General features: G+C 38.1%; 3 protein-coding genes and 1 long non-coding RNA gene across 4 annotated transcripts; 2 read left to right on the forward strand and 2 right to left on the reverse strand.

Annotated features, from left to right (window-relative positions):
* Nucleotides 1–2,717: 2,717 nt before the first annotated feature.
* LOC135472375 (phosphatidylinositol 3-kinase catalytic subunit type 3-like) lies at nt 2,718–23,370 on the reverse strand. The gene is made up of 22 exons (XM_064751849.1): nt 23,227–23,370; nt 22,090–22,278; nt 21,339–21,482; nt 20,804–20,927; nt 18,339–18,521; nt 17,627–17,698; nt 16,629–16,733; nt 15,856–15,948; nt 14,705–14,890; nt 14,064–14,212; nt 13,512–13,602; nt 12,072–12,139; nt 11,272–11,374; nt 9,239–9,493; nt 8,792–8,920; nt 8,363–8,432; nt 7,683–7,832; nt 7,238–7,312; nt 6,426–6,594; nt 5,460–5,550; nt 5,054–5,179; nt 2,718–3,703 (listed from the first exon to the last, which is right to left on the reverse strand). Exons 1-22 carry the CDS (start codon nt 23,295–23,297, stop codon nt 3,689–3,691), a joined length of 2,658 nt encoding a protein of 885 aa, XP_064607919.1. The 5' UTR covers nt 23,298–23,370; the 3' UTR covers nt 2,718–3,688.
* Nucleotides 23,371–23,447: 77 nt separating this feature from the next.
* On the forward strand, nt 23,448–24,659 carry LOC135473864 (uncharacterized). The gene is made up of 3 exons (XR_010444602.1): nt 23,448–23,600; nt 24,154–24,204; nt 24,580–24,659. It is a non-coding gene; the product is annotated as an uncharacterized LOC135473864 (long non-coding RNA).
* A 2,505-nt stretch (nt 24,660–27,164) lies between these two features.
* LOC135474095 (probable dolichyl pyrophosphate Glc1Man9GlcNAc2 alpha-1,3-glucosyltransferase) lies at nt 27,165–38,923 on the reverse strand. Its single transcript, XM_064754097.1, is given in 14 exon segments — nt 27,165–27,678; nt 28,249–28,321; nt 28,889–28,986; nt 31,391–31,530; nt 32,122–32,261; nt 32,672–32,792; nt 33,585–33,643; nt 33,646–33,687; nt 34,300–34,423; nt 34,823–34,890; nt 35,299–35,417; nt 36,223–36,416; nt 36,872–36,950; nt 38,856–38,923. Coding segments are annotated over 14 exon segments (1,572 nt in total). The 3' UTR covers nt 27,165–27,431.
* Nucleotides 38,924–43,682: 4,759 nt separating this feature from the next.
* LOC135474096 (uncharacterized) lies at nt 43,683–52,312 on the forward strand. The gene is made up of 2 exons (XM_064754098.1): nt 43,683–43,988; nt 49,614–52,312. Exon 2 carries the CDS (start codon nt 49,648–49,650, stop codon nt 50,944–50,946), a length of 1,299 nt encoding a protein of 432 aa, XP_064610168.1. The 5' UTR covers nt 43,683–43,988; nt 49,614–49,647; the 3' UTR covers nt 50,947–52,312.
* Nucleotides 52,313–52,548: the final 236 nt, after the last annotated feature.

Raw genomic sequence — 52,548 nt, forward strand, 5'->3', positions numbered from 1 at the left:
TTCGATCACCCGACACCCGCCGAGAGGCCAGATATGTATTGGTGTTCTGGCGATTTCTTTCAGCGTAAACTAACCTAAGCTTGATTATCATGATACTTGTAGATGGAGATTGCTCAGACTTTAGGTTTGGCAAATATTTTGTTCCAGGTTGGGGACCATCCTTGGCCGAACAAAAGCAATCCAAATTGTCAGAGCAATCCAGGACAAGATACTTGAAATGTGGGCGGTTTGTTAAACGCTGGGCAAAGACAAAACTTTCCTTTCGACATACCTGGCTGTTGGCAGTTTAGTGTATGTAGCCGTAATTCGGAACAAAGCTATCGACAATATTAGTGCTTAGTTCAAGGAGCGAATATGAACGCCACACTGAGTCTTTCTGTGCAAGTTTTAAGGGGTATCATAATATTGGAACAAAACTTTACGTTTGCTGAATGGCATCAACTTCCTGTTCAGAGTAACTTAACAAAACCCTTTAAAATTATTTTGTAAACACTTGGCTACGTTACAAGCCTAGCTGCACAGGATAAGGACATTTGAACAAATTTATACTTTTTCCAACTTCCTTGTATGAAATAGGAATAGCCTTTTTGCCATTTTTTTACACCTCTGAAAACATTACACGCCTAGCCCTGAAGAATAAGGATAATTGTAAGGGATAAGACCACTGGCAATCTGTTCTGAATATGATACGTGTACTTATTTAAAATCCTCTTTTCGAGAAGATCCTGATGTTAATCCTCCTCAAAGGAGTACACCATGTAGAAAACCATGTAGAAAACTTTAGTCACGTATTTAAAAAATCTGTATGAACACTGATCAATTCACAAATTCGACGTCATATAACCGAAAACATTATGAATTTCGACGCAAACCCCCAAGCATACATGTATACATTTTATAGTTACTCATATAAGAGATATGTAGTGCACATCTGCCGGAGCAAATCTTTACCAAATGACCACAAAAATCTGTCTATCAGGATCCACTTGAAGACCGGATTTGGTCTAGATCCTCTAAGCTTTGTCACTTAAATGAGCGTTTCTGTGCTGGATTTTTCATTTCCCATTATTTAAGACTATGACAATTATACAAATGCCTATTAAAACATAAAAACGCACCTGACTCACATTCCCATATTGTCTGACAAGTTTAATGGCAATCTGTTGGGAACTTTAGCAGGAGTGGCGTTGACAAGCCCGTTTTTCATTAAAGGATATAAGTTCTATCTTATATAACTTAAAAAGGCTATAACTTGGAAAATAATTACTGAAATGGAAGTTTAAAAAAGGTATGCATCTACGGACATACTTGTAATGTCCCCAGACCGTCTGTTGTGAAAATCCACTGAGAACTTAAGCAGTTACAGGGAATGCATAAAAAATCCCCATGAATGCACTTCTCCATATAGTCACTGACATATCTGCCAAGCTGCATAAAAATCTGTTGAAAATTGAAAGAGGCGTTCCATTTCAGAGATAAAGTAGACAGATGAACAGACAGACAGTGCTGATTGCTATATCCCCCCCCCCCCCCCATATTATATGTCTTGGAGACAAGAAACATATTTATCAGATTTATAAGATAGTATAAGATTTATACTTGATTTAATCCTATCCTGAATTCTCCACTTTGTGTTAAAATTTATAAAAACTCACTTAAACAAAGTAAAATGACAACAGACATAAATTGTGTTAATTGGTTCTCAGTGTACATAATGCTTATTACTATTTTTTTTCATTCATGACATGGAAAATGTGACGAATAAAAACATTGCGCATACATCATACACCACTTTAACACATGATGACATTTGCCATAATCGTGAAAGATACATATGGTAAAACAGTACTAATACTGAACCATTTATATGCGCATAGTACAGAAGATAACACAAAACGCATCTATCACTTTATCAGCAAATTATGCATATTGCTCTAGTACATGTTATTTGTAGATCTTTTAAGAGGGCACTTTAGACTCACTGTATTTCACCTGCAAGTTTCAGAAGCACATAAAGAGCTTAAAATGATACTTTTAATGTCAACACTTTAGGTTTTTCTGATAAGAAATTAAACAAACTTCACAAAAACCTGAAGATTGATCAGAAACTAGCAAAATGTGCCATTTGAAAAACACAAACTTACGGTGAAACACAGCACAGCATTTGGAGTTTGCCATCATCATCAGGGAATATATCAATATATATTGAATTTCTGACAATGAAATAACTATCTTGAGACCAGTGAAAATACTGGCTTGTGTGAGACCCAAATTACGTGACTTGGTATTCACTGCATGTAAGTGGACTCTAACACACGAGCCCTCCCATCTGGCTTGGTAGCGCAGCTGGTAGTTGGGACTATACACCTTACGTGGTGAGTTCGAGTTATTTCAGCGTAGGAAATTCAATATACATTTATTTTTTTTCCAGGCGTACAATAGTGGTCTGATTTGTACAGCAAAATAAACCACCACCCTTTGCACATATCTCTTAATTCAAATTTCCGATTTGTCCACATTTGAACTGTTTTATCTTTAACAATTGCACTACTTGTACAACAACCTGAAAGACTGAACAATATTTTAAAATATAAATCAATTAATTTAACACACATAATAAAGTTTCTCCACACATGCAGCTTTTGTACAACAAACATCAACACATTTACTCCTAAATACACATACCCAATCATGTTCTCTCAAGCAATATTTATACTTTATTAAAAATTTTATTATCATCACTGTCATTCAGGTTTTAATACATCCTTTTCATACAGCCAGGGACTCAGTTAACCTGTCCTCAAATCATTAATGTAAGTTTCAAATCTTGTAGCACATTACAGCGGAACCTTTTGGTCCATTGATCAGTCTGATGTCACAAATGAGTAATGTGACTTCGAAAAACGAAAAGATTCATTCTGAAGTCTTGTAGCACATCACAGCTGAACCTTTTGGTCCACTGATCATTCTGATGTCACAAATGAGTAATGTGACTTTGAAAAACGAAAAGATTCATTCTGAAGTCTTGTAGCACATTACAGCTGAACCTTATGGTCCACTGATCAGTTTGATGTTGCAAATGAGTAATGTGACTTCGAAAAACGAAAAAATTCATTTTGAAGTCTTGTGGCACATTACAGCTGAACCTTTTGGTCCACTGATCAGTTTGATGTCACAAATGAGTAATGTGACTTTGAAAAACAAAAAGATTCATTCTGAAGTCTTGTAGCACATCACAGCTGAACCTTTTGGTCCACTGATCATTCTGATGTCACAAATGAGTAATGTAACTTCGAAAAATGAAAAAATTCATTTTGAAATCTTGTAGCACATTACAGCTGAACCTTTTGGTCCACTGATCAGTTTGATGTCACAAATGAGTAATGTGACTTCGAAAAGATTCATTTTGACTTGACATTTTGGCTCTTTGAGGTGCCATCATCAGTGTTATATTATCGAGTGAAAATAAGTCTTTTGTGATTAGGAGTTACACTTCTTGTATACAGCACATAAATGCTGTTCTGCTTTGCCAAAAACAACCATGGTGAGCTGGAGGCTAATAAGGTATTTAGACTCCAGCTTTAAGCACCTTTAAATACCTAAATTAAGGTATTTAAAGGTGCTTTTCCATTAGCACCTTTAGAGTTGGTCGAATAATATCATTCACAGATTATCAGCCAGCCAAGAATCACTTTCTCCAGTACTGAAATATAAACAAACCAAATTCCAGGAGTCAACATATTTCACAGTATGACTTTTGATGAAATATCTCAATATCATTAGATGGCCTATTATCATATCTTAATATACATTCTCATGTAAAGTTACAGGTCACCAGAATAAAAAAAATCTCAAAGACAAATAGAAATGTGCTACTAGCAACATACGTATGTATTTTGATGAATTTCAACTAGAATTAGGTTGCTTGTTCATTTAACTACATGTATAATTAGGTAACCTGTTCATTGATTTATTTGACAGGAACTGCACACAACTACTTCAGGAGTGGTCATGTGACATTAAGTACACCTTCAGTCCACAACAACAGCCACTGCTTCACATAATTTCAGTGTCAATGTCACATATGGCTGATGTATAACTACTGTGGCCTAACACCCATCCACAGAGGTCTTAGCCTTGGCCACACCTTTGCCCTGATCAAACCCAGTCTGCAGTTCTGTCTTATCTAAGCTATGTTGTGCATCTTTTCTTACCTGCGCTATCTTGTGTACCTGTTTTTACCTTAGCTATCTTGTGCATCTGTTCTTATCTGAGATAGTGTTCTCCTGTTCCTACCTGAGCTAAATCATGCGTCTCTTCTTACCTGAGCTATTTTGTGCATCTGTTCTTAAATTGTACCTGAGCTACCTTGTGCACCTGTTTTTACCTGAGCTTTTTATCTTGTGCATCTGTTCTTATCTGAGATAGTGTTCTCATGTTCTTGCCTGAGCTATATCATGCATCTGTTCTTACCTGAGCTACTTTGTGCATCTGTTCTTAAATTGTACCTGAGCTATCTTGTGCATCTGTTCTTATCTGAACTAGGTTGTTCTCCTGTTCTTACCTGAGCTATATCATGCATTCATTTTTACCCGAGCTATTTTGTGCATCTGTTCTTAAATTGTACCTGAGCTATCTTGTGCATCTGTTCTTATTTCAGCTAGAGTGTTCACCTGTTCTTACCTGAGCTATCTTGTGCATCTGTTCTTACCCGAGCTATCTTGTGCATCTGTTCTTACCTGAGCTATCTTGTGCATCTGTTCTTAACTGAGCTATCTTGTGCACCAATTTTTACCTGAGCTATCTTGTGCACCCATTTTTACCTGAGCTATCTTGTGCATTTATTTTTACTTGAGCTAGAGTGTTCACCTGTTCTTACCTGAGCTGTCTTGTCCATGTGTTCTTGCATTGTACCTGAGCTACCTTGTGCACCTGTTTTTACCTGAGCTATCTTGTGCATTTGTTTTTACCTGAGCTATCTTGTGCATGTATTCTTACCACACAACAGTGTTCACCTGTTCGCACCTGAGCTATATCACACATCTGTTCTTACCTGAGCTATCTTGTGCATCTGTTCCACCAGGGCAGCCATCATGGCTGACACACTCACGTCTATCAGGCTCTGCATGTAATGAACTGCTTCCTCGTCGCTTAAGTTCAACACAAACTTGTCCTGGACCTATACGAACATGGGACACAGCTGGGTTAAACAGACAAGAATACACCTGAACAGGGGCAATAACTGAGATTATAAAGAAACCTGCCATAAAACTTTCCAAACAAGGGAGATAAATCAGAAAAAGAGCTTGTCAGGAGTATGAGAATGAAAAACTCTACTTTGACATCAAAACAAGAAACACTACTCATATATTCAAACCTGTCATGGAGCAAGTCTTTCAAAGTTGTTATTTGAAGGAATTTAAAGGTTCCTACCTGTCTTGTTATGACTAACACACTACCTTTTTGACTGTTTTGTCAGGTTCCAGGGCAATATCGGGTATATTAGCATCAACCATCAAAGAGAACAAGTTCAGAATCAGGTTGGCTGACCTGAAATAGCAGATGATGAACAGCCTGAGAAAATTATCCATGTAATATCTGAACAGGCTGAGGTGTATAATATTACATATATTACATATGTAGTCAGCTTAGTTCTAAGACTCTTCAAGTACCTGGCAAAACATGATTGTTTACTCCAAACACCCCAGTCTCTAGTGTTAAGAATCTTCTTCACGTATTTTGTCATCTCTGACTTCGATTATGACCTATAAAGCAGGTATGGGCCGAATCAGCATTTCAAAGGTTGCCCACTGCCATGCAAGTTTGGTCAAGACTGGCTGAAAAATTTAATGGTAGTGGCTGTTGAGGTAACAGATCCAACTGGCAAGTAGGTAAAATCATTGTTTAGTCCCACTGTTCTCTGCTTTAACACTCACCATGTGTCACAGAAATCACCCACCTTGTCTCACAGAAAAAACCCACCTTGTCTTGCAGAAACTTGTATTATTGTAATTCTTAAACCTTTTCGCAAGGTGTTTATTCAAGCAAATTCTGAGGGCATTATTCTGCGTAGACTGTTAAAATTATACTTTTTGAAAAGTCCTGAAATTGGCCCATTCAACCAAAACAGATTTGTCTCCAAAATGAAATCAAAAATATGCATAAACTTCCCTGAAAGTTGCTATTTCATATGCGAAAAGGTTGAGGAATTAGGGTAACTCTTGAAATGCCCAATGAGCTTATTAGGCCAAAATTAACTGGTTTTGTTATCAGTATTACTGACTTGTACTGTAATTGTATGTTTACAGTAAAGTTTTAAAATACACTGACACTTAAATAGTCAAAGGCATACCTAATCCTGCTGCCAATGTGTACACGAAAAAGTAGAGAAACTGAACAACTCACTGTTGTACATTTCTACTTACCTCCTCAGATGTAGAAATGCTGTATAACAGAGTTTCTTGAACTCGTGGAACTGCTCAGAGTTGGTGCCTCCCATTGCTTCCACCATCTCCCGGCTCAGTTTCATGGGAGGGGGCATGGGCTTGGGATCACGCCCCAGGATGTAACCAAAGTCTATGTGGAAGAGTTTACCTGAAAAGGCACAAAGGTGCGCAATACTGTTTACTTTTTCAACAAGTTTTCACGTTTCTAGCCTGAAAATATGAATCTGACATTTCGAAAATGCTCGATTGGTGAAAGTGGCAAGACATAAACTGCTCACTTTGTCACCTGACAAAATAACCTTAGCCCTATAGTTTATAACAAAGACAACAGTATGAGTATTACCAGTGTTTCCAAACAGGGCAATGCCTGGGGAAAACCCACATCCATCTGCAAGTTGTTCACAGGCCTTCCCATACATGACCGGTCCTTAGGGTTTAACATCACTTTCAACATTATTTCTGGCATATCACTACAGTGCCCTCTTTCTGAAGGCTGGTCTCAGTGCTGGCATATTTATAGTGCTGCCTCACTGGAGCACCATTTTGTCAGAGGACACCAGACATGATACCCCACCCAGTCACACTATACAGACACCAGGCTAACCTGATCAAATCTGACCAGACCTGACCTGGCCTTACCTTTTTCTTGAAAATTGCATGATAAGTTCAAAAAACAATACAGGTAATAGAGTTACTTTATAACACACATTTTCAACGAAACTATTCAGTTACTTTTTTGTCACTTTCTTGAACATTTTGCTCATTTTTGCAGTAGTTATCATACACTGTACCTGATTTGGTGAGTAGTAAATTGTCAAGATGCCGATCTCCAACCCCCAAAAGATATGTTATGACACAATAGCCAGCTGTAAATTATCATCAGAAATCTGTTATACCTTAACACTAAACAGCCCAATAAGGTAAATTTACATACAGAATTACAGAATTATCTTCAATACAGAATTATCTTCAATACAGAAAAGAGGACGGTGATACAACCTTTATCCAGTTCACTAGCATTAAGTCTCAAAACTTAACTTGCATAAAATCATTTACTTGTATACCAAACATGTGGCACATTTCATGTGTTCAGTGAGTAAAAAATACACAAATACACAATTTAAAAATATTTTAAAAAATAGCACTCGCCTTCTGGATTAGTATTAAAATATCTTATTTTTTTGGAAAAAAAAAAAGAGAATGAAAATTACAGACAACATGTCTTTTTTCACTCACCACAACTTTTGACATAGTTATCCATGACATCAGGTGCTATCCCGTATGGCCCATTTTCAGAAGGGGCGTATTTCCTGAAGTAGTTCTGAATTGATCCCTCTTTATCTAAAACCTCAGCCACAGCTACAGATTCTATAAACTGTACAAAACCTGCAATAGATGGTTATGGGTAAATTTTGGGGTCCTTTGTCCTCAAGTATGAATATGGAAACTTGAAAGGCCCAGATTATACTTTGTTACTACACATATAAACTATTTTACCTGCTTCACTGTATTTTTGCCAGTAAATTAAACAAACCAAAATTACCAAAAGTGTATTTTCCCAGTAAAACTGAAGCAATATGAAAGTCTTTGAAAAATAACTTGGAAGGAAATTCCAAGGAACAGTTTACTTAGCCTGTCAGATAGCATTTTTTGCTGCAACAAACACTCCTATGGGAGCTTGTTTGTTTCTTGCTAAGGGGTAAATGATGTTCTTGTTCTGGAGTGCTGGGATCATTTTTGAAATGTTCATATGTCACAACCTGTGACCACTTATTGGTCATTTATTTCTTATTTTCCTTTCTTTAAATACAAGGTGACCAAAGCTAATGAATATCTCACAATATTTTCATCAAATTAGATGTACACATATACTGGGAAGGGTAGAATAAAATCGACACATTTTTTACTTGGCTTACCATGTTTACTACTTGTGGCTAGAACTTTATATGGAGTCAACTTCAGATCAAGGTTCTCTCTCCTTAACAGCTGAATTAAAAGAAAAAAAAAGGTGGAAGCATATTTTTTAAATGTCAGCATCTTACAAGCCAAAATGATGCAGTTTTGATTTATTTATTGATTTATATATTTATTTATTTATTTGATTGATGCATAACTCCGTACTCAAGAATATTTAACTTTCACAATGGAGGCCAACATAATGGTAGGAGGAAAGGGGCCAGTGCTTAAGGGAAATCCACGACCTTAGCAGGTTGCTCACAGACCTTCACACGAAAAATGTTTTGATGGATGGATGATCAGCTATGGATTAAAAATTGCTTTAATTATTATTTTGTTTATACAACAATATTTCCCTGAAACAGGACCAATAATCCAAGCACCCTTACCTTATCCATCAGCCGTATTATCTGTAAGATAAGCTGGTCCTGCCTGGGATCATCCCCCAGCTTAAATATAGTTACATACTCTGTGTCATCCGTGGTTTTAAATGTTAGCCTACTAGGCATTAAGGCACTCTGAAAACAGAACAAAATACCCCAATTTAAACAATAGTCTAAATTTTCATTTACATATATTTAAAAAATGTTGCTGAGAGGAAATGGTAAGCCATCAGTCCATAAATTAGAATTCAAAAACGTAGCATTTAAATACATTGGCTTCCCATAACTTTCAAAATATTTAATTTATCAGTATTGGTGATTATATCCAAATCTGACAGCTAGCACTTGAATACAAACTTATCACGACAAAACCACAAAGAGTCCTTGTATAATTTAACACAAGTTCCGTCCATGAAACCTGATCTCTGGACTATACCACCACTTTTTACTTACATTGAACAGGGAGGCTTTCTCGGGGACCACGCCCTTCACAATGATCTCAGGGTCCAGTGGGAGGGGCAGTGGCTCAAAACTTGCGAAGTTTGTCTTACAGGCCTCGGGGTCAGTGAGAAGGGCCTGGAGACGCTCAATCTTTCTCTTCCTGTTGCCACTTTCACGAGCCACAATTTTCACCAGCTGCACCAGTTTGTCCATGAACATCTGCTGTCTGGCAATGATGGACCGCCTCAGACGACATTCCTTACCACCCTACAAATAAACGGTACAAGATAGGATGAGCTGATGGCCCACCTTCACCAGAGCCTGGCTGAACCTCTTCATCACCATAATGCATAATGTATGTATGTATACAGGACCACGTTCTTCAGGGCCTAACTGAACTGCTTTTTCAGCATTTTGCACAGACACACCCTCATCAGAGCTTGTCAAAACTACTTCATCACCATAGTCCAACCATCAGACCCTGACTGAACTGTTGCATCACCATGATGCACAGAGTATAGACACAACCTCATCAGAGCTTGTCGAAACTGCTTCATCACCATAGGCCAACCATCAGGCCCTGACTGAACTGTTTCATCACCACGATGCACAGAGTATAGACACGCCCTCATCAGAGCTTGTCAAAACTTCTTCATCACCACAGGCCACCCTTAGTCAGAGCCTGACTGAACTGTTCATCACCATGATGCACAGAGTATAGACACACCTTCATTAGAGTCTGACTGAACCTCTTCATCCCCATAATGTACAGAGTACAGACACATCTTCATCAGAGTCTGTCTAAAACTCTTCATCCCCATAATGTACAGAGTACAGACACATCTTCATCAGAGTCTGTCTAAAACTCTTCATCACCATAATGTACAGAGTACAGACACATCTTCATCAGAGTCTGACTGAACCTCTTCATCCCCATAATGTACAGAGTATACACACCTTCATCACAGTCTGTCTAAAACTCTTCATCACCATAATGTACAGAGTATAGACACATCTTCATCAGAGTCTGTCTAAACCTCTTCATCCCCATAATGTACAGAGTATAGACACATCTTCATCAGAGTCTGACTGAACCTCTTCATCACCATACTGTACAGAGTACAGAAACATCTTCATCACAGCCTGACTGAATCGCTTCATCATCATAATGTACAGAGTATACACACCTTCATCAGAGTCTGTCTAAACCTCTTCATCACCATAATGTACAGAGTATAGAAACACCTTCATTAGAGTCTGACTGAACCTCTTCATCCCCATAATGTACAGAGTATACACACCTTCATCAGAGTCTGTCTAAAACTCTTCATCACCATAATGTACAGAGTACAGACACATCTTCATCAGAGTCTGACTGAACCTCTTCATCACCATACTGTACAGAGTACAGAAACATCTTCATCAGAGTCTGACTGAAGATCTTCATCCCCATAATGTACAGAGTATACACACCTTCATCAGAGTCTGTCTAAAACTCTTCATCACCATACTGTACAGAGTACAGAAACATCTTCATCAGAGTCTGACTGAAGATCTTCATCCCCATAATGTACAGAGTATACACACCTTCATCAGAGTCTGTCTAAAACTCTTCATCACCATAATGTACAGAGTACAGACACATCTTCATCAGAGTCTGACTGAACCTCTTCATCACCATACTGTACAGAGTACAGAAACATCTTCATCAGAGTCTGACTGAACCTCTTCATCCCCATAATGTACAGAGTATACACACCTTCATCAGAGTCTGTCTAAAACTCTTCATCACCATACTGTACAGAGTACAGACACATCTTCATCAGAGTCTGACTGAACCTCTTCATCCCCATAATGTACAGAGTATACACACCTTCATCAGAGTCTGTCTAAAACTCTTCATCACCATAATGTACAGAGTACAGACACATCTTCATCAGAGCCTGACTGAATCGCTTCATCATCATAAAATACAGAGTATACACACCTTCATCAGAGCCTGACTGAATCGCTTCATCACCATAATGTACAGAGTACAGACACACCTTCATTAGAGCCTGACTGAATCGCTTCATCACCATGATGTAGAGGTCTGACACCCTCTGGTCCTTGGAGAGATCTGCGTCCCCACACTCCACAACTAGGTACCTAGTAAAACACACAAGCAAAAACACTTTTTACAAAGAGGAATGGCAGCGGATAGTAGGACGATACAGAATGCGTCACAAGTGTCTTTTATAACAATTTATCATGTCATGTTATTAAGGAAAATTACACCATCATCCTATTCTGGGTACACATGTACTGTGCAAGGAAGCTAAGTTCTTGACACCTGAGAACCATTCTAGAAAACAACCAAAAGGCTAGGCTATAAATGTTAAGAATTTTAATAACAATGAACTTTTCCTATATTAGCTTGGAATGATGCTCTAGTTCACAAAAGAGGAAAATGCTGAACATTTTCCCCACAAAACCTAATTTAAGTACTGGCTCTTGATTAAGTATCCAGTATAACCATGACACAAAGGTGCACATTCAATTAATCACAGATATAAAATCAACCTTCCTATAATTTTATTCATTTATTTGATTAGAATAGGTATGTAGTACTTATATACTACCAGTCAGTATTATGGTGGAAGGATGGAGGAAACCCAACACCATCTGCAGGCTACTGGAAGACCTTCCCATGTACAAGGGGAGAACAAGATAACATCAGCTGGACTTGAACTCACAAAGATCACATAGGTGAGAGGCTCCTGGGTCAGCGCTAGCATACTAACCACTAGGCCACAGAAGCTCTATCCTATCACTGCACTTATCAACTTGAATATCTTGAACTTACCAATAAAAATAGTTCGCTAAAATGGAATTGTTGGAAGCTCGATAGATGAGAAAGGTGGCCAAATCCATCTGAAATGATGACAAGAACACACAGGTCGTAAAATTATCTGAGCTGGAGTATAGGATAATTTGCTCATAACCGCTAGTTGCCTGGGGCCTCCGTGGCTCAGTTGGTTAGCGCGCTAGTGTAGCACAACGACCCGGGAGTTTCTCACCAATGCAGTCGCTGTAAGTTCAAGTCCAGCTCATGCTGGCTTCCTCTCTGGCCGTATGTGGGAAGGTCTGGCAGCAACCTGCAGATGGTCGTGGGTTTCCCCCATGCTCTGCCCGGTTTCCACCCACCATAATGCTGGCCGCCGTCGTATAAGTGAAATATTCTTGAGCACGGTGTAAAACACCAATCAAATAAATAAATAAATAAATACTAGTTTCCTCCCCTTCTGTTGTAGTGAGATGGCACTGGTTAAGTGGTCTCATGAGTAATTTAAAACAAATCCAAACAGGATGCAACCTAATGAGCTAAGATCAAGTACATTTCAACAAATGAAAAAAATAAAAATAAATATATTTTAAAAAACTACAAATTTATCAATTTTATACTTTACTGACGTTATCATGATATTAAAACAATTTTTCTCTTATGCGAAACTTGTCAGCTTTCAGGGTGGAGAGTAAACCATTTCTCACTGCCAGGCTGAGTTAAAGAAAAACATACAATGTATTTATATATTTGATACTGGTTTAACATCATACTCCATAGGATGGAACAAAACAGAATAACCCTCAAAAATGTTACCATGCGCATCAACCTGACCTTACAAGCATGGCGTCATTCATTGCTGATTGTCACCAAGACCAACAGACCAGTGGAGCAGGAGAATTTATAAATTATCTTTGAACCCACATCTCACACACAATGTATGTATTTGTTAATTTCATTGGTGTATTAAGAACACATGAATATTTCGCTTTGAATACACACCGGTGGTCAGAAACCTGGCAAACCCTGAAGGAAACCTAAAACCACAAGGAACGTTAACACTTTGGCCCTTGGAGGTCAGTACCACATACTGTAGCCTTCATGTAAGAATGCGTTACACCTTATGTAAGGCATACTAAGTCAAGTTCACAAGTGGCTTAGAAATGATGTCAATAGTTGGCCTTACTCAAGGTCACCTTTATAGAGCCCAGCACATGGACTTTTCTCCCACAGAGTTCCTAGGGCAACTCACATTAATACACACACATGGCTGCAGTCTACTTAATTTCTGAACTGACCACCAGGGCCCGAGGAACACTGTAGTTTAAAGCCATTTTTACCCCCAACGAATACAACAGGTAAGTTTTTGTAATTTCATACGTTAGAACACACATCTTCCATGTATACTTCAAATATTAGGAAATAAAAACCATATGTATCATGATGACTTTAACAACCTACTTCTTTCTCTAGTTTCTTGTCCTCTTCCTCAGCTTTTATTGTCCCTCCAAGAGCATCAAAGATGGAGTCATGAGAGCTGGTACTGTGAGATCTGATTGTAATAAGTCATGAGAGCTGGTACTGTGAGATCTGATTGTAATAAGTCATGAGAGCTGGTACTGTGAGATCTGATTGTAATAAGTCATGAGAGCTCATGAGAGTAATAATTGTACATTAAGTTAATCAGTACTAATGCACATATAAGGACTATCTGTTATCTTTACACAAAGGCAAGCAAAAAACAAATACAAACAAAAATGAAACAATAATATTAAATCTACTTTAAGCTTAACATTAATGCACGGGCACGCAAGGAAGGTTTTTGTCCACTTCTTTAAATAAGAAACATAATATTTTCATAGCATAAAGAACAGGAGAAACAAAATAAAACAACATGTTGCATAATGGGGCAAAAGCAACCCAATGAATAGACAAGACAATGACACGCCCTTTCTCAAAGTTTTTTTCATAAGCAAGGCAAATAAATTGTAGATTTCACAATGGACTTCATACCTTTCTTTGTCCAGAGGCCCTGGACTGTCAGCTCTTCCTACAGAGTCTCGCCTCTGGGGAGGGGCTGTGTCATCCAGCCCAGACTTGATCTCCTCGAAGTCTTCATACTTAAGGGCTTGTACAAGTTGTAGTAAGTACAATAATAGATCCTGAAATATGACAAGATAAACTTGGTGACCCAAATGTGTGAATGCTCGCTGTATCCCTACAGTGCTGTAACACAGTAACATCAAGGCAAGATATGAAAGGGTACCAAAGTCATCATAATGTCTTAACTCATGAAACACTGAAAAATCCAATTGAAAATTGCACTGAAAGTTGCTTTTTCATATGTAAAAAGGTTGAGGAATTAGGCTAGCTATTGGAGTCAGAGTGATGTTTTTTCCCAGGTACCGGTTCCATCCAAAGATGTTTATTTATTAATCTGATTGGTGTTTTACGCCGTACTGAAGAATATTTCACTTATACGACGGCGGCCAGCATTATGGTGGGAGGAATTCACCACCCATAAACCTGATCGCTATCATAAAAGCGCAATAATCTTAAGTACGACAATAAAAACCTATGAAAAAAATAAATAAATCAATAAAATGTGAACAAAACTCTTTTATCAACACAGACTTAAACTTATTGAGTGTTACCTCATCATCAGCCTGCCTCAGCCTCGTAACGGCGTACTTCCTGACAAAGGGGTGTGTGAACATGGGCGACAATAGCTCCAGGGCATCCTCCACATCCATGGGGCTCCAGACAGTCAACATGTCCAGAGCCTGCTTCACTTCCTGAGCCAAATCCCAGTTCACACATTTCAGGAACTTTGTCAAAGCCTACAATCCAGCAAATAAGAGCAACACATTTTTATCCTAAAAACAACACCTTTTTCTTGACATTTGTACTTTCAACATTGCATTGCTTATTTGTATTCATTTTTAAGACTGCTAGTCACATAAAGAGACAAGATGGCAAAGAACAGAGTCAACGCAAAGAAACCAGTTTTTCAAAAGTGTACTGAAATTTATCCCTGATGTAATGCAAGATTTCTGTATTTGAGCTAACTTTCTTCCATGATGAAGTTACTCATTTTGTCCAATTCTGAGAGTTCCGTGGATTATATACAGCTGGGATTCATTTTGATTTATTTATTTATTTATCCGATCAGTGTTTTACGCCGCACTCAAGAATATTTCACTTATACGACAGCGGCTAGTATTATGGTGGCTGGGATTGGTTTTATACAGCTGGAATTGGTTTTGATTTATGTATTTATTTATTTGATTGGTGTTTTACACCTTAGTCAAGAATATTTCACTTATACGACAGTAGCCAGTATTATGGTGGGTGGAAATCAGGCAGAGCATGGGGGAAACCCACAACCATCCGCGGGTTGCTGGAATACCTTCCCACGTACGTTTGGTTTTGAAGGTAACATTACAACCTACTGAAGATTAATCACAAAAAGTAATATTGTATAAATTATCTGCCTCTAAAATGCACTTTTTAGGCAAAATTTTCAGTAAAAAGAACTAAAATGACATTATACTATTAAATGAACTGGACCAAGATATTGTGATATAAACATCATCCAAATGTCTTATAAAATTCTTGAAGAACTGTGATGCAAAAGTGTGATGTAAATGTAAATTTTAAATACTTTCATAATAGAAAGTGTGTTAACTTTGTATGTTATAAGCAGCAATAGAACGATAAAGAAGAGGATATCGCTTGCTAAAAAGTTGATGCATATTACATGTACCTCTCAACTCTCAGGTATGTAAGTCAACCAGGAACAAACCTTTTTCTGACTGGACAGATAGAAGCGGAATTTCCACACCAGGTCTTCCTCCTCTGATGACAGGGTTTTGGTTGGAGGGTAGCCCATTATAGTCTGTCAAACAGAACAAATCAGATTTCATCAGTTCCCCACATCCAATATATCTTTTACTTCATAATATGAATAACGATTAAGGGTTTACAGTTTTACAGCAATTGGAGTTTTCGCATTCAATCCATCATAATGATATTCCATTCATACCTCACAAAATTTTTAAGTATTATTAACATTTTTAATTTACTTCACTTACAAAGCATGCTCACATTGGTCATTTTGTTTGAAAATCCGTTGTTTCAGGCATGAATAAATGTGTGATCAGAGTTTACAGCGAAATTAAACAGTTCAGCTAAATACATAGTGGCGAGAACATGTCAGAACAAGACAATTATACATTTTGACAGGAGAATCATAAAACCCGAACAAAAAAGGAAAGACGAAGCTTATAGTATCAGGCAACTATAACAAAATTACAGGCAACTATTACAACAAAATAGAATAAAAAATAAATAAAAATAAAATTCTTTAAAATATCTTTAAAAAGGCCTTTTAAATATTAATTTTCGGCATCGCCAGCCGTGCTGACGGGTCAAAGGTTGCCATTTTTGCTATGATTGCCTGGAAAGCTGACGTTCAATTTTCTTCACCCTATAGACCTCAATGGGGGTTTTGCAGGCCTGATAAATCCATGTACGTGTGTACATCACCTAAATACTTAGTACACCATGTGGCCTTACGTTAAGCTGGTCCCTAGTCTTGGCCTCAGGTTTCATGTCCCTGTCTGTGGGTCCACTGCGTAAACTACGGGCCAGTTTGTGGTGCTTACTCTCCACCAGGTTCTCCTGTTTAATACAGTAACACACAGTTTCTACACAGAATACACATATTCTGTTACCATACATGTAGCAACAATCGTCAAGCAAAATAAGGATAATGTACACAACTATGGGGGTAAATACTGCAGCTACATATTATTAAGTGAAACTGGGTGCACAAAACTATAACAACTTTATTTAGGTACACCCTTGTTCAAACCTTCAGCATAAAACAATTTCGGAAACCAACATTCTTGATAAATTTTGTTATGACTTGTTATGACCTTGATGGATGGCAAACTTCACGTAAGAGAATGTTGCCATCTTATTGCCATCTTGTTGCCACCTTATTGCCAGAAACAATGGCAACTGGGGAACATGAAAATTTTATTGGAGAATAGTATTGAGTCCACAACTCAAGTGACCCATGAATTAAAAGGCAAGCACTGTAACCATCTGGCCACAACCTGCTCCATGATATTGGTGCTCAAGACAAAACACATTACTGACTACCAAATTTATTACATCTGGCAACTGACCCATGTATTTCACCCCACCCCCAACCCACCTGTACAGTATGATAAATAACATTCAATTATTCATTTCTGAACACCCAGAGTACATAATACATGAGCTCTTATGGATAACATGTCACTTAAACCCCATGATCACACTATTAACCACACTGCAGACTGAAACAACAACTTTTGACTGCATAATATATTTCAAATTTCTTTCCCCTCTCCTGGATTGTTTTCACAACATAATGCACTTAGGATAAATGGTGTTGCACCACTGACACCCAAAGTATTCATGCAAAGTACATGTAGTCTTGCATTTTCTACTGCCTTGTAACAATAATTGGCCTTGATGCATATACCATTAGGACAGCAGAGTCATAGTGACTGTGCCACACTTACCATACGAATATCTGGGTCTGGTACCGAGACCACTTCTGGCTGGGGGTTAAATATGTACGGTTCGTCCCCATCCTGTAGTAAATTAAGAAGATGGATAACTTCAATAAATCATCACATGATAAACTAATGGAAACACTAATATATTTATTATACTATGAAACAAATACTTTGTAAGGTGAGATGTTTGGCCCAAACTAACAGTATCAGGGATTCCACAAGGCCAATTTTACAGTATGTCAAAATTTGAAACATGTGTTAATGTTATCTTAAGATAATTGTGTCAAAATTTCAACTTCCACAACCAAAAACCAAGAAGTGTGACAACGACTTTAACTTTTCACTAATCTTCAACCTTTTGAGTTTTCGATCTCTTAAGTACTTTTTTCAGCGGAATTTATGCATACAATTACTATAAAAAACATGCCAAAAATGATTTGCTTCTGTCACTAAGGATGTAAGGTTCATATAACTGTGCAAATTATTTCTCTACACCCCATAATTGTCTCCAAATTTTTCAAAATATTGGTTGCAGTGGTTGTTGAAAAGATTAAAGAATGTCACCGTGGAATCCACCCCAGGTCCGAAGGCATCACAGGTATTGTTTACTAACCTAGCATTTTTTGTACACAACAACGAGGACCTTACTTGAATACTACATGTAGCACATGTTAGCACTTACTAATGTATCATATGCATACCATCTTCTCTTTACCTTTTCAAAGTAGACAATGGCGTACTCGACACCGTCGAAGTGGACATAAGGGAACTCCACCATAAGGTACATAAAGTTAGAATCTCTCTTCTGCTTCTCGTTCACCATCTCCATTTCTCGGAATGTCAGCCTATCCAGCCAGTCTACCTTTGCAATATGACCATCTCGGTGCTTCTTGCTTAACTAAGATAAAAAAAAAAACAATTCAAGTTTGAGCGAATTTTACAATTAAAAGCTGCAAGTGTGGCTCTCTAAGCTAGTTTTGCATTGCTGCTACCACCAGACAAGCTTAACCTTTTGGAGCCTGTGGCTTGTTTTAGACACTGCTCCTCACTGCTTTCCTTGCATGAAACTATTTAAACCAGCATTCATCAATAAGATTGTTTCCGTTGATGGTTAGAATCATGTTGTGAATACTTCAGATGAAGATAATGTATGTATGTAAAATATTATTACAAAAAAAGGCTGAGACTTTTTGTGTTTTTCTGACATCACTTCCGGGATCATCACCATGACCCCTGTGACCTTGGCTTTGTTCAACATTCCCGTACAAAATTTGCTAGTGGTCACAGCGGTGTAAAGCAAAGGTAGAGAGCAGCGGATACACTGTATAAATGAGTATGTAAAGAAGTACAATGTAAGTTAAATCTAACCCTGATATCATTCCATTACAAAGAGCATAGTTGTTGTCATGAGATTACTGACAAACTGATCTCCTAGAGATGAATGTGATCAGGGGGAAACACGATTAAAATGATTAAAGGAGGACCCAAATGGCTTTATTTTCACACTAGATTGTTCCCTAAACACAATATTAATGCAATGTTAGTCTGTAAACTGCATTAAAACAGTATTATGTTAATCACATGTAGTCTCATTTAAAAAAAAACGTTCTAGTTGAACATTCTGCCTATCTTATCGATGGCAAAGCCCTGGCCGGATGATGTCAGGCTGAGAACACCTGCCAGGATTATGTATTGAAAGCCCTGCAAAGCACAGCCGAATCCAGACATTAGGCCTACCGACCCTGTACTTTTCCAGAAGCTATCATGTGACTTTACCTATAGTTACCCCAACATGTACACCTCTTAATCAGCACCCTGAAAATAATATGAGGAAAACAGTTTTACAACAAATATTTTGCAAGATAGGCTACCCGAGTGGTATTAGAAGCAGAAACGGTGTGCACAGCATAGCAACTGGGCAATACGATGGCCGATTTTTGCTCACATATCGGCCATATAGATAACACAAATGGGCTCCCATCTAAATGAACATCTACCAAAATATGGTAGTACCTGGGGAGAATTTGGCACAGTTTTGCAGTTAACAGACTATAACTTTTTAAAGGATCCATGCAGCAGGCCCAGCCGATTGTGAGTTGCACAGAAGACAACAGTCTGTCGCTCGACATGGGTGAAACTAACAGTCAAACTAATATTTTGTGTTTTAAAAAAGTATCAAATAAACAAGGCTTCAATTATATCGAATGGAAACAACAATTGGTAACAAATAGACCTGTCAGTTTAAATTTGTCTGAGTTCCTGTCACGGGCTTCAAGATAGGGCATGCTGTGGAGTATCACGCACGCACAGCAGCCTGTAAGGGAGATGTGAACTGAGCTGGAGGGCCGCCATGTAGCCTCGTGGCCATTGTAGGGCAAAAGCTAGCAGCTCCATACAGTCCATGTCACAATCCGCTGTTTGAAACAAGCAAGCAGCTAAACAATTTTTGCTTTCAGGGAGTGAAAATCGGGAAGTCTTTTCTGTCTGGCTTTTTAGGGGGATATTATAAGCTCGTCCTTTTCTTTTCTCATAAGATTACGACCAAGCCCCCCATAATTGATGAGATCTGGTCCATATTTTGTAAATCTGTGGCATTCTTAGGCAATGTATGTAAATTTACAGTATCCTGCATTGTGTTACTGTAATCGCAAGCCACACTTGGGCATGGAATAATCTCGAAATTATCTGTAAAAAGTACAGCGATTGTTTCTTGCTGTCTGTGTTACAAGAAGCCTCAGATGCCTGCAGTGAATGAACCACCGTGACATCACAAGATCAATAGTACCTTGATTGTAATGGAGCCAATTTTCTGATGTTTGATGACCATACTCTGCTGTTTTTCTCCCGATTTCGAGGTTTTAAACAATCGGAATGGATTCAGGGGACATCAAACTATCCATCTGCAGTTTGGAAGGCCAAGCGCTGAGGATCTACTTTAATTGTTTCTTGTTTAACATCCTCCTCAAGAATATTTCGCTTTAACGATGATTTTTTAATTCATTTGATTGGTGTTTTACACTGTACTCAAGAATATTTCACTTATAGTACAGCAGCCAGCATTATGGCTGTAGAAAACTGAGCAGAGCCTTCCCACTCATAGCCAACCACTCGTCCAGGGAGGCTCCTACTTACGTATATGATGGTGATATTTTATATGCATACAAACAACAATATGCTCACCTTGGCCAGTCTGCTCATCTGGTCTCCAGCATCCTTTGCTTTACCAGGAGTTGTGGAAGGCATGTGATAATCTGCCTCCACCTTGGGCCACAGTTTTAAGTCATGCATACCCTGTCGAAAAGTTCTTAAAAAAAAAAAAATAATAATAATAATAATAGTAATAATCATGCCTATTATTTCAGAAAAAGACAAGGTACAATGGGTCAAATGTTTCATATGTTTTATTTAGCCTCTTATATTTCACATTCTACCTGTTTTTTTAAAGAGCATTTCATATTTGTGCATCTCGTAATGAATGAATAAAGAATGCAATCTACATGTATGGTCTCTTTACACATGGAAGTAATACATTTCATTTGCATCGATCTACTTCAGAGGTTCACATAAACAACACAAGTATTATCTGTATAGACCGAATAACACTTGCACTTGAGCAACATTTACAAGTAGCATGTGCAAAGATCTAACATAACGCACAAGAAAATCTTGAAACATTTCAATTTGGAGAAAGTGTCAGAGAAAAAGTTTGTCTTACCCTGACTTTCCAAATAATGTAATAACAGTGCCCCCAACGGGTAGGGCTTTGTTTGTTCCATATATATCCCATATTGTTAGAGCCAGTACTGCGTTTCTTGGTAGGTCACTGTACTTCAGGGGCAATGTCAGCCATTCATTCCAGCTTCAAAACAGAACACAAAATGTACAATTACTCACCAACACAAAATCTGGTAAAAACCTTAAATTATGAAGCTAGTGTAACAAACACACATCCACTGGGTCTAAAAAGTCTATTCCTACATAGTAGATACAGGGAATTTGTATGTAAGGGCAACCAAGGAAAGACATGACATATTGTCACCCATGCATCAATGTACTCGCCCAAAATTTGAAACTACACATGCAAAACTGTTGTAATCTGGACACATCTAGATGCAGAATGACAGGCCGACAAAATTGTGATACATAACATCTATAACCTATCTCAAAACAGACCTATACTTTATTCGGTTATTTTACTAAAGAAACCAGAAATAAGATCGCATCATACCCAGTGTAAATTAGAAAGTACTTCATCTCCATACCAACCTGTATATCAAATTTGGAACCATTGGAGCACTAGCTTTATGTCATGAAGTTTGTCAGGTAAATGGCAAAAGATGGTGGTTTACTCCAACCAATAGACCTGACCTTCACCACACAGATAAAAAATGTTTTGAGTTACATACAAAGCTAATTATCACGTGTAATTCAGATAAATTTATAAGGGGTCTCCACATATGACTTACTTCCACCGAGACGTGAAGGCTTTGTAGGAGGTTTGCACAGGTAATGCGAGGGCACTTTCCTCCGTGTATACCTGTGAGGTGACATAGAGATCAGAGCAGCCTTCCTCGTAAAGCCCAGAGAACTTCAGCATGGGATCGCTAGCTAACTCCTTGTAGCTAGGTCGGTCCCTGAGGCCTTCCAATGTACAACTGAAGAAGAACCACAAGTACACATTAGTAATTAACGTGTCACAACATTCGAAAATGGATGTCACACTCTGTCAACATTCTCTCTAGTCCATCAATATGGACTCAACGTGCTACTTTAAAAATCCAACATCTGGACTACTTTTTCTTCACATAATGATGCAAAGGTTGACAGTACACACGATACAGCTTCTTACACAAAAAGCCGTCCAATTTTTTGGACAATCTCTTCACTCTCTTAGAAATATCATATGAGATCAGAATAGAACATGGGTCAAAATTTTCTAGGCCTTTAGCCTTCAAAACTGCCAATAATCATGCTGTTGACATTACCACGACTGTCACTCCTAATCCCTCTGTACTTCATAATTATGTATTTAAAGCCTGTTTTTAGTTGATATGAAGTAGAGAAATACAAAATAATAACCTACCAGAAATCTGAGTCATGGACAGGAAAGACTCAATTACAAGAGTCAGAAGCAGTTATTCGAAAACTCTAGTACTCAAATCATGCCATTATACAATACAAATAATTTATTTATTTGATTGGTGTTTTACGCGTACTCTATATTTCGCTTGTGCTATGGTAGCTATAAGAATAAAGACGAATTCTTGAAGATATCACGTTGTTTTGAAGGTAAGGTGCTGTGCTGTGCTGTCAATCACGTCTGGTGTTATTTGAACGTGAAAAGTCTGAAAGAGTTGATGATCAACTGTGTCACCCACAGATTCAAACTGGACAGTCGAACTTACACCACACGAAAAACACATGCAGTGAATCGCATTTGGTAAATGTACATTTAATGCAAAATAAAACTATACGAAATCCACGAAACACTCTTACGAAAACCTTGTCAAATAGGCGCTGTGTTCAGCCTGATCTCTAAGTAATACGAAAGAGAAACAACAACAACGTAAGTACTGAGAGATGTCACACATTAGTTTACTTACATCTTGATTTGAACATTGATGTCCAGGTCACAGCTATAAACATAGTTAAATCGGTCTGCTAATTCGGTCATGTTTGGCGAAAATCAGCAGCCGAACACAAGTAAGTTTACTGTCAAAGCAAATTTTTGATCGCTGTCATCTTCTCTGTTTAGAGGGAGGATTTCTCTGGACAAGGGGAGTAACTCCTGCTCATCATCATTTGACAGCTCGCAGCACTGATTTATTGCACTACGAAGATCGTGCGCCAGCGACAGACATTTTCCTCTGGTTTGTGGACACTTCTGGTGCGCAACATGTTCAAATTCCGCAGAGATAAGATGGCGTATCGCCAGGCGCAAATGAATGACAGTGAATGGCCAGAGCTTCTGGGAAAGGTATGTTATCAATTAACAACAACAACACATTTACCATCAGATATCAGGCATCATGACTTACGGCATCTGTTTCAGTGTAACTTCATTTAATCTTTAAGTAACGCTTACTGGCTATATATACATGTATGTATGTATATATGAATAGGTCCTTATATTCGGAAAAATCTGGTCACACTTACGAATTTTAATTAAACATCGCTCAAATTATGTTGTGCAGTGTATACCAGTATACATTATTAGTTTTACATACGCTTTAATATGGTTTCCTTCCTCCAAAATGCTGGTGACCACTGTCATGTAAGTGAAATACGGTATTCTACTATGTTGTAATACTTCAATCAAATAAATAAACAAATATAACATGGTTGTTTAGCCTAAAGATCATTGCGTGGTTTACTTCCAGCAGCCCATCCATAAACCATAAACCTGACTGCAGTGATTTAAGTGAAACATTCTTAAACACATCAGTCAATAAAGCAATATTGTATAGGTGTTGTGTTTTCCCAGTGCTTTTGTAAAGATATCAATACAAACTTGTGCACTTCATTTTCAGACGTGGCAAGAGTCTGAAGCCGTTATTCGAAAACTCTACCCAAATATTTCTGTAAGTAATCAGTGTCAGCAGCGTGGAGTTCTGCCATAAATATGACAAAATAATCATGAAAGTGCCCTGATCAAATAGTGGACTTCTGCCATAAATTTGACAAAATATTCATGAAAGTGCCCTGATCAAATAGCAAGAGTGCAGTCTTCATCAAATTAGTAATAGCATAAATCAGTTAGCATGATCCTTTTATTTTAATCTTGGCCAGAGTTGTAAGAGTGAAATATTCTTAGTATGGCATAAAACAGATAAATAAATACAACTTCTTAATTAAGGGCAGCATTTATTTCCCTAGTAGGCTACCATTTCCCTGTTACATGGTTCAAATTCAGCGCATCACATATGTGTATATGGATAATTAACTTGCTATTCCAGATTCAGGTTGTGCCTGAGAACACGACAATCAAGGTGGATTACCAGCCAGAAAGGGTTAGACTCTGCATTGATGGAGATGGACATGTGACCAAAGTGCCACGGATTGGATGAATTCTTTTTTTGCCAAACATGACATATCACATGATCAGCGGTTGGACCAATGAGTGCCAAAACTGCCCTTGAGATTTATCCCCACTAATGTGACTAATTATAACCACAAGCCTGAGTCTTATTTAATGGTCTCGTTTGTGAACATGTGTAAGCTGCATGTGTGAATGGAAATGTAGCAATTTAACACATATTCAAGGAAAACAAATGATGACTTGTAATCAGTAAGAAGCTGTAGCTTTATCTACATGTATGTTAGATATATCTTTTAAATGTATTTACTTATTTATTTAATGAATTTTTCTCAGGTTAACAGGTTAATTAGTATCAGTATATCTTAATTTTGAAATTAGACATTTTATGTGTTTTATGTGTACATTTTGGTGTGGGGGTGGGGCGGGGGACTCTAACAAGTTACAACATGTCCATTACAAGATCAAAAGGTTGTTTACTTCTTTTAAAATATTTCATTCCACTGTGGCTCATAGAACTCTTATATATAGGGCGTTATATTGTAATAAATAATCTAATTTATATGCTACATGTATTGATTTATATCTATTTAAACTTATGATCTCTATTCGATGTTTTTAAACGAAACCAATTTGGCTTTGTAGTTTTACAGTTGTTTTTCTTATTTTATGGAGTTAAAACAAGCATTTTTTTTGACTGTGCTTGCTCAGCAATATTATTGTAACAGGGTAGAATGTACTGACTCTGTACACAGCAAGTGCAGTGGGAATTATGTGTTAGTCTAGTGGTATTCTCATTGTTTTCCCCAACATAAGTTGGTTCAAATGCCCTTGTTCTTAATTTTCACAGTTGGGAGACTAAGGCAAAACCATCAATATTTTTCATGTTCTTGAGGTGTTCTTCACATGACCGGCTAAAATATGTTGATTATATTTATTATGTTTAGCTAAAATATGGGATAAATGTAATTATGTTCAATTTATTGACTCAAAGGTCACTGGTTCAAACCCAAATCAAATCAAATCTTAAACATTAGTAAAAAATGTACGATGAAGTTGAAACTGCAGAACATGATTTAAACCCACAAATGAAACATTCACCCAGTTGAGAAATGACATCTTTTACATGTTGCCAAATGTTGCTCATCTTAATACAATGTGCATATTATTATATACACACATGTATCTACAGTTTATGATTAATTATTTGCATTGAATTTTTATTGTGCCAATGTTTTCATTCAGGTGCTTGTTGTTTTTCTTTATACATATATGCTGTCCAGTGGCATCTTGCTGCTTGTGTGATAATTGTTGTCATAGAAACTGTATTTGTTCAAGTATCGTACATGTAGTTGTTGTATAGGATGTGAACGGTGTTAAACATTTCAGCTGTAACAAATTACCATTAAGAACCAATGATCTTCCTGCATTTTTCTATGTCATCAATGAAACTAATACCTGAGAACATCCCAGCAATTTAGAGGCAGCAGGCAAACCAAGTAATCCCTTGACCTATGAGAAAAACTCAAAACAAATTTTGCTAATTTTTTAATGAAAGCTATTAAGTCATTCAAGCATTTGACTGTTAAAAATCTTACATTGTGAGTATCAGACTGGTCTTTCAAAAGAATGTGGTCAAGGGCTGTTCTTTTTTTTTATATTTTTTTCACTGTCTTACTATACATGTGCATTTATTATGAAATGTGTATTATACTTACATTTTTCACACACAATTCTTAAGGTTATTCTTAAGGTGACTGAGGATTGGAAAGTTATTAGCAAACTTGATTTAAAACAGATTTATGTTGTTGCTAATTGATTCATGCATTTATATATTAAAGTGTGTAGGCCTGGATATGTTGTAATGACATGCACCACAGTGTTGTACCTGGGCGTGAAAGAAATCATGCAATCCAATATTTCCATGCGAGTTTACCCCTTGCTTACAGGTATGTGACTCCAATAAATAGATGTGATTACTGAAAATTATTCCTTGTTCTGTGCCAGTGTAACGTTTTATTTATTGATCAGAATGACTGTTCATGAAGTAGGGGAGTCAGTTCTCAATACATGTGCGTATAAGGGGTGGGGGCCTAGTGATTGGTGTAACTAAGCAAAAGTTGCTATGAATGAATGCTTGGGGTTTTATGTCGTTCTTAACAATTTTTCAGTCATATAATGACGAAGAGTCATTAGGTGTGTGTATATATAATGTCTTCCTGTGACAGAGCAAGTCCGTGCCGCCACTGAAGTATAATGCCAAAGACACCAGACATGACACCCCACGCACTCACATTATACTGACACCGGGCCAACCAATCATATTTCCTTTTTTTAACCTCTCAGTGTTGAGCACCAATTAAGTCAGGAACAAGTACATATAGAAACTTTCCATGTATAACTGGAGTGGAAACCAGCATGAGCTGGACTTGAACTCACAGTGACCACATTGGTAAAATGCTCCTGGGTCATTGCGCTGCACTGCTGTTCTAACCCCCTCCACCATGAAGACCCCCTGTATCAATCAATCAAATCAAATTTATCTCAACATGAATAAATAACTGCTCATGAACTGAATAGTATATGCTGTTCACATATATTTAGTAAACAATTTCTGTTCCTTCTTACACATTTATGTCAACTATTAATGTTAAAACGCAATTTATAATGTGTACAAGTAACATTTCATTGTAAATTTGAATATTGCATGATTTGTGTGACACTGAGTTCGTCTGATGAAAAATGTTTGTTGAAAACAAAATGTCACAAGGATCAGTCCCCTTTACCGGCTTTATACCCTTTATCTGTGAGTGTGAGATAATAAAACTTGAGCCAGCAGTACATGACCCCCAGGGCACAGTACACAGAGGTTAAGAGTAGGGGTAAGAATGGAAGCCTCTGCTGTAAACCCAGTAGCCCATGAATGATGTCACAGTATATCTCCAGTGGCAAGAGCCCCAAAACATAAACAGATTCCAGGCTGGTTAATAAAGGTAAACTTTTAAAACTCCATGATAACCTACAAAAAATCAAAAAAATTAAAGAGCATTTCATAAGATGAGGTTTTCATTTTCGTTTGTTTACCAAGAGAGCAGTGGACTACAGGTTTACATCTCATCTGTCTGGTCACCATTCCATCACAAATCAGTTTCCAATCTTTTTTTTATCAAAACGGTTTATCATATTGAAATGAAACTTGGAATAATGACGACTTACAGCTGAAGTTAAAGTCCAGGGCTGTTTCATAAATTTTGACAAACTCGTTGCTGTTTTAGTCCTGTTCTAAAATTTTTAACTTGTTTCTTTTATTGACTGAAAACTTGGTATGTGGACTGACCAAGAGAAGTTACAGATCAATACAAGTTCTTGTATTGGTTTTAAGAAGGTCAGTTAGACATGTTAAAAAAATGAAGTATGGGCTCGTACTGGACAGTCAAATTAAAATGAACCAGCAATTAAGATTAACATCATGTAGTAATTGATAATTAATAAACAGTTAACTATTTATCAGATTCGGATGCCATACTTTCATCTATTTAATGAGATCCGCATAATTTATCAGCTGAAAATTCCTATTCCTGGGACTTACCCATAATGTTTGCCAAGACTTGCAAATGCGTAAATAATATAAATAATATAGATGCAGAGCTTTATTGGTGTTTCTGAAAATCAACAATAACATAGAATTACGGTAATTGTAGACTGCTGTTGGCTTATTGCACACAGTACAGTTTTCACCAGAAAATTCATGGCAGGTTACATAAAATAACACAAGAAACTTATCCAAAAGTACAGGTTTTAATCTTAAGAATGATTATCTTTAGCAACGTTTACAGCTTTGAACTCAGCAGGGAAGAAAAAAGTTGTTAGATAAAGTATACCCGTGGATAGAATAGGATTACTATCATATGCTAATGTTATACACACAGGACATCACTCTACTCACTTGAATCTCACCAATTTACTCCTCTCACTAAACTGAGTGAACTATGCCCACACCTGACTACGGTGAGTAATGCCCATGAACAGCTCACTGTTATATATACAAAAACAACTCACTAAACTGAGTGAACTATACCTACAACTAACTACGGTGAGTAACACCCATGAACAGCTCACTGTTATATATACAAAAACAACCCACTAAACTGAGTGAACTATACCTACAACTAACAACGGTGAGTAACGCCCATGAACAGCTCACTGTTATATATACAAAAACAACTCACCAAACTGAGTAAAGAGAAGAGGTAAGACAGAGAACTGTCCCACAGCTGAGAGAATCAGGAAAACCTGCCCATCACGCTTCTTCTCTAATACCAGTAAACTGAAAGTAAACAAAAATGCTACATGAAGTGCACAGATGCAATTATATGAGTGGTAAATTTAGAGCTAAAAAATGTTCACTAATTAAAGCAAAAACTGTGGCCTGATAATCACCAAAGAAAGTCCATCAATGCTATCGTACCCTTTTCAGGCACCACACTGACTGTTTACATGTACATGTATAGGTCTAACGTGATTTATACACCATAACAGTCACCAAAAATCAAGACTATTGGGCTAGGACCCCAAAATTTGAATTTAGTTTTAAGAACTTAAAAAACGTGCTAAAATCTACAATATGGTAATGGAATGGGGGTCAAGTTTGTGGGTGGAAGCATCCTATCTTTATAGGTGAGGCAGCCTGAGTTCCCAGTGGTTCTTGAACACTTTGATTTATTTATTTATTTATTTATTTGATTGGTGTTTTACGCCATACTCAAGAATATTTCACTTATAAAACGATGGCCAGTATTATTGTGGGAGGAAACCGGATTGAATCATTTGAGTGATCCGAACTATCTAACTATGAGTGAGTGAGTGAGTACCTGGGGTTAAATGTCGTACTTAACAATTTTTCAATCATATGACGACAAAGGAATCCTTAAAGTGCATGTAATGTGCCTCCTTCTTGCAGGATGGATTTCCACCGCTCTTTTATCTAGAGCTGCTTCACTGAGACGCCTTACCGAAGGCAAGTAAGACACCCCATCCTAGCCATATACTAACCAGTTGTTGCACTCTTCCCTTCATACTGAATGCCAAGCGAGAAAGTTACAACTTCCTCTTTTAAGGTCTTCAGTGTAACTCGACACAGAATTGATCCTGGATCTACCGCTCCAAAAGTGGACTATGTAAGGCTATCTTTAATGACACAAATATTAATGCCTCTCATATGAGTATATGGACATTGATTTCTCAGAATTCTCTAATCTGCTGCCACACTATCCTTGATCTATATACACATTTTACATCAAACATGCTAAAAAAATATCTCAATCTAGTCCGGATGAAATTAGAAAACAGTTGATCCAATCCAGTTCACTGTAGTATGACCCAGGCACATTAAGATTTACATATACCTCAGGGAAAACTTAAATATGTTCACTAATCTGTCATATCCATTAATCTATTTGACTGTTAAGAGTTGCTTTGGAGTGCCTAGAGTACTCCACAAACCAGCACTATCAAGTCTGAGAAGAATGTGGAAAACTAACCTGAGAGAAATAAGGATAAGCAGCACTAACCTGGGTAGTTCAATTAAATTAAACGTCGAGGTCTACTTTCAACAATTTCTGATATTTACCTCACTTAATGTTTGATTGTTGAATTCAAAAACACGATAGGTCCATTTCGTAAGGCACACTGGGGAACAAAGTTAAATCTACTCAAAACGGCGGAACACGCAGATTTCTGGTGTGGACTGAGAGGAGAGTCCTTTCAATCTCTCAAGCAAGTTTCAATCAATTTGACATATGCAGAAAACCTGATAATATGTTGACTTTACTCTCTTCAGAAAAGCGGTGTGACGCTCGACGCATCAAGTGCATCAAAATATGGATTACATCTAAGGTCACGGACAAAAAAAAAATGGATAACGAAGCAGTTGTGCACATGATAAGAACAAGCCATTAGAATTCATATTTCTTGCTCTATTGACTGAGCAAATTGTTCTCTCTATTCTACATCCATGATGACTGCTGAAATCATCGCTAAAGTTGTCATTTATGACTAGTTGCATGGTCTTGTCTTCTTAGGTTGATTCCCTTACATCTTTTGTCGCGCAGTTCCGAGATTTTGGCACACCCGGATCGCCGTGACAGCAAAAAGTTATTTTGACAAATGAGAAGGAAATATTTCTGTGGATTTCAACAACATTTCGACTCAAGAATGGATTCACACTTGCAGGAGTGGTAACGAAGGTCGTATTCTCTTCCATGCACAACACAAATCTGTGTGTTCCGCCATTATAGAGTGGATTTAATAGCCAACTTCGTTCTGCAAACTGCCTTGCAGAAAGGCCCAACTGTATTAAACACTGAGGCAGGTAAATATCAGAAATTGTTGAAAATAGACCTCAACATTTAATTTAATTGAATTATAACCTGGGAGGAATAAGGGCAACCAGCACCAGCCTGACTGGAATCACTAACCCTAACCTAAGAGGAATGAGGAAAAACACACTAATGCAGCACTAATCTGTGAAAACGAGGAAAACCAGTACTAATCTGTGAAGAACGATGAAATCCATCACTAATCTGTGAAGAACAAGGAAAACCAGCACTAATCTGTGAAAAACAAGGAAAACCAGTACTAATCTGTGAAGCACGAAGAAAACCAGCTCTAATCTGTGAAGCACGAAGAAAACCAGCTCTAATCTGTGAAGTGGGAGGAAAACCAGCACTAACCTGAGAGGAATGAGGATTAGGAGGATGGCTTTTTCATGAACGTGCCAGCCAAACATGAAGGAACCGAAGGCACACAGCACTATACACCTGACAAAACTCTGAGGTCCATGAGGGTAGAGCCACAGGGTCCCAAGACTGGGCTGTAACAAAAACAACAACAATTTAATGCTAGTACTGGCAGATAAAATAGTTATAAAATATAATGAAAACAATAGTTGGCTGATTAAAAGCTGTAGCTAAGACTGTATCTCGTATTTTTTGTGTAAGGGCAAGCTTGTAAAGAAAACTACAATGGGTCCTTGTCTACATAAAAAGACTTTAAGCATATAGAATGCTACTTTGAGACGTTAAATGCATTGATTATCAGTCAGTAACTGTTCAGAGACTGACAACCTTCAAAGTATTTGTAAATGACATTGCGCAAATTGCTGTTGAACGTTGAGTGGGCAATACCAAGGAGATGACATCACTCTTCATAGAACAGATCAATATTTTGTTTCCGTTTTTTTCTCCAGGCACTCTGCATAGAATACACTTTCCAGACTTTTTAATTACTTATCCATTTATTTGACACTAGTTGAACAAAGTTACATGTAAGTTGTAATGAAGAACCAGAATGCTCAGGGTGAACCACTGCCCCCTAACCAGGTAACTGACAAACCTTCTGAATCAAAACTGCAGCTGAACTAGTGAGAAATGTACTCAATCCTTAGAAAGGTTTTTAAACTCACCAAAATTGAGAGAAGAGTAACAATGAGGGTGACCAATGGAGAGATGGATGGAAGGACGGTGTGATCAAACTCTTGCACCAGCCCCCCTGTCATGGTAGCATTACCCGGAGCTGATGGGGACAGCAGCTCCAGTTTTATGCCTGCAAAGTTAAGTATGTGGAAAGGTTAGCTCTAAACAGTAAAGCTGTATACGCTGTTTTCTCCAACTGTAATGTTTGTAAATTTCTCAATGTATTCATACTCCACAACTTAACTTCAACAAAACAACACTACAAAAATCCAGAAATTTCCCTTTCTGATTATTTATTTCTGGAATACTGAAATAGAAAACAACATCATATACGTGCAGTATTTAGTGATGCAGTTCACACTGTGTAAAATATTTGGACAAAATAACTCAGATGGTAGTCAATTTTGAACACATCTTTTTCCCATAGATCATAATGTCAAAGAGTGTAAGAAAATGTGTAAAAAAAAAATTAATAAAAAACTCATCAAAAGAGATTAGACATTACTTGGCTTTTAAAAATCAGGCAAACCATAAGCTTACCTACAATAGAGGCTGCCTTATCAGCAACATTGTACAAAGCCCAGAAATTTGGCGCCCAATAAGCATGACACAGCCCTCGTTTGAAAGGAAAAAGACGGGACAATAACTGAGGCAACTGGTCCTGGATAATAAAAAAGGACACGTCTAAATGAAAATAACTTTGAAAACTGTAGAACGAGTGCTTCATTAAAACGTACAAAAGCAAATATGATGGGATGGAGAAAATGTCAAATTAAAGTTGAAATACATGTATATCCCGATGACAATTACACTACTGATGGTGAAGTGACTGCTGCCATTCTACCAGACAACTGTTTACTGCCTTCTAAAATATTTAATAAGAATGAACACGAAGGTTACTACAAATGCAGATTCTTTCTTGAACAAAAAAACAGCTAAAAGCTGATTGTATTTGCGTTTAAGTTGTCTTGTACAATACACTCTCAATTAAACGCTTATGACTGTCTCACCATAACAGTTAGTGAAAAACAACAGTGCATCTGAGAGTGATTAACAAACTGATTCTTATAAATCTCCTAATAGTGAATCAGCTGGCAGCTTTCAGGAAGAGATTACTGCGTTTGTGTAGTTCTTGCTGGATACGTGCTTTCACAACTGTTTCAGCTTACAGTGCTTACGTTTAGTGTTAAAAGTACAAAAATGCACTGATTACACTACAAAAAATTTATCTTCAAAATAATGGATATTTCGTGAAAGGGCAAGGTATTTAATTTTCGGAATATGATTACCAACCTACAACCATTGGCATGGATGGATATGAATTTCTGCTGTGTCACTGACCCTGTAAGTTAATGTTATGTTAACGTCTTTCCACAGGGCTCAGGATACTATGCCTAATCAGAACCCTAGAAACAGTTTTATCATATTGAACCAGCTGTCAGGCAGCTCTTACCATGTACACAAAAGGTCCAACAGAGAGGGCAAAGGTGGACAATACAACCAAACCAAGGAGATTAATCTTGTTGGTGAAAAACTTGTCAATTGGAGTGTGCCATCTGAAAACATAAAATAACGTTGCAGAGTTTGTATACATATGAGGGCAGTATTCCCTGTGTACTGGTAAAATCATCCTTTTTGTGACGTCCTGAAATTGGCCAACATAACCAACACAGTACTTTTAATAGGTGTGTTGAAGTAAATATTTAAAAATGGCATAAATCACACTAAAAACTTATCTTTCACGTGACGTAGACGTAGACCATTACGTCTAATACTTGACTAGGTACACCAATTTTATAACTCATCAAAGAAACAACTCTCAATTCAATTTTCAAACATCTTTAAATCAGTACTAATCATCTTGAGTATAATGTAAATGAGTCACAAAAGAATCAGGCCTAATACTAAGCACCAGGTATAAGGCAACAAAATTTTGCAAAAGAAGGGAGACAACTCCACATACATAACACTTTATTCTGTAAGATGTCATATTACACTCAGCAGAACACCTGTATGTATATAGCTTGTTAAAAGTCTGGTAAGATAAAGTATACCCTACCTAGACACCCTATATAACACATTATTCTGTAAGATGTCATATTACACTCAACAGAACACCTATATGTATATAGCTTGTTAAAAGTCTGGTAAGATGAGGTATACCCTACCTGGAGCACTTTGAAAGCAGTAACACCTGAGTAGATAAATGAAGTATGCAGGAGCAATGTACAGGTAAATGTGTTTAAAGTTGAGAAGCACAGCAAACCAAAGAGCCCCTTCAATGTGTCTTCCCTACAAAAAAAAAATTATGTACGAACAAAAAAAATATAAAATTTATGAACTACCAAAAAAAAAAAGTTTATGAACTATCAAAAAAAAAAAACACCCGGTGCAGATTTGCAATAGATTTGACATCATGCAAAAAGTTTATATTGATTTTGAGTCAGCTAAGTGAACAGCCAATGAAAGACAAAAGGTGAAAAGTCAAAATTTAACACAAAGAGCAACCCATAACTCTGCTTTTTTTACAATATTAAAACTAATTTTGTTTAAGACATTACATGCAATTGTCGGTGTTTACATTTCAGATAAATTGCTTAATTTCAGCACAAAACAATTCATTGATATAATTTAAAGTAAACTGCCGGACGGATCATTAACTTTTATTTGTGTTATCTACAACAGATTTACCTCGTACATTCTGGTGACAGACAGTAACAAAAACCCCATCAAAAATCCATTGTACTGGAAATGAATGTCTGAAGAATAAGTTAAAGAACATATAAAACATAAAACATGTACAAATTGATGTACATGTACTTATTTATTTGGAATTTAACGCCGTACTCAAGAATATTTCACTCATACAACCACAGAAAGCATTATGGAGGGAGGAAACCGGGTAGGGCCTGGTGGAAACACATGACCATTCGCAGGTTTCTGGAAGACCTTCCTACATGAGCTGGACTTAAACGACCACAACAGTGAGAAGCTTCTGGGTCATTGTTCTGAGCTAGCATGCTAACCACTTGGAAAAAGAGGCCCACACCAACAAATTATTGAAAATGTAAATATATATTTTAGCTTAAATAATATATATTTTCAGCTTAAGGTACAAAAGTGTTTCCCGCCAACTATGTGAATATAAAAAAACAAATAAAGGATACGATCAACAATAAGAAGTCCGCTATTTGCCAGAAGAAGCACAGCCATGACAAGAGAAGGTGTTTCAAAGATGTCTGACAATCCAGCTTTTCTTCTAGCTCTCACACATTTTTCACAAAATCTGTAAATCAAATATATGCACAAGATACACTTACAGACAAAATCAGTTAATGATACATAATAAAATATTCACAAAATTGATCATGGGTGATCGAATGGATGTATAAATGTATTGATTATTCCTTCTTTTTCTGAAAAATGACAGAAAGTAGAAAATCACACTGTTTACTGTGAGCATAAATCGCCAATCAAATAACTGAGCAATATAGTGGAACAGGCAACAGATAAACAGCCTCAAAGGCACCTTCCCACACACCACCCACGCAAACAACTCCCCACCTCCCCACTCACTCATCTCCCCACTCTCCCACCATGTAAGATGTTTTTATAAAGCATCACTACAAAATGTTACAAATTGATATCTGAATGTGGCAGGTTATTACATCAGAAAATCTGGAAACAAATCTGTTAATATCAATTCAGCATTGTAATAAAAGTTACATACAACCTCTAGCCTCTGACAGATAAGAAGGATGCAAACATTTACATGTACTTTCATACTATTGAGTTTGCGATAGAAGATGCCCAGATGCAATTATCTAAAAGTATATATCACATTCAACACCCATTCCAGAGGAATTGATAAAATAATACAAACAGTGATACATTTGTATACAAAAACAAATGCAATATTCCTGTGTACTGACATAGCTGAAACCCCAATCACATAAATCTTATATGACCATAAGTCCAATCAGAATACTGATATTCACAGTTCATGAATGCAATTTACAAAACTTTCAGCATTATTAATGATAATCCTCACACAACAATGATCAAAGAGTTTTAGATGAATGGCTACTCACTCTTTAACAGCGTATACAAATAAAAAGTCTGTCACAATGACGGAAAGTCTTTGGAAGAGCACTGTTTGTGGGCTGGAATGCCTTAAGTTTGTGATCACTAACATCTTTGGGTCAAAGTATTTGGCAATGTGAGACAGCACAAATTCAAACCAGGCAAAGAAAGGAGGGTAATCCAATGTCCATTCAGAGGTTGACTAAAACAGAAACAAAAAGCATCAATACAAAGGAGAAAATGATAGAAATGAATAAAAAATTCAAAATTTTAATTTTATTTCTTTCCTTTTTTTTTCATGATGCATATAGTGATTTGTTGACTTCAACAAACACTTAGAGTTTTCAAATAGGAGCCTTTATAATGGCATAGGAACATCTCGTACGTTAGGTATCAGTTCTACACAGTTATGCCTGTCTACTCTAATTGCTGGGACAGTCTACACTTTTCCACATACTAGGTGATTTTCGAGTTTTATTTTTATATTTATACCCTCCTCCAACACTGAAAACAATTTTATTCCGCCTGTAAAACAACAATTAAAATTGGTGAGGCCAAACACTCAGATGTGTTTCTTGCCATGTGATGTTTGTGATCATTCTTCCACTATACAAGCAATTTCTGGAATTAGATCAGGCTGTAATTATGTAACCTTACCTCATAATACCACTTGCTCACTGGTAAACTGTGAGTAATTGCTAACCAATTTCTGTGCACCTCAAAGTCAGTAGATCGGCTGATTGGAACAGAAAAAGTAAGCACATGCTAAATGACCTAAAATTTGGCATAAACAAATGCATTTTTAAAGGCTTATGTTGTCACAAAAGTATTCCTTTTGGAGATGAAACTTATATTTTGACAGTACTATATCATCAGTGTTTTCCTCAAAACAATCCTCAAAAAATCCTAGCATCAGTATAACTCTTGGAATATCACAAAATTTGCAACTTAGTCATGGGCGAAATTTTCCATCGTTTACTGCAGGTATTTGTATTAACCACGAACAGATTGGTCCAGCAAACCATTACATTCAACTGATGTCATTTGTTCTTCCATTGCCTGCATGTAAACAGAGTACAATGATGTAAGGTCCCAGTGTAAGGTCTCCATATATTGGGCACAACAAAGTTCTTTCTCAAGCACATAGAAGACTGCTTGCCCTTATTTTTATTTTTTTTTTATTTTTTCTGTGGGAACATCAAATATTCATAGTTTTGAAATGATGTCACAGCTGCAAATGAGCCAATAATCAGCACACGCTTTCGTCACATGACTAGAGTACTGGCGGTGAAAACAAACCAAATTTAATCAAGGCGAGATAGGCCATGAATAAGATTTTAGCATGGGTAATGAAAATTATAGCTTTTAGGTAAGAAATTTTTGTGGGAAAGTGATCTGAATGTGCCTAACCTTCATAAATGACAGTTTCATTGTCCTGTAGTTCTTTAATCTGTAGAAATTGGCAAATATCAGCATTTTGCCGATTTCAGCTCCATGTTATTTATGACCAGGTCCTTGCTAGGAACCCGGATGCTCAAAAGTATGAATAAATTAAAGCCCTGAAAGGAGAAGACTGGGCAAGTAGAACTGACTAATGGATTTGAATTCACCAGTAGTTACTTTTTTAAGTTTACCTTAAACTAAGGAAGATAAGAAAAAGTGTGGACTAGTTGAGCAAGTTGTCGGCCATCCAGCTGTGCCTAGCTAGACTGCATGTGGACATGAAATGGGCCACCATGCTCTATAGTGTAACCTGGCTACAGACAAGCACATACCCACCTTAATTATCTCTTGAAAGACACCAACGATCATGGACTGTGTGATACTGAATGGACAAGGTTACATCTATCAGTTTACTCACTGCTTACTATGGAACATTCATTCATTTTTTTAGAAAATTTCACATCATATCCCCAGTATGGCCAAAGTACACTAATTATTTATGTACTTGTTTATTTGCTTGTTGTTTATCACAATACTCATATTTCACTCAATTTCAGTCAGCTTTGAAGGAAACTGAAGTTTCAGTGTGATACAGTTATTTGTTACTATATAGTTACTGTATAAATTGATGGAAGAAGAGTGATACTCAACAAATGCAAGACGGTGCAAATGGCCACATAAGTATCATCAACCGCAATAAAGCTGGAACATCTAAAAGCGTCCCTCCCATGCTGGGTATTTTCCTCTCCACACTTAGAACCTCTGTATCGTTCCTTACCTGGCATTTTTTCAATTGGCGATCAATAACTGAGGCAATCAGACTTTTGCTGGATCAAAATCTAACTGCATGTTGTGCCACAGCCTAACAAATCGGTACAGGTGTTCCCTAGCCTAATGTATGCTAACGACACAACATAAAATGTCACTGGTTTCCATACTTGGGAACACACACTTTTAAAATGAGATACAAAAACTCCCGAACATTCGACAACATTCTGAAAATACATTTAGGCAGCAGCCTATTGAATGAAAGTCCCATTAACTATCCCACACGAAAACTGGTCATTCAATAAGCACGTTGATGCAGTCTGACAGCATGTAGCATGTCCCAACTGAATGACAAAACATGCAAAGGTGCGTAGCAAACCGTGTACGGCTAAGAATTGGAATTTCGCACAATATATTCTAAAATACTTACTATGTAGGAATTAACAAAGCTTTTATCGACGACATCACCAATGCAACACTCCATACGGACGATGCCATGTTGGCGCTTCTTTCTTACCTTCTTTCACAGAAGATTTCCGTCTTTTACGGATGAAATGTTAGAACGCGGCCATGTTTCACAAATCCAATGTCAAACAATTTGTGCAGCGAAAAGAAAAATAACTAATCTAAATTGAATTGATGCGTTGTGAAATTCAATATTGATGGAATCTGTTCTTAATTCACATGTTAACTGATCAGTGCAGTCAACATCAAGCACAAATGAAGACGTTCAAAGGTCTCTAAAACTAGAATGGCCGATTTGTGTATCAATAAACAACTTTTCATCCCCCAAAAGTAACTAAATAATTTCGGTCTAAAGCTTCGTATAGATCATTGGAGTAAAGTTTTTAATGCCCTTGCCACTGTAAAGACCTATGTTATTCATGAAAATGAATAACAAGCATGGAGTCTTACCGATCCAACTGTAATCATGTTCTCATCATTTGCCGCACTCCACGAGGAGAAAAGATGCGATCTCATTTGCCCATGGATATGTACATGACTTGAATTAAATATTTTTATCACTCTTGGAATTAAATGAAGTATATAGCTTACATATAAATTTTGCACTGTATAAGGTGGGCTCATATTGATAGTGTTTTGCACAATTAATAAGCAACATTTTTTTTTTTTTTAAGCCATCATGGTATCATTTCACGTCGAGCATACTGCATAGGAACTACTCTGGTTCCCTGCTTGGCTTGAATGTGATTAGTGCCAACTGAGGTCACGGGCAGGGAACCAGCCAAAAAGTATCCGCTGATCAAAGGAGGAGGGGCGCGGCTCAGCGCTACACAGTATGTAAGGTGCTCAACTCCCAAGGTGCGTGAGTTCAATATGGGGCCTTAATTAAATGGATAGGGAACTTCTAGATTTTTCCTCCAATTTTTTGTGCGGCCTTGTTGACAATACGCGTTTCTTTAGCGCAGTCGTGCATTGGTTGAATATAATAACGGCTTTGTTAAGGACCCTTGTCTTATAATTCCAACAATATATGTCGTGCAAATCATGTGTGCGTCCCCAAAATAACCTCTAAAATGGTGTTTAAAATTTTGACAAGTCAGAAATGGCTTCGTGCATTTATAGGCTACTATAGGCACTTTGGTTTGCCCGGGCACGAGGTAAGGGCACCCCTAAAAGCCATCATTCCATTTCCATTTCTGCGTTAAGCCGATTCCCAGTTGTGTCATGGATTGTAACGTAACCCACCAACGTAACCCAGTAAGGAGCTACATGTATAGACCTATGTCACTATATTCACTGCATGTGTTTTAAGCATGTCATCATCTGAGTCGCTATTATGCAGGGAAATGCGACGACTGCGATCATCTCGACTGACTTTTGTCTCTTCAAACTGGCTGCATGTGGGAGAGTAAACACATTAAAATACTTTTAATTCACTACAGGAAAGTGAAAGATGTATTTTTTTATTTTTTTATTTATTTATATTTTTTTGTGAATGTATTCTTAAATCATAAAGACGTACATCAAGGAGAGAGAAAGCAGAGCAGCGACGACAGTGTGATACCTGCAGGGCAAATGGTCACGCGTGAATTCAGTGGCCCGTGCGATTGTGATTTTATTTTCTTTCACTAGCTTTCTACCAAGGACTTACATGGCTGTGCACGTCAGGTGATTTTCCAGTAGTCTTATTGGATTGTTTATAATCGTCGGTCCCCAGTATGAGAGAACATTTAAACCCTTTGCATGAATATATGTGTAATGATATCTCTGCATATCACGTTCGCCTAGCTGTCCGCATTCACCGAACGCAGTCAAAGAACTCTCCCTTGTAGCGGTATTATATACAGCGCGCATGCTTTGCACTCGTGCATGGCGGTATTACGTTTGCATAATGTGTTAAGTTCGTTTCAATCAGGGCATCAATACATCTGTATCAACTTGATCCGTGTGGTCACACATCTGTTTGAAGACAATTTACTTAAATTATGAACTCAATTATGAACAAAAACTTACATGAAAACAGTTCAAAACCTGATTTATGTCAATCAAATATGGCGATGCTCGTACTGACAAGTTGCTGAGGAAAGAGACCTGGGAATAAAGTCCGAAGAAAACCGACGTATCACTCCATTAACCTGACAACCCTCCTGACAACGAGCACCCGGACACGTGCATAACGTATCATAGCAATGGGCTTCGTTTATTATGCCTCATCCATGACCATCGCAGTATCATAGATATGTATGTATGTATGTATGCTTGGGGTTTAACGCCGTACTAAACAATTTTTCAGTTATGTGATAACGAGGAGTCGTTAGGCCTGCGTACATATACTGTATCTTCTTGTGAAAGGGCCATAAATGCCTGAGATACGAGTGACGCAACAATCTTTCCGGTTTCTCCCACAAGAGTGTCCCATGGAAATGTTTTTTCACATTTCTCAAATTTAGCGTCTCGCTCGTTATTACCCGCAACTCATGGCCTGGCCGAATAACTGGAAATGTGACCATTTTGTTTCACACAGCTAAAGCGTGCAAACGGACAACACTAAAGTTTTACTGTTAAAAAAAAAAAAAACATAATTTTGACAGGTATTTTGTGAACTAAGTATTGTGCTTCACAATAACGATGCTATAGGCGTGGTTATTCTCAAGCTGTAATTACTTCGGGAAATCAGTGACAATTTTCTCCACCTTGGAAATTCCCTCATAAAGGACTCTTCGCTCCCAGACCCGTAAAAAGGCATCAGAGTATACCAATTGCCATTCACTGGCAATACAGCCCACCTGTGGATATTCGATGGTTTTAGTTATACATGTAAATAAAGCCATGCATCTATATATATGGCAGCCTGATAGGGTCATGCTTTTGCTCTCTGTCACATACTTATCTTAAGTCAGTAACAGAGATATTCGAACGACACTACGAGATGTAGTCGAGATTTGGTTCCGAAACGCGCAATTCCTCTTAATCGCGAACTGTCGACTATATGGCGCTCTAATGTGGTAAGCATGGTCGCGCTATTTTCCGAATAATCTCGTTGTCTTCCGAATGTTGCTCTTCCCGAGATGGGCTGCAAGTTAAGCTTGGAGAATGAGATCAGTAATTATTTCGAGGTAACAACAACAACATTCTGAAGAGATTACGTCGAGAATCAGTGCGTCGTGCGAGATTTAGCTTAGCGAGGAGGCGCGTTTCGAACAGCGTTAGTCCACCCGGCCAGACCCTTGACCCGATTGACGTGTTGTTAGCACAGGTGAGGTAACAAGGGTCTAGGTACTAGAATAGTACTGGACTGGAATTCAACTCTAGACAAGTACCTGAACCCTCTCTGGCTCAGCTGGGGTTTTAAGTCAGGATTGAGCTTTGTCAGGTATCGCGTAAAACGCGGTGGTTTACTCGATCCAAACACTGGTTTTCAACATCCGTATATAATTGACCGTCAACATTTACATGTTGGTTAATACTTCCTGGGCACAGCGTTAAACAGCAACCAAATAAAATAAATAAATAAATAAATTAATTAACCTGGTGGCTAGTATATTATAAATAGTAATTTGATAAATGAGCTTTATTCCATACAGGGTGGAGTGAAAGTCTGAAACCACAGGCAGTTTGCTGTAGAATTTGTTTTCATTTATTTTTAATATAATTTTGATCATTTAAATATCATGTATAATTTTATTAATTTTATTTATTATCTTTCAGATTGTTACCCATGGCAGAGAAGCTAACAATTCCGGATGTGAGTCCTGTTTTTTCTTATGGGGACATCTTAAATCAGTTGTTTATGCTAACAAACCAAGAACATTACAAGCACTAAAAGATAATATCACACAAGAAATTGAAACCATAAGAGGGAATAACTCTCTGCTTCGAAATGTGCAAAGATCATGTGTCTGCAGAGTAAGAAAGTGTTTGGAGGAAAGTGGAAGTCAGTTCGAAGACTTTTTATAAACTGTAAATTGTTATGTGGTAAATTGCCTATGGGTCCAGACTTTTGCTCCACCAAGTATATACGGTATTGTATATATGGCGGAAGACAAGAATACCTGAATAATATTTTTGAACAGCATAAAGCTATGGAAGACTGATGCGGCCACTCGCATTCTGGAGCCGCGTCTTTTAATACACGTGGGTCGAGAACTCGAGAGTCGAGATTAACAAAAACCGTTAACATTATGGTGGGAGGAAAACGGGCAGAACCCGGCGGAAACCCACGACCATCCGCAGGTTGCTGAAGGACCGTCCCACGTACGGCCGGAGGGGAAGCCAGCATGAACTGGGCTTCAGCTCACAGCGACCGCATTGGTGAGAGGCTCCCGGGTCATTACGCTGCGTTAGCGCGCTAACCAACTGAGCCACGGAGGCCCCCCTACAGACATTTAGGCGGGCGTAGATAGTTTTCCCATACTTACTCAACATTGCTGACAAATACAGCTGTTGCAGCAAAACACACGAGATGTGTATTGTTTTAAATAGATAAACCATATTCTGATATAGCGCCGTATGTGTACAGGGGAAAAAATAAATTGAACTCGAAGGCTTTACACATGTAGGTATGCAGCATATAACCAAGGTTGTAAAGTGCTGTCAGATGACATGCTCATTTTCATGCTGGTATTTTCCGGGAATGGAAAACTACCCGGGATTAGTGAGTAAACACACCGAGAGGCTTCACACGGCTCCCAATGCGGGGTGGAACATGCCCCTGTCGCAGATCCGGCCCAGAGACTACATAAACCTTCAGGGGGCTTAACAACAGCCAGCTGCCGTTAAATAAATCATCGTGGTCAATTATATACCGGTAGTCACCTTTAATATTGTACACCAACGCATACAGGTAAACGTCAGCTGGTCAACTATAGCTAGCTCACGAGATACTTGAATGAATGGTATATCTAGACTACGTACATACTGACAAGCAGCCTTTGTAACCGGTGTTCCGTGACGGGCATTTGTACTGAACCGAGTGAACCAGACTGTGACGTCACTTCAGTCAGGGTTGTGACGATGCGATGAACTGACTGACAGGCCCAGGCCTGTAAGGTCATTCAGTCAGCTGTCATCCGAGAGAAAGCACACGCCGAGCTTGCAGGTATGTCACCAGTCTATTATGACAGGGGTCTCGTCACAAAAATATAGGCTTACGTATAACAAGGGCCCGTGATGCGATCAATGTTAAACTCGATACGGTACTTTTTTTATTTAGGACTTTAAATAACTGTACACTATCAGAAACAAACATAAGAATAGATGCGTGTCTTAATGTGTGGTGTTGTAGGTACCGGTATAGAGATTATCTGTCGCCATGTAAATGGTTCTAGTTTTGGTTAGGACGGTGCATGGATGTTTATCTTACATTCACTTTATTTTTTCCCTATCTACATCTATCGTAGAAACTGACATAGAGACAGATTTACGTTTTAGTACATCATAGTTTTATGGTATAGGAACAGATCATCTGTCGCTACTGATTTTTTTTAAGAACACGGATGTTTATTTAGCATTACGTTAATGGTGGCAATACATGTGGGTTTAGTTAGTTTCTCTCCCATTAACCCTGGCACATATCAGTACACTGTATACCTGCATGAGATCCGGTTAGTACAGGACATATGTCACAGAATAATCATGTATATCTGTGTATAGAACTGACAAAACACGTGTAGGCTATCGTGGTGTTCAACTAGGGAATATCAGTGTCATTGGCCAGAGTGACACCAACGCGTGATACATAGATCCATTATACATACATACATAATACCAGGTATATATACTGGTATTCCTCAGGTTATTTAAGATCTGAGCCTGTACTATCTGCATGTATTTAAAAAAAAAAGTCCATGCAAATCAACAGAGCTGAAAAGGTAGTTCAGTAGTACACTAGCTAGCGTATAATAACTAAAGATATAGCGTTCCCACGTACGGCCGGAGAGGAAGCCAGCATGAACTGGACTTGAACTCACCGCATTGGTCAGAGGTTCCTGGGTCATTGCGCTTCGTATGGTGTTTTAAAAAGCCATTGTAACGATAAATTGACGATGTATATCATCGTCGTCAGCTAAGTGATCTAGATCAGATCTGACGTGTTAAAATGATTCTAAAGTTTGGAAAAGTTATAATACAACCAGCACTATAAACTTCAGGAATTTCATTAGCGATTTTTGGTTTAAACTATGGTATAGATGTATACTTTGCACGGAAATAGAAATGTAATAGGCTGTATTAACTGCGCGTGTATACGGTAAATCACTCACGTTAAGAACGCCAAATGTCCGAGCGCATTGCTTAGGCAGACACAATGTAGCTCATTACCACACATATATAATTTCCTGTAAACATACCATTTATTACATGCATGCACTTTATGTCTGGCTGCCTCATTTTTCATATTCATTTTTCGTTGCATATACTCTACACAAACAAAGCATGTCCTCGTTGTTGTGTGCATGTCATATTCTAACAGGAAATCTTCATTTCATTCGCTTATAGCACGTACAATTATGTATGTCTGTAAGCCAGCCTGAAAGATATATATGTGTGTATGCGGTGTTTTGGTGTAAACGATACATGTATATATTGCGCGAATATAGAAATGCATTCTTGTCTGCTTCCGCTGAACACGATGGCGACATTATTAGGTCAGGTATTTTATATATATATATATATATATATATATATATATATATAATACCTGAGTGCAGATGCAGACTCACAAGGGAAATACCTCAATATTCAGGTACAAAAGTACACGTGCATGTATACTGTACATACCCAGAAGACGCATGTTAATATGATAAATGTATCCATTTAATAGTGACCAATTAAGGATTGGAAAATATACACTCAAAACATTAATCTGTTAATTTAACAGAAAGTCTGTTGCCTGAGTGATGCTAGAATATACTGTGTTATTATAACACAACATTCTGTCATATTCAGCATAATATCATGTTAGTCTAATAGAGTCTATGTTGAATTAATAGAATATGTGTGTTATATGTAACAGAACGGCCTGTTAAATGATGATGAAATGAGTGGTGGGATAATCAAGATTTGATCAATAATATAATATTCCAATAATATATCGGTACATGGGACCACGCCAGTATACCCATTGCATGCGTGCACATATTATCCTTAAACATGCTGAACGGGGGTACGTGTGTATGGACGTTTTACTTTCCGTTCCACGTTATACAACGGTATGTATAAATGATTAAAGGCTATTATAGGACTGACCCTGTCCAAACCAGTTTAGACACGGATAAACTACATGCCTGCGAAGGGTACTAGTACGTAGGGAAACTGTATGGAGGATAACAAGATTAATGCAGGATGAGTGTAAAGCCGGACAGATCTGGCGTTATATAAGCCTATATGTATATGAATAAATCAATGATTATGGCTTAACGGCACATCGGCAATGTTTCAACCATATTGTCGCGACCTATAGGTATATAAAACTGAACCGGAACCATACTTCTTACAGCGCATGCCAAACTCTCTACGTTCGCTTACATCACTGCCACCAATAGCAAATTTTGTAGAGAAATGTTGAACAACGTCGAAGTCACTGCGGTCACGGTGATGGATGCATGAAGTCATGTCACGAAAATCCTTTAACAATACCTTATGCAAACGGGTGATTCTCTTTAAAGTTTACACAATGTGATTCTAACCAACACCTAGCTGAGACGATTTTATTCATGAATGGTGATTAAGCAGTTCCGCACGAGGACACCATTCAGTGATTAGTCTAAGACTATTTAGCACATGTTCTTTTTTTCTCGCTCAACCAATCAGTTGGCAGGATTTCCCTATATGCATGGATTATGAAATTTTTATTTTTTTGTAGTACAACTTGTTCGCCTTGATGCGGTATTACGCAGTCCTTGTGAATCATGGGCTAGCCTATACGTAAAAGGCCTAGTTGCGTCGCACAGCCTCTAAAGGCCAAGTTTGTCTAGTGGTGGCAACGAGCGTAGAGAGCGACTCATGCGCTGTGAGGAGCATGGACTGGACCTAAAACGGAAAGTCTGTTCCTTATATGCTTTGAATGACTTTCGAAATACCCATTGTAATGTTCAGAGAGTACCATATATATAATGATTTTTTTAGAGTCATTTACAGCGATGGGAAGAGCATTGACCCAATATACATTCCAGGCAATAGGCCGTTATATTTATTTGCTCCGCACATGTATATAGAATACTGGGACGGAGCTTCTGAATTAAGCTTATGAATATAATTACATAAGCTTAATTAGCAACGGAAAAGTCCAGTCACGGCCTGAACAGGTGTTAATATGATATCCACATGATTCCTCAAAGCCATTTTACCTGTACAGGTATATCTATTCGGTATCACACCATGTGTTAATGGTCGCCCATGACTTACAACAGGCACACAGGAAAACCGCGATCTCGACACACAAGGATCTTATCCCGGCTATATGTATATATACGATGTTTCAAAGGTAAGGCCTTTACACATATTTTCACGTATAAACACCTTTAGGACCAGAGGTGCACCGGAAAAACACCTGTTGATGAGAAGACTGTTTGTACAAGCCCAATCACCAGGTATAACCGGCTATTCACTGAAGGGTTTACATGACACGAAACAGCCAGCCTAGATCGAGTCTACGTAAATCTGTAGTAACTGGGTTAGTAGTAAAACACAACTCTTTCTCACAGGATCAGGATGTGTCTATTTTTGGACGATTTGTAGGATCATTTTAGCAAAGGTTATTCTTTTATTCATGAATTTGTACTCGCGCACTTGTTTTTTTTTTCCTTCTCCGGCACAAATGGAAATGCGTGAATGATCTTTATATATATATATATATATACATACATCTGAATATATCTATTAAGGGATATTTTTATAAGGATTCTCCGAGGGCATGTCTCGATCACATGTCGCTGTGAACATTAAAAATGTGAACAGAGCGTGACGACTGACCTATCGAAAATGACCTGTTTTTCCGTGTAAATTTAGAATGTCAAAATCATCGCTGTTCTTGCATTATTTTTTTATTTTGTCCATTCTGTTTCAAACATAAAGACTTTTTATAGGGCAGGAAAATCTATATATATATTCATAGCCCACTACAGTCGATAGTTCAGTGAGCGAAACTTCCACGTGAGGTTCGCCACAGTCATTTTCAGTGCGTATGTACTCCTGTGCTATGTATATTTTGTGATTGGGGCTTATGCCCCACGTAACTGTGTGATCGAGGATGGTTTACCATATTTCCGTTCGAAGCCCATTCCGTCTTTAACAGGAGCTTTCAAGGTATATATACTTTTACCTATGTGAAGTTCACCTATGCATATGTGATTTTTTCTTCTTACTTCCATCGTCTTTATTTCTTTGATTTGAAGTCTAGCAAAACTTTGCCAGAGACGTACACATATATTTATCTGTTAGGTTAGCCACGACAGTTAGGTCAATTCGTCGATACCAAAAACAATCACTTGATCGATTGATAAACGTGGGGTGAGAATACCCAATAAGGTGTAAAACTGCGGTGGGCATTATCTTTCAAGAAACGTCCGTGACGTCAAACACGGTACGTCACATACAGGGTTAACACTGACGTTAACGTTATTATTACGTCACTACCAGCCGTACATACATAGCGGGTAGTAGTTAGGGCGTCATCGACAGTACCAGATGTGAATTCCAGCGGTCTCGCAGTTCAAGATGTCATTCTTCCCGTAAGGCTAACGTATTCCGTTCTTTAATTCATCGATGTATACCATAGGTGTGAAACGCTGTACTGAAGAATTTTTCAGTTTACCATGGTGGTCACGTTAATAGGTAGACCGGAGTATCCGGATCAAACCACTGCTCTTTGCAAGATGTTGGAAACATCCTGGGTCCTGTTTTACGACACAAATTGCGCCTGACGTACTTTCCATGGCAATATATAGTGAAAAGATACGTCGCCATTGCGCTTGGCGTAGTGCTGCGACAGCTTTGTAAAACGGGTCCATCAAAAGCATAGCCGAACATGCCAGAACTGGATTCCAACCTGGTGCCATGGAAACTCAACACAGTTTCGTCACCACATGCATGTTATCGTCCAGGATGCGATTCGAAGTCCAAATCAACCCGATGACGCGGATTATGGGATGTATACAAACAGGCCAATGTGATAGATCCCTTTAAAGCTCACAGGCTCTGTGTTTTTTCTTCTAATATATTCCCGTATATGTATATAGTTGATTTGGAAAGCACCACTTTCAAGGACTCGAAGATTATATGTAGATTTACAATTATGAATAGGAACACTGAGCGTAGTCCTATAGCGTGTGGATGCATTTCTGATATCACTGCACACCGCTGACTGTTTGTCTTGTGGTTATACTTAATTCTGCTGGTTATTTCCATGGGGAATTGGCATCAACGGTTCTTTAGGAAATTGCATGGCTTTGAGAGATTAGTGCCCGCGTTTGTCCATTTAGAAGCTGAATTGGGATATGGCTGTCAGGTGCGTGCGGCGCTAAAACCATTACTGTACATTACAGCTTGTTTTTTTTGTAGGCATCCAATAGTCTTATTACCATTTATTTGTACTTCCCTGATAGGACCGAATGTGAATGCCATCACCCTGGATCCACCAAAGGGACTTCTTTCTTAGGCAAAGTGTTACTTCGTTATATCTATATTATAAGCAATAAAAATTATTTTATCTCTTTGTTTTGTACAGATTTTACATTAGGAGAGGGTTGAGAAACTGCGAAATGACGCTGGATTTTCCATCCCGGTACACGTCGGTGGAGTACCCTTTTGGGTTCTACGTCCTCAACTACACATCCCGTATTCTCACGGCTCAAGACGAACGTTCGGGGAATAAAGTCGACCTCCAGGTGGTTCCAGTCTACACCGACGACATCGTGAGCATGAGAAACATCCTGTGTGAGTTGGAAACCAGAGGAAAACTCAAGCACAAAAATTTACTCTCTTGGACGCACCTTTTCGCCTTCAAGAACGAGGATAACCCAATTCCTTCGCTGTGCCTGTCTTTCCCATCATCCTCTTTGACTCTGCTCGATATGATCGGTTACTTTCCGGTGTGTCCATGGCCCCTGACCCACGACAAGGTCGCCTGGATGGGCTACCAACTGGTCTCTGTCCTGCATTACCTACACTGCTGCAAACAGGTGGTGCTTCATCTTCCACTCAGGAACATCCACGTGTCCATGGATGGCAAGTACGACATCCAGCTTCAGGACTTCGGCTGGAAATACCCATGTTTTAGGGACACCGTAGTTGATGATGATTTAAGGCAGTGTCGCCGCTTCAGCTACAAGTGGAACGGATTCAGCGTTCTGGCACCGGAAGTACTTGCACATGCATCATCTATTAGCACTTCCGCTGACATGTGGAACTTTGGTTGTGTGTTAGCAATGTTGCTAACGAGAGCCAGTCTGCTTGAAGAGTATCCTAAACCCATCCTCTGCTCCCCCGGCGAAGAGAGTATGCGAATGGCGGGCGAATATCTTGGAAAAGCCCCTGCAGAATTCCTATCGACGTTGCAGGAAGACAAGAAATGTTTCTTCTCAAGTTCACGACCATCTAAGAAACCACTAGACTCGTTGTTGTTACCGGAAGTCCACGATATTCCAACAGGTCCGGAGAATTCTTCCTCGTCCACCAAAAACGCCAGTGATTTGATAGCACGTCTTTTAGCGTATCCATCAGAACGTATGACGTCAGAGGAAGCGATGTCACACCCTTACTTTGCGCCATTCTTCTCTGAGACAGACGTTCGTGAGAATATAGACAACGCCATTGACGTACCCGCCGTTCGGACGTCTGTGGACAACGTGGACGCGCAGGAGTGCGCTGTGAGATTACACCGAAGCGTTGCCTTTCACGAACTCCAACATCCCCTTGAACTTTACTCCCTACAAGATATTTGTATACGGACCATAGAGAGCTCACACTGCCTAGCTGGTGTTAAAAAAATGATCTATCCTAGACCACTGGTAGAGAGAATCGTTGAAGGCGCGGAGTCATTAACAAGCAAAGGAAGTTGATGATTGTGTTTGCCTAGTGTTTTTATATCTTTCTTCATACACATATACAGAATCTCTCTCTGGCAAGAAATGCTCATTTTGTGAATCTGCTGGCATCTAACTGTGGTCTGTGATGTATTCCATTCCCATCTCTCTCAGGTTCTCCATTTTGCTGGTGCTCTTTACGGACCAGTTAGCGAACAGTGTATTCGTTGTATATATTACAAATACATGCATACATGTGAAATCCATTCTTTATTAAGCTCTCTGGTGTATATAGCACATTCTTAAACATATTTTGACTATCGCGTTATACCCCTTACATTGTTCATTCTGAAAAGAATCTCTAGCTGGCTGGGAAGACCACTACTACCATCAGCTGGCATAAACTCAGGGACTTGAAGTTTTTGATGACCATTTTAAACAACATCAGAACATCTGCCCACCCAACGTCTTTCACTAGTGATAAAGTGGCACTAGTTATTTGCAAAGTATCTCTTAGCAATATTAGACTGTTCTTTGACCGATGTAATCAAAATGGGTTATCATATATGTCTATATACATACCGCTTGTAAAACAAGCAGTGATAAATTGTCAAGCAATTATTATCAGTAATCCTTTTAACCACTACTTTGGGGTGTTTTGCTAAATGCCTCGAGTGTATATAGGATTAGAACAAGCAAAAAAATGTTATATCCTTTATCTTATCCACCCTTTCCTAAAGTTACGCCAGAACGAATTTAGAGATATTGACTGAATTCGAGCGTAAATGTGCCTTGCCATACCGGCTTTGCATTGTTGGCTTCATATGTATACAACGAATATATAAAGTAAGCAGTGCTATATAGTGTATGTAAAGAAATTCAGGTGCCGTCCTCTTTGCCCCAGAGTATACGTATATCCCCGCATTTTATGAAACGTCTTTTAAAGACTTCAGCTAATCATACAACGCTATACTCGAGAGTTGTTGAGTAGTCCTGGTTATTGAATTACCACTCAGATTTGTATAAAGAAGGAGCAATATAATTATTTGGGATTTAAATGTTGAAGCAGAAAGTCACCCGACATCTGTATGTGAATTCGTCGTGCCATCCTCGATTTTAGTCTTAGTTAATTTATTTAATAATCCCCAAGTGAATTCGCCTCGCTACCTAATGTCAGTCTTTAGCCGTAGTTAAATATATATATGTTCCTAAAGTGAATTCGTTGTGCCATCTACGTCGGTCTTTAGCCTTAGTTAATTCTGTATAATCCCCAAGTGAATTCGTCGTGCCATCCAAGATGTATTTAAATTATTAATATCCACCTGTATGTGTAAATATTTTCAATGAACTATTTGGTTAATTGTTTTCGTTTTTCTTTGAACAATAAACAGAAAATTTTTATACCAACCAAAATTATTAGTTTCGTGTTCTTCATACATACCGCACTGCACGTATATATATAGCATGAGTCGCAGCCACAAAAGTGTACGCATGCAGCTCTAATGGGGCTATGCTACACTAGACAATTATACTTTCATTTTTGGCCCACATTTACGGAAAAATATATACACCGCCCAAAATTTATTTTGTGTCATACACAAGAGACTGGTTAAATATGCCTGTAGCAACAGACAATCT

Source organism: Liolophura sinensis, chromosome 8 (genome assembly GCF_032854445.1).
Source record: "Liolophura sinensis isolate JHLJ2023 chromosome 8, CUHK_Ljap_v2, whole genome shotgun sequence".
NCBI lineage: Eukaryota > Metazoa > Mollusca > Polyplacophora > Chitonida > Chitonidae > Liolophura > Liolophura sinensis.

Excerpts from the sequence above, each read along its gene's own strand:
- LOC135472375 (XM_064751849.1), bottom strand. The coding sequence starts at position 23,297 with ATGACCGAATTAGCAGACCGATTTAACTATGTTTATAGCTGTGACCTG. Across the intron at positions 15,949-16,628 it reads AGACTAGGGACCAGCTTAAC|ACTATAATGGGCTACCCTCC; the intron begins GTAAGGCCACAT and ends TCTGTTTGACAG. Across the intron at positions 8,433-8,791 it reads TAATACGGCTGATGGATAAG|CTGTTAAGGAGAGAGAACCT; the intron begins GTAAGGGTGCTT and ends CTTTTAATTCAG.
- LOC135474096 (XM_064754098.1), top strand. The coding sequence starts at position 49,648 with ATGACGCTGGATTTTCCATCCCGGTACACGTCGGTGGAGTACCCTTTT.